General features: G+C 41.9%; 2 protein-coding genes across 2 annotated transcripts; one reads left to right on the plus strand and one right to left on the minus strand.

Moving 5' to 3' along the window:
• Window positions 1-17,256: 17,256 nt before the first annotated feature.
• Window positions 17,257-20,147, plus strand: LOC139641540 (gap junction alpha-10 protein-like). The gene is made up of 2 exons (XM_071515972.1): window positions 17,257-18,708; window positions 20,109-20,147. The coding sequence occupies exons 1-2, from the start codon at window positions 17,257-17,259 to the stop codon at window positions 20,145-20,147; spliced, it is 1,491 nt and encodes a 496-aa protein (XP_071372073.1).
• A 3,094-nt stretch (window positions 20,148-23,241) lies between these two features.
• On the minus strand, window positions 23,242-37,921 carry LOC139641538 (transcription regulator protein BACH2-like). The gene is made up of 5 exons (XM_071515971.1): window positions 37,643-37,921; window positions 32,941-33,975; window positions 32,434-32,865; window positions 27,041-27,247; window positions 23,242-25,345 (listed from the first exon to the last, which is right to left on the minus strand). Exons 1-5 carry the CDS (start codon window positions 37,919-37,921, stop codon window positions 24,905-24,907), a joined length of 2,394 nt encoding a protein of 797 aa, XP_071372072.1. The 3' UTR covers window positions 23,242-24,904.
• Window positions 37,922-72,089: the final 34,168 nt, after the last annotated feature.

Raw genomic sequence — 72,089 nt, forward strand, 5'->3', positions numbered from 1 at the left:
GGCTAGACAGATGTTTCCTGGTAACACCAAATATTTTTTAGAGGCCTTTATTGATACCACCAGCTCTGCCTATACGGGTATCTCCTTATAGATTATAAAGCCAAGACACCAGATTATTTACAACTCAGAACAGCTTTGTTATCAGATCGACTGGTTGTGTATATCCCTAAAAAGCAAAGGGTGTGACAATGTGAAATTTGGCTCTTCTGGAGTTGTTATATAAAGCCCCGCCGAGTGTGCGGAGGGTTACTGTGAGCAACGCCAGCACAGACTTTATTAAAGCATTGTGTGAAATCGCACTGAATGTGTTAAGGGGTTTGAGTGACAATACAATCAGCTGAAAAAAAAAAAAAAAACACCATCAGGCTAGTGGCTGATAAATAAGTTAAACTTTTAAAAAAGAAAAACTATAAATCAGACTGGAGGATTTCTATTACCGCTACTGGGAGCAGCCATTCCTTTTATATCTAGTCTTATAACTCGGGGTTGAAATGGAGCATGCACAAAAAATGGTTTTGGTCCCTCAGCATCAGGTGGATGCACTAAAGCAACAGCAGCAAAACACAGGTTCTACTACACAAATGGCAGAAAACGATTTGGACAGAGCAATGGTTGATATTTTGAGACTACCTGACACAGATATGTACGAAAAGGCCAAAAAAATATGCCAGTATTCTACAGCGCTACCTGTCTGTGGTGAGACAGGGGGAGCGTGAAAAAGGTGTATTGACGTTAACACTACCAGGCGGTGAAAGCAGTGATGGCGGTAGCTCTATTGTTGTTGTTGACGGTCGTCTTGTAAAGGGGTCCCATAACTATGATTTGATAAAATCATAGTTATGGGATCATAATCTCATCCCTGTGGGATGGAATGAATTTTACAAGTAATGGCTAATAAATGTACCATTATCTGCTATCCCTAACATTCGTGTTAAACAGCTCATTACAAAATTTAAAATGGGTGATAGTTCTACACCACATGAACCCCATGTTAGTGATTATGACACACCACTAGGGCAAACCCAGACCCCTGGCTCATGGTTAGATTTCTGATTTCAATATATGTCGTTTTTTTTTAAATATTATTTACTATTTTTCGTTGCTATTGATTTTGATTGTTGCCATCTTTAACAGAATCTTTCAGAATTAATCAAGTTTATGTGCAATGCAATAGGCGAACTAAATCAGGAAGGAGTAGACGCTGATCTTTTAGACCCATTTAGACCCCTCAACAACACTATTGCACGCCTCGATGCACTTAACCACTCACACACTGTCGCTCTAGAAACAGATTTTTTTGAGCAAAATAAACAACGCTCTCTCAGAATACCAGATACAGTGAGGGGGTGAAAATGTAAACAACTCGCAACAAGAGACACCTGAGCACACAGAGCCGCGGGTGGTAACGTGCACTACATTTAAAGAGTAGCCAAACCCCACGAAAATCTGTGGTGAAGCCTGACACCTAATGGTGAAAAGTAGGGTACTGCACTGGCCATCTGCTATTGGCCAGGTGATGTCACCTTCCATAGAGTACAACAGGTGGTGACATCACCTGGCACAAAGACCAGCCAATAGCAGATGACCAGTTCAGTACCCTACTTTTCACCATTAGGTGTCAGGCTTCACCACAGATTTGGGTTTGAGGTTCAGTTACTCTTTAATAATTTAATTAGTAATAAGTTACTAATTAATAATGAAATAAGAGAGCTTCTGAATTTTCCTCGCTCTGAGGGGGATGCCAAGGTAGATTTCGTTGCATTCTATAATTATGTCACGGGCCAAATAAACTGTCACTGGCTGTGACTTTTAACGACGTCTGTAAATTTGAACAGATTCTGAACCGTAAAATTGTGTTTTACAGAACCGATGATTCAAAAACACACTAAATTCCAGACGTCTTTCCAAAAGCCGTCTAATAGGTCTAGACTTTTTTTTATTTCTCTTCCTAAATCACTACTACGGCATTAAAAAATCTCAAAGCCTTTCTAGGAGTTAATCACATGTGTGAGCATTGTTACACAGGATACAACAATGTTCTGAATCACAGCTGCGACAAATACTGTAAAGTATGCTTTGACTGACTGTACACAGAATGATCTGAAACTTAACAGCATGTAACGACTGCAACAGGATGTGTCGTTCCCTTTTCTAAATGGCGACCAAATACCCAAGTATATGCCAGCGAATGCAAATGCATAAAAAATGATACCATAAAAGGTGTCTATTTGACACAATCCACAGCTCCAAAAGAGTGGAGTCTGCTAGCAGGAGATGTCTCCCCAAAAGCTCCTGGGGATTAACGACAGGATACTACCCCGGCGAAGAGGTTTGAATCTCTCACACATTCCACAGTTAATGAACTTTATCTTTCAGCCATCAGGAGGAGGACGACTCAGGAACACTAATGAACTATACAATCACACGCCCATACTTTTCACACATCTGAACATAGGGAATCATCCTCCTTTTCTTCATTTGGAGTACCAGACTGCTCTGATTGATCAAAAGGGACAGTCACCATTGGGTGAGAACGGGAATACACACCGTGTCAGTACGAAGGAACAAAAAGACTGCTGTTGACACTTGCCAAGTCTCATCACTACCCCCCCCTCTCTGAAACAGGATGAGACATAATGATGAGGCCAGAGCATTGACGGGGGTCTGGGTCACTCCTGAATTTAACAAGGCCTTGGAGACGGATTAGGGTCGCTGAGATCACAGAGGTGTGGCACTTTGAGAGAAAAAGCAAATCTATATTTATCGATTACATTCACACTTTTCTCAAGGGAAAGCAGGAAGCTTCAGGCTACCCCCTTGAAGTGTTAGATCAAGAAAGCAGAGAAAAATACATAAGGGACTATCATACAAATCAGGGCATTTTGTTAGACGCTTCAAAAAGCACATCAAACCCTGACAAAAGACAAGTGTCTAAACTCTGTCTCAACAGCTTTTGGGGAAAGTTTGCGCAGAGAAGTTAATCTGACCCAAACTGAACTAATCACCGAGCCTGAAGAATTTTTCAAGTTGGGCTGGTTTTGATTGGCCATTGTGCTGGTTTTGTCATACAGACTTGGCAACCCTGTCTGGGGGAGCTGACGGATGAGTTAGGTGACAGCATACAGGAATTTGTGGTGGCGGGACCCAAAAGTTATGCTTATCAAACCAGAAACAAAAGAGTAGTGCTGCGAGCGAAGGGCATCACTCAGATGTGCGAATGTAGCGAACGGATCAACTTTAACAGCATCAAAGAGTTGATAAAAGGTTATACTGAAAACTCTAAAGAAGACGTGATAGCGGCCCTGCAGCACAACATTGTGCGCAATAAAAAGGGGTTTTATCTAAAGAATTTGACAGTTCACAAAAAGTTCAGAGTGGTGTGTGACAAGGCGACTCTTATCCCATGGTCGAATTGTACCCTTTGGTTATTAACCTTTGGTAAATTCTGTAAATTAAAATGTCACACCTTGGTGTAATACAGGAAACTGATTTTGATCATAGGCTGCGGTTGCCTTTTTCCTGTCTGACTGTGGGACCCAGCGGTAGTGGAAAAACCTATTTTGTAAAAAATGTAGTGGAAAACAGATGATGTGATGGATTCAGTACCTGAAAACATTGTATGGATTTATACATCGTTTCATGTTCACCCATGTATGCTGAATTACAAAAGCTGAATAAAAAGATAACGTTTGTTCACGGACTACCTGATTCTTTTGAAGATGAACAACTTTTTCCTTCTTTTTTTTTTTTTTTTTTGTTGTGTGAGTGTATTTGTGTTGTTTTATGTATTGTATTTTCTGTATATTTGTGTCAAGGACCCCCTTGAAAACGAGATGGTTCATCTCAAGGGGTTTATCCTAATAAATTGTCTACAGCTTCTGCAAAAACACCCCTGGTTATTTTGGACGATGTTATTTTTCAAGCGACTGACCATCCTGAAATCGTAAAAATCTTTACACAGTATAGGCATCACAGAATGTTAGACTTGACTCCCACCTGTCCAGAACAGTTTAGACTAAGAACGGGTCTACTACCCGGAGAACTGTCCTGTGTGTATTTGCCTAAGAAAAAATAAGATGTCTGTACGTTTGAAAAGAAACCTCCCGCTGCTGAGAAAGCTGGCAAACAGTTCTTTGAGCCGACGCAAATCCGCGATAGAAGGCTGCCCGGCCGATGTATTACAGGCTGGTGGACACCCGGTTGGTCACTGGTCACTTGGTCATTGGTCACTTTGAGGACAGACCTCACCTTTGACCTCTGAAGAGTACCACTCCATTAATGAGTGTCTGGGAGTGCTGTCTCATTTCAACGAAGCAACCACTGAACCGTCTGAGGAGAAGAGAGTATCGGGGTCAAATTCCTTCCATTCCACTCCTCTCATCCACATGCTGACACAAGCTGTGAGCAGCAAGCAATCTCTAATTGAGGATGACAAAGCACTGCAGTTGTGCAGCAACCTCTTGAGGTTGCTCACTGAGTGGTTGTCATCCATTGAGATGAGCGTTAATGACACTGGCCACACTGCTTGACCCAAGATACAAAACGGTGGGCTTCTGTAGCCAGTCTAATGCACAGGCTGCGGTGAAACGGCTCACAGCAGAATGTGCCTCCATCATAAGGTCAGAGACAGCTCAAAACACCCCATCCACCTCCTCTCACATTCACCCACTACAGCCAGAGCCAGCAGGAACTTCAGCCGGTCCTGCAACTCACTCAGGTATTGTTTGTTTTGTTGTATGATCGTTTTGTTTGTATTGACTTAAATTTGACATGGAAAATGCTTGGCACATTAATTCAATGGCAGTTATTTAGTTTGGTCATTCTTTCAGGTGAGGGTCTGTGGGATCTGTTGGACGGCCATGTGGTGGAAACCAGACGGGTCCAAAATGCTACCGCCGATGCCACTGTCGAAGTTCAACGGTACCTGAGTGATCCTATAATTCCATGGTCCGAGGACCAACTGCGATTCTGGTCAACGCAGAAGGCCGTCTATCCCCATCTGTATCGCCTTGCATTGTAGTTTTTATGCACTCCTGCCTCCTCAGTCTGTCTGAGCAGATATTCTCAAAGGCAGGAGAAATTCAATCAGGAGAGACTAGGATGAATGCTCGAATGAAAATGTTTATTCATGACATGAAACAAGATGTAAACTTTGGCATAAGCTCCATGGAGGAACTCCTCCCATTCGTGAAGTTAGGAGTAAATCCGGGATAGACGTAGGAATTAGGAAACTCTCTCCCCCTGGGGAGTTCCTCTGCAGCCTGGACATTGGTGGTGATGGTGGAGGGACGAAGGTAAGCACAGCGACTGGAATGACAGCAGCATATGGCATAGATCTGAGAGAAGGGCAATAGCATAGAAGGTGACATGTATATACTCCCGTCACTTAGACGATTGGCTCTGGAAAAAGAGAGGGAAGGGACAGCTAACTGATTGGTTCTCTGGAAAAAGAGGGAAAGTGTTCACCAGCTTATTGGGTAAAGAGAAAGCATGAATGATAAGTAGTCTTTCTGATTGAAATTGCGTAATACTTCACTTGTCAGCAAAAAAAGAAGTCAACTCAACCCTCGCACTGTGGAACAAATCCTCTTCCTACATAAAAACCTTTAATTCCAGTGATGACCCCTGTTCAGTTGCACAAGCATCTCCACATCCTTTAATAAAATGTTCACTGCCCAGTCTACAAGCACTTTCACTGCCCAAATCATAATGCACTACCACTTCAACAAGCACTACCAAGCACTTATTTATTGATTTAGAGTTCATATATGAAGCCTACATGAGGCTTGCCTATGAAATGGGTAAAGGACAATTCAGGCTAAATATGAATAAGCCTGTGTTTCAGTCAGCAGGTTCACTACAAATACCAGAGGTAGGCTATTCTAGAATTATAAGATGATGCTATTTATTTATTAATCTATTATGATTATTATTATTATTATTATTATTATTATTATGATTATTATTATTATTATGATTATTATGATTATTATTATTATTATGATGATGATGATGATGATGATGATGATGTTAAGTAATGCACCCAAACAGCATGATTAGCGTAACAAATGATATGTTTTCAAAGCACCAGAACGAAGCAGTTCATTAGACACAGTAGATTCATAGCGGCTCTTCGTCCTTTTGACCACCAGGTGCCACTAATGAGCACTGTGTTGAAAAGCTGTGAGTAGTGTGAACCCTTTTTCGATACAATTGAAAGGAAAGCCTCATTGCTTCCGAAAGCTTCGTTTTGCCATCACTACTAGAATGATAGCTTTAGCCTTGTTTAGCTTCTGCATCTTGAAATAAGCTTAGTCACACTTCTTCAGCAGTAAAAAGCTTTCTTCTCATGGTTGACCTAGCTGGCTTACATGTGGTGTCAGCTATTTTGACTCACGTGCTATCCAAAGGCTTTACCCATAATACATTTCTCAGGGCCAGAAGGGCATAAGTGCACTTACGCCCTTTTGGCCCCAAATAGTTCAGCGTGTTCAGTGTTAGGTCTTTTGGTTTTTGATTAATAACTCTGGATTGGTTTAGAATTCACATGCGCCCTTTTGGCAGTAGAAAGAGCTCATCAAGAGCTTTCATTTGATATAGACCTTTTTTGTGTTTGTAAACAGCGATGATGTATTTTGTGGGCGGAGCCGAACTGGTGGCAGAAAGTGACAGCGGTATCAGGTGTCAATTTACAACCTAGGAATATGGATCATCCGGACGCCTTCTCTAATTATTTTAGTGGTTTGCCAGCAGAACACAGGTGGTCTTACACTAATAAGCTAACACTTAGCAATGGGGTGAGGTTTCCTGACCCGTACTCACTGTCAGGTCAATGGGTCAAGGATCCAAAGTTACAGTGGCCGGATATCTTCGTATACCTTGTGGAAAAACCCAGCATCTGTACGAAAGAAAAACTCAAGCCATACAAATCTCTTGACGCATACAATTTTGTACTTTGCAGTCATGTCCAGGACCTTGAATACCGAGATCTGTCTGGAAATATGGCAGGACCCGGTAAAGATCACACATAAAACTATCTCAAGTACTCCTGTCATGATCTGCCCCTGTCTGCGTGTTCTGCCCCTGGTCCTGGTCTATCTCTCCCTTCACTCCCCAGTCCTGCCATCGTCCTGCCATCCTCCTGCCAGCCTCCAGATGTCCTCAGACTTCCCCTCATCACCTGTTCCCCCCTCCTGCTTCCACCACACCCATTAGCCTTGTGTCCTTGTCCTGCTTTCTCCTGCCTCTCATCTTGTGTAATCAGTCTGTGTGTATATCTTGGTTTGGGCTGGTGAAAAGTTCGATGATGTGTTCTTCACAGATTAATCCACAGTGGCATTGGAGCAGCTGAGAAACAGCGGTCCGAGACTGAGTTGTCAGCATTGAAGGCTGAGATGGCAGCCTTGAGAGAAGAGAGCCAGAAACAGAGAGAGGAGAGCCAATTACAGAAGGACGAACTGGTAAAGATCAGCGAACTGCGGGCGGCTCTGGACGCACAGACAACGTGGCAAGATGTCTCCATTAACTTGCCAGAGAGACCACAACTGACCCTCAGACTCACCTCAACACCAACAGCGATGGCATCTGCATCATCATCATCAGCATCATCATCCATCATCTCGGCTGACAACATTCATCTGTATCCACTTCCCCGGCAGCATCCGGACCTGGAAATTCGTGAGGTGGGCCCGGAGGACCATGCATCTCTCTGCCGAATGAGCCAGGGCCGCGTGGATCGATACGGGTGCTTGTTCAGATTTGTCACACTGGAAGACAAATACCGGGCTTGGTGTGTGACAACGAACTGGGATGGATCGAGGGGAAAGTGGCAACTCCCCAGAAATCTGAAGGAATTCATCATAAACACGCTGCATCAGAGATTTCCCACAATGGGAGTGCGAGATAAGAAGATGCTGATCGACCGCATCAATGAGGTGCTGCGAACACCGCGTCAGTTCACAATTTTATAGGTTTTAAAACATCTTGCCACAAGGACTACAGTTGAAAATTAGCCAGCTGGCTAACACTGGCACATTTACAGCAATGTTGATTAATGTGTGTTGTCCTTTTAAATAAATAAACATAAACATGGGACTCATCCGTTAGGCTATAGGCCTACTGTACTTGTGAATGTGTGCAGTACTGTTAATAAAACATGAAAGAGTGGAATGGATGTTAAATTCTGTTCCTTGGTTTACTGTCATTTTAGGCTATAGATGGAATCCATTTTATTTTACATTGTTAAGTGTGACCATTTTTGCACACTACAATAATCCTGCTGTCTATTATAATGGACATTCTGTAAAAATAGAACTGAAAGTGATTCTGAAACAGTCTACATTGTAAGATGTTTTGAATTGGGAATCGCGAGAAAGTTTCCGACCACAAAATGTAAATTAAAATAATAATAATGTAGAATAAAGTAAGCAAAATATTGGGAGCTGCCACCGTGTTGCCAGTCTTTTTGAATTTGCATGCTGTAACTGCCGCCGCCACATCTGCTTCCATCTGGGGAACTGAAGACCTACCTGTCCACACCAAATGCAGACAGTGAGATGGATCCTCTGGAATGGTGGAAAGTCCACGGGGGAAACTTTCCAAGGGTTAGCCAACTAGCTAGAAAGTAGAAACTGGGCGGCTGTGGCTCAGGAGGTAGAGTGGGTCGTCCACTAATCAGAAGGTCGGTGGTTCGATCTCTGGCTCCTCCGCATGTCAAAGTGTCCTTGGTCAAGATGCTGAACCCTAAATTGCTCCTGATGGTTGCGCCAGCACCCTGCGTGGTAGCTTGCCACCATCGGTGTATGAATGTGTGTTTGAATGGCTAATGTAGGCATGTTGTAAAGCGCTTTGGATAAAAGCGCTATATAAATGCAGTCCATTTATAAATGCAGTGCATTCCAGCAACAAGTGCTCCCTCAGAAAGAGTCTTCAGCTCTTTAGCTCAGTTCAATATTGTCACATGCCAAAGGGCAACTCTCAAGCCAGATAAAGTCGATAAACTGGTTTTCCTGGCTAAAAATCTCTGACTGATCTGTCATACTTTGTCTTCTTTTAGAAGGAGATATAAGTTGTAAGAAGATGTGAAAGATATGTTCTAATATAGAGAGAGATATGTTCTGGTCCAACAGGATATAGGTGCTACAAGGCAATGCATTTTTTTATTTTATTATTGTTTGGTTACAAGGCCCATTAGGTGAGAAGGTGTTCGCTAAAGAGCTGGGTCTTTAGCCTTTTGTCAACTGGCCCAAAAGAGCACATGTCTCTTTTGGGTTGAAGACCAGACGCGCCGCCGCGTTCTGGATCATCTGCAGAGGTTTGAGCGTACATGCCGGGAGCCCTGCCAGTAAGGAGTTGCAGTAGTCAAGGTGTGATATTACAAGCGCCTGCACCAGGAGTTGTACTGCATGCTCAGACAGGTAGGGTATTTCTGATATTGTACAGGGCAAATCGGCATGACTGAGCAACAGAAGCCACATGCTCCTTAAAGGTTAGTTGGTCATCAATCATGACACCCAAGTTTCTGGCAGACTTTGTGGGAATGAGCTGAGCTGATTCGAGCTGGATACTGATCTGTTGTTGTACAGAGGGACTGGCTGGGATGACAAGGAGCAGCTTAGCCTATCAGTCTTTGATAGGTTAAGCTGAAGGTGGTGTTCCTTCATCCAAGCCGAGATATCGGCGAGTCACGCCGATATCCGTGCCGAGACTGTGGGGTCGTCTGGCAGGAACGATAGGAGGAGCTGGGTATCGTCAGCATATGAATGGTATGAGAAGCCAAGTGAGCGGATCACTGCACACAGTGAGGTGGTGTATATTGAAAAGAGAAGGGGTCCAAGCACTGACCCTTGAGGTTCCCTGTGGACATGCAGTGGGATTTAGACACTTCCCCTCTCCAGTACACTCTAAAGGATCTCCCTGAGAGGTATGACTCAAACCAGCAGAGAGCATTTTCCCTAACCAATCACTAGAGACCAACGTATCCGCCTGAATCTAACATCATTTTAAGTCGACACTGATGCGTAGCCATGACAACACCAGAGACGGTTCAGAAAGTATAGAGCATCTTTGACAACACAGAGCGAAGTAAAAACAAAGTACGACAACTTTTAATCGATTTAGAACAGCCTCGATAGCAGCGTCTATCTTGTCTATAGCGGTCACCATTGTTGTTATTACTCCTCCTTGGTTCTGGCACACAGCTTGACAACGGCGATAGTCCCGCCCGTGGTGCTGATTGGCTAATCGTTAGTCCCCCCCCGGCGCTCATTGGACCGATCATTTTTCAACCCAGAAACCGCTGTTTCATGTCACGATGCCAGACCAGAATCCGTCAACTCTGTGGAGTGGGCGGATTCAAAAGGTCTGGACCCAGGCAAGTAGCAGAATGCCTTAAGCACCATGAAGATGCCCAAAAGACTGACAAAAGCAAGCCAGACTTCTTTGTCTGGACAGATGACGAAGTTGAGCTGCTTTTGAAAGTAACGACTACAGGACCACCAAAGCCAAGGAGAATACATAGAGCTGTGTCCCAAACGGAAGGTAACTGCCTGAGTGAGATCACATGACAATCCCACGTCAACGTTTTGGAAAAGCTCAGTTTACCCCGTCCACACTACAACACGAAACCGCCATTTTCAAATTTATCCACTTTGGAGAGCATTTTCAGAAAGCTCAGTTTATCGGTGGTTGAAAACACTGTCTTAGTGTGGATGGAAATGGAGAAATAAACATGCATTTTCAAATTTACCCGGATTAGTGTGGACAAGGCCTAAATGTAACACATCTTTGCAAAGATGAAGGTAAAACAATAACACCAAGATACTAAGCCTTAGAACTTAATTGAATGCAAATAGTGGTAAGATTATGGAATCGCCTAGTTCAGTTGCCAGAGAGGCTCACAAATAAAGATTCTTGGATAGAGCACATGGTTATCCATCGTCTAAAGAAGTTAGTGTAATTTTTCTAATTTAGAACTACAACCCATTGCTAGAAATAACGCGCAGTACAATATAAGCTCTTTCAGGGAAAAAACTCCTCCATGTGGAACAATGGAGCAGGATATTTAAGAAGCAAAAGCTTAGAATTTATAAATTCAAATTAAGTCTGAATTTTATACAGAGTAATATATATAATTTGTAATTTAGAAAGAAGGTGGGTAGATTCAAAAGGTGTTCATGTACTTTGGGTGTTATTGAGGATAAATTTCTTTTCTTTTTTTTCATTGTACAAGGTATAGTGACCTGAGGAATTCTTTGTTTGAAAAAAACGCAGAAGAAAAATTCAGATTTATTCTCGTCTTATGAAGGTATGTTACAATGTTTTTTTAAAGAAGAGGTCTTTAGATACATTTCTAGAGAGCATGGAAAAGAAGACAAAGTAGTTTGTACAACAAGTATCTGTAAATTTTATACAAAACTTTGTAGATTTGTTTGTTGAACATACTGTATGTATGTGATGTACTGTAGTGTCTTCTAAGCCCATGTGGGCTGGTCACCTAGATGGTGCATGAATAAATCTGAAATGAACAAAACAGACACTCACCGAGCACTTTATTAGGAACACCTACACCTGCTTATTCATGCAATTACCCAATCAGCCAATCATGTGGCAGCAATGCAATGCAATGCATAAGATCATGCAGATACAGGTCAGCAGCTTCAGTTCATGTTCACATCAAACATCAGAATGGGGAAAAAATGTGATTTCAGTGACTTTGACGGTTGTTGGTGCCAGACGGGCTGGTTTGAGTATTTCTGAAACTACCGATCTCCTGGGATTTTCACACACACATCAGTGTCTAGAGTTTACACAGAATGGTGCGAAAAACAAAAAACATCCAGTGAGCGGCAGTTCTGCGGACGGAAACGCTTTGTTGATGCGAGAGGTCAGAGGAGAATGACCAGACTGGTTGGAGCTGACAGAGTAATTCAGATAACCACTCTTTACAATTGTGGTGAGCAGAAAAGAGTCTGAGAATGCAACACGTCAAACCTTGAGGTGGATTAGTAGTTGGTTGACATTGAGCTGAAAGCTGATACCTACCCAGTATTAATATGGTGTTCCTAATAAGGGCTTGGTGCCATTGAAAAACAGTATAACCATTATGTATGACCACTGAGCAAAGTAAAAATGTGTTTTCAGTTTCGCATAGGCAGAGAAACTGAGCACACAAATTCTCTATTCTAAAAAAAAATAGAGCATCAGACGTTAGACTAGTCTTTACTCCTTTCCAGAAGAATGGATCACCACATTCACATCTGTCTAGTGCAAAAGTACTGCAGCAGTCTTGCTTTAGGGCAGCCATTCCCAAACTTAAGAATGCTGCGGCCCAATTTGAAATCTGAAAATCTTCCGCGGCCCACCCAACCCTTTAATCGCAACTCTGATCAACACACAAGACTAAGATGAAGTATTTCCCTATATATTTTTTATTTCGTAAACAGAACATGTGCATACGGCAATGCAGTGCAAATCCCAGTGATAGGTACTCACTTGAGTACTTTCTACGAGTCCTTTTTGTTTTCATGGATTCATTTTGATCCTCTGATGATTGAACAGTTTCTGGAGGCTGATTCTCCATTAACAGCTTTCCTTTTGCAACCTGATAGCCACCGCTCCATTTTTACTCTTCCCCTGCCAATGATGAGGTATTCCCTCAATTACAATTCCCTGCCAATGACGAGATATAAGATACGTTCCGGCTGGATCAAAAATAGCGCAGATAAATGAAGAATAACACGTAATTTAAATCCCATGGCTTTGTTTTATTAGTTCTGATTACTTTTTAAAAAAAATATTTAATCATAAATATTTTATAGTAATTTCAAACTTAAGTACAAATTGAAAATTAAAAACTTTATTGTAAATGACCTCTCGCGGCCCACCTGCCGTACCTTCATGGCCCACACTTTGGGAATCACTGCTTTAGGGCTTATGATAGTGGCAGTTTGAAGGATTAGTCAAAAAATGTAAAAAACGTAATCCACCCACTGGCAGCCATATTGGAGGTTCTCAGCTCGTGTTTATAAAACGTACAACTCAGCCAGTATGGAGATAACACTGTTAATTTCTGTGCCGTTTGATTGAGAACTGAATTTCTTCACCAACAGGCTTAATTATGTATTTAGATATCAGCGTGTTAGTTAGCTACCCATATCTGGTCAGCTTACTAGTGAGTCTTGTTAATAGCACTACATCTGATTTGTAGTTCATGTCAGGTGGCCAGCTCCTACCTAATGTGTGTAGTAGCTGCATGTTTAGATTAGAACATGCTTAGCCAAACTAGCTTGCGCTAGATAGTTGGCTTGCCAACTGTTCCAGCCTCACCACTCATTGGCTCATATGTGTGAGAACATCAACATATTCAAAATGCCCACCCAAGTTAAGATAACAAAAAAGCAGCATTTATTTAAAAAAAATATCCAAGCTACAAAAAGGGAGAAGGCCCAACCAAACAGAATTAAAAAAAAACAAAAAAAACATGGAGAAGCCTCTAGGCCAACCACATAATGAGCCGTACCCTGGGCTGCTCCCTAAGCCAGTGGTTCTCAACGTGGGGTCCGGGGACCACCAGGGGTCCTTGAGGGAGTTCCAGGGGGTCCCCAGCAAATTGATGAATTGTTAAACTTCAGCATTTCATTTACAAGAAGTTAGAGAATGTAGAAGAATGACTGTTTTGATCATAGTTTCTCTGTTATCTCTCTACCGACAATACAGATAGTCATGGAATTCTGGACAAAATCATATCTAACAGTAAAAATGTTCTCAGATTTGGGTCAGAGACAAAATCTCATCAAAAAGGTGTCCGTGGCCCTAATGTGGACTAAACTAGGGGTCCTTGATATGAAAAAGGGTGAGAATCACTGTCCTAAGCGACCAAAAAGATCAAGGGAAAAACTATGCTGACCACAAAGAAGCAGTGAAAACAGGACTAGTGCTACCTTCCCCCAAAGAAAACGGGTACAACCAAAAGACACAGACACTCAGCAATAACAGCACAGCAAAAGAACGACTGCCAGGTTGGAGAGTCTGCTGCACTCTGCTTCAGGAGTCCTTTTAAAGGGTGGACACAGTTGCAATCAGTCACCAATGCAGGACACCTGAAGCAACAGAGCCAGGGAAGAAAACAGGAGAGAAAGGAGAAAAGGGGGGAGGGGGACGTAACACTAATGAAGCCAAAAACTGTTCAGGTTAACTCGGCTCTTAGTTAACTCTTCTCAAGCTACAATTCATAGTGCTTTGTAGCAGAGCTAGGGCTAAAGGAGCTAGCACTAAAAAGAAGACATTTTTCAGTGTTACAACCTAAATTTGGAAACAACTCCACAAATTACTGAATTGACCTACACATGCACCACAGCAATCTTTTTTAATCTCTTTTTCCAATCAGGATTTTATACATATTTCGAGAGCATATCTATGTTCCCAGGGTCCTATGTTCCCAGGGTCCTGTGTTCCCAGGGTCCTATGTTCCCCAGTTCAATATTCTGTTAATACACATTAACCCTCCTGTTGTGTTCGGGTCAAATTTGACCAATTTCAAGTTAAAATATTTCATAAATATTATCCAGTTTTTTTATTGGAACAAGGCTTCAAAACAGCTATATAAACACAACAAAACCAATGGTTATCATTTTATTTGATTTTGAAGGTCTCTAACCCTAACCCTAACCCTAGAACTGGGGAACATAGGACCCTGGGAACATAGGAATGACCTATATTTCAACATTATTCTTCAATGGACCTTCATGATGGTGCCAGATGTGGTTGATGGGGAATTTGTGATGCAAATACCTCTTTTGATTGACACAAACAGGTGTGGGCAGGATATTTTTTCTCTGTGCATTATCCATAACACTGTAATGAATATGATGCAATACTGCAAATGGCACATGCACACATACAAATTCAAACAGCCATGACATTGTAGAGAATACAGGGGGAACCATCTAAGTCTCAGCACTGGTACTGTGTTACCACTAGGGGCCAGAACACCAGTAGTAAGTGATGGCTCAAATTACTTCAATATGCCTCTCCATCAACACTGGTCTGGGCAAAGGCTCTGTACTTCTTTCCCTTTGAGAGCCATTTTGAGTTTTAGACCTTCAAAGTTTAGGTTAATAGAAGGGTTTAGGTTAATAGAAGGGTTAGGCATGTAGTGGTGAGAGTTAAGGCTAGGGTTAGGGTTAGGGTTAGGGTTAGAGGTGGGGAAATGAATGGAAGGTCCTCACAAGTATAGAAAGACAAACGTGGGTGAGTTGAGGCACGCTGTCAACAGACAGACTGATTGGACGAAGCCCCGCCCACTGTGCACAGTTGTCAGTCAGGCCGGCGGCTGAGCACTTGATGAAGCAGCCGTTGCATAACCCGATGGTCCTGCTGTGACATCTGGCATTCGGCCTCGGCGACCGCAGCAGCAGCAGCTTCTGAAGGGAAAATCAAATCAATGGGCCATTGACTCTGTCAGCGCGCGATGGAAACCTAATTAAAGGCCCTCCAGGCACGGCTGGTCATTTTATGTAGCCAAGCACCCAGGCTCTCGAATCAAGCCAGTATTATGTACTATTGCTTTACTCCCCGCTGTTATGGCAGGGTGCTTTGTGGGGCTAAGTTGAGCAGATAGTGTCAGAACTCAATATGGTAGATTCTCAACTCATGGGTATGCAAGTTCAAATGAGAGGCACAGCACTGGAATATAAGTTTGTTAGGCCTTGCATGTTTGTTCTAAAATAGATTTTTGACTTATGGCAATGCAGTCTAAATTGTGCAATGATGATCTAAATATATAGTAAATCTAGCTTCACCTGCCTTGCCTATTCAGTACTTCACACTTTAGAGAACAGAACCAATGCATATAGGCAAAAATTGCATGCAATGCAAAAATCTACATCACAAAGAGATGATCTCCATTACTGCAAACATGCTCTTGCATAGTACTATTGCATAATGTTACAATGTGCAATACATAGTGTGTTGGATTGAATTTAAACATCATGTTGCCCCCTTGTGTGGTAGGAACAAATTAACAAAACAGCAACAGCAAGGGTGCTAGACAGTCACACATATACACATACACCCCTGCTCCCAATCAGCACCCCAACAACAACAAAAAACAGTGTGCAGTAAATTATATAGTGATTCCACATAGATGGGGCAATAGGTGCGCTTACATAAGTTCGACTTCAATTTTCAATATTGAAGGACTACCAATTAGCTAGGTTACATCTATACGTTAAGGGCACCTAAGGCAGGCACTATGAAAAAGATGAACCGTAAACAAATATCTCTTCTCTCTGGCTGATATTGATGGGGTTAGAGGTCACTGGTTTGTGTTGGCACTGCTGGTGTGGGGAGAAGGGGTGGGAGGGACTGACCAATTGCCTGGCAAGAGGTGCCATGGGGCATTGTCCCGTCGGGAGACGATCAATGATCACATCCTGTGAACCCTGCATGCAACAACACGGGAGAGCACTCCCACCACATAGACAACCACATCACACACATAGATAGACAGAGAGATACAGAGAAAAACAGAAAGAGAGGGAGGGAGAGGGATGGGGATTGGCTTTTGGGACTGGCGCAAGGGGACTGCAACCTCCAAATTTCTCCATGGGGTAATCATACAAAGCCGGTGATTTTCTGGGATGCTTTTGTCAATGTAAACATGGTTACCTGCATCAAGAGGCAAAGAGAGAACCCATACCATTGATATGTAAGTGTTTTTGTTCTGTGAGCTGTTGAAATGGCTAATTCATTGGATGGAGTTATTTGTTGTTACATCATACTCTCTAAAGTGCGAGGCTGCAACAAATTACACCTGGAATAACTCAATAGTAGCTAATGTAAAATAGCTCTCTCAGATGATGTGAACAGTAATGGTAAATATTGGACTTCCATTATTGTATGCCACTAGTTTTTATACTTTGGTCTGAAAAGACAGTAGGGCCTTATTCTGTAGTCTGGTTGAAGTTGGTACTCACCCACTAGGGGAAACCTAGAGTATGTTTTGTAATTTTTATTTGCATGTTTAACAGGCACTTACATATGTAAATGCAACCCTTTGTGATATTTCAAAGTACTCTGCTGTATAATTTTTATGTTATTGTCAGGTGAATACCATTTTACAACTCTAAGCAGATTATATGTGTTGTTTGTATGAATGAAATAAAAGCAGAAGAGCTAGGAGCTAAGAGCTTATCCATATGTGCTGCGTATGTCTATATCATAGCCTGAGGACATGTGGCAGTGAAGCAGCTGACCATGGGTGACTGGAACCTGCTGGGCAGCATCCTAGAAGAGGTCCACATTCACTCCACCATCGTGGGCAAGATATGGCTGACCATACTCTTCATCTTCCGCATGCTGGTCCTGGGAGCGGCCGCCGAGGACGTATGGGAGGACGAACAGGCTGAGTTCGTCTGCAACACTGACCAGCCGGGCTGCAAGGCAGTGTGTTACGACCGTGCCTTCCCGATCTCCCTCATCCGCTTCTGGGTCCTGCAGGTCATCTTTGTATCTGCGCCCTCGCTGGTCTACATGGGCCATGCCCTCTACCGCATCCAAGCCCTGGAGAAGGACCGCCACAGGAGACGGGCCCAGCTGAGGGAGGAGCTGGGTGAGGCCGAGGTGGCGATGAACGAACACAAGCGCATGGAGAGGGAGCTGAGGAGGCTGGACGAGCAGAAGAGGGTGAAGAAGGCTCCCCTGAGAGGCTCTCTACTGAGAACCTACATCATCCATATCCTTACGCGCTCAGTGGTGGAGGTGTGCTTCATCCTGGGCCAGTATATCCTCTATGGTGTCCGACTGGAGCCGCTCTATAAATGTGAGAGGCTGCCTTGCCCCAACAGTGTAGACTGTTACATCTCCAGGCCCACAGAGAAGACCATCTTCATGGTCTTCATGATTGTCATTGCTGGTGTGTCACTTTTCCTCAACATTCTGGAAATATCCCACCTGGGCGTCAGGAAAATCAAACAGACGCTATACGGGGAAAAGTATACAGATGATGACAGTTTGATTTATAAGCCAAAGAGGAAGCCATCCTTACAGCACCTTTGTGTAATGAGCAATGTGTCACCTCACAATGGGCCTTTAACTCAAACCATCTTCAAGGTGATTCCAGAGGCAGACATGAAGCCTCCTCTTTACAACGCTGGGCTCAAAGCAAACCAGGAGGTACCAAGGCACAACAGCCTGGCTCATCTCAATCAGACCAACTGCACCTACCCGCAGCCTCGGATGCCCCCACAGCCATCCAGGACCGATCAGAACTGTGCCATCCAAGTCCCCCAAACCCATGACGATCCAGTGATCCACACAGCCATGGCGGACCACCACCATCCAGCCTGGGCTGCTGCCCTGCCCAATGTAGAGGGAGGTCCAACGAGCCAGGCTCATCATGAGGACGTCCATCAGGGAGAACACCCTCAACCCAGCCATATGGAAACTCTGGTGTCCAGTAGGACCTTGAGGTCCAGTATTGTCAGGGACCTGGAAGAGGATGAGCGAAGGGACTCGTTGGGGAGTGACGTCCTGCTCTCCAACCCCAGGAAGACCAGCTTCATGGTCAGGCCGCCGTCCGAGAGCATGTCCACCATCAGCGGCTCCACAAGCCCATCCATACATACCTCAGAGGAGTCCGATGAGCTGGGTTCACTGCAGGGAGACATGCCGATGATGCCACCTCCTGGAGGCCGAAGAATGTCAATGGCAAGTAAAGAGCAAAGATGGCTGCTTTCATTTATCAGATTTCCGTTTCAAACTTTTTGTGAACCTCAATCATAAACATTTAATGTTTGAGGTCATGGGAAAGTTATAAGGAAAGGCATATTCTTGACAATTTGAAGCAGCCTCCTATCTGGGCTTCATCTGCCCATTGTTATGTGAGCAACATAGTCTTACATTTAGTTTTATATATATATTCAACCTCAAGCAACAAGTATGCTATTGTATTGTCAAAGAGGACATTACTATAAAGAACAAAGAGCTAATTAAGTTTTGAAGCCCAGCCACTGGTAGAGTTATGTAGTTGTGGCAAGTCTACTGAGCCAAATAACAAATGACATAGATGTGGCAATAACATAGCACGATGTTTTGGTAGAGGCCAAACCATGCCGCAATGTAGAGAATTGAAGAGAAAAAAAATCTGTATAGCATCAATTCAAACAGGACTTCATAAACATGCTGCAGAGAGAAAGTGTGAAAATAAAAACCAGAAAGAGAGAAAGAAAGCAGAAGAGATGAAGGGTGAGAAGGAACAAGAGAGAGGGAGGGAGAAAGCCAATCTGGACAAAGCCCAACAGGGATGAGTTGGCAGCTTTAACAGTGGCCTGTCCATTCAATGTTCTCAGTGAAAATAATTAGAAGAAATCAAATTGCTGATGAAGTTGTTTCAGATTAACACCCCGTAATTCTGACATGAGGCCAAGCAAATAAATAGCAATTTGAAAACCACATGAGGGAAACAATGAATAAGAAGCTATTCCTAAGAAGCAATTTGCTATAATTCCTTCAGAAAACAGACAGCGCTTGCAAAAACAGCTGGAAACATCATAAAATTGAATTTACAAATTGATATTGCCAGTAAAAAGCAACGGCATCAGATAGATATTAGAATCTCTAAATTATCTTCAATCATAAGGCATTAAATTAGTAAATGCATGTCAATGGAAACTATGTGAAATGGTATTATCAAAGTTAAAACACTTTGATTTTGTGTATTTATTTTATATATATATATATATATATATATATAAATAATATAAATGATGTGTAAACATTGACAATTTTTTAACAATGAACAGAAAACGAAAACAGAAAATTACACAATAATTAACAATAAAATAGATCATTTTAAAGGTTCTATATTTAATATGTAATTATAGATTTTACTAGATATTGACTAATGGTTCATAAAAACTATTATTATAATGTTACCTCATCAAAGCACATGGATAAACCCATGATAACATGCATAAAATCATAATGCTGCTGTTACAGAAAAGCTGTGTGACTGCAATTTTGTTTTTTATTTTTATTCCTTGAGTTACATGTATTATTGTCCAAGAGCAGCAATAATCTAAGATGAAATTTTTTTCTGTCTTTCTCAGAGTATGTTCCTGGATATATCTTCTATCATGAAAAAGTGAAGAGAAGAGGCTAACTTCGTGGCCAGGAGCTCTGATTCCGGGTCTGAAACAGAGGAGAACCTGTATCAGTGATCCAACCACCAACATTGATCTGCTGGCCAAGTCACATGGGGCAGCCAAACATTCAGCCATCATGAGACAGACTCAGTGCCAAACACCAATACGTTTTGGATTCCAAGCACCTTAAAACGCCCATGACGTTTAAAAAAAAAAACAAAGGGACTATTGTGATTTTATGTGGGTACTGGTGGAGAAAAAGGATTGTATCATTTTGTGGACAGTTTTCCATGTGTAGGCTGAATGTGGAAGATTGTGCAGAACCAAGACCATGGATTATGGAGTGAAATCCTCAGAGGATTTGTATGCTTCTGTAACATGGACTTTTGTAACTTTAAAAATATAAAACTTTTTCTAAGCCAAAGACTTGTATAGTAACTGTGTATTTGTAGTAATTTATATACAAAGTAATTTAATGAAATTATATTCATTTATATTATATTCAAATTAAATGCTTCTTAACAAAACAGCAAATATTTTGTCAACAGACATTTAATCAAAACCCCCACTCACCAGAGAATTGTCTCATGCTTTTTGTTTTATTTCTGAACAGAAATTGCCTAGACAAAATGCTGTTGTTTTCTTTCAAAACTTTTGCATATCAAATAAACAAAACACGACATGTTGCACAATATTTACAAAAAAAAAAAAAAAAATACAGGTAATTTGAACTTTCAAAGATAAAAAGGAAATTAAAAATGCTGAATCTGCATATAACAGTCATGTTGCAGGTACTCAAAAAAGGACACGTAAAAAATGGCTCACCAAAATCTACAAATACAATGATATAACCACTGTAAAAAGTTAGAAACAACACCACGTGAACTGTCTACATGTCTATCATACAGTCCTTACCCAAAAGAAGAGGTATGCTGAATTGTCCAGGTAGATAAGTGTTAAGAGTCCGCTCTGTTCAACTGAGGTCTGACAAAACCTCTGCAATCACCACTTGGGATTCAGCCAAAGCTGCACTGGATTTTGCCTACTGTATACCAGGAGTGGCCCGCAACCACTCATACTGTAAACGGAGGTTGTAATTCAATAACTGAAAGTACTTCCTTCAGTTCTCCACCATTTCGTTACTAAATGAAGGCATTTGATTCCAAAATGCTATACATCCATTCTGGAAAACAACTGTCTTCCCTGATATTAATTTCTCATTATTTTAACAATAGAGGAACCTGTTTCACATAGATTAATGCTGTATTCCAGAGATGTCGGAAAGTTGGGAATTTTGACTTCCTAATGCAAGTCAGATATCCTAGTAAAAAACTTGATTTTCTCAATTACAATGTTGTTGAGATACAGTTATGTAACGTCACATCAACATGACGGTATACATTGTAAACCAGTGGTTATCAACCATGTACCATTGACGGCCAAGAGTCTGCAGGTTTTCATTCCAACCAAACACTACAACAGCTGATTTCACTGATTAACACACCTTCAACCAGAGAGGAGGAACTATTCAGTGAAATCAGCTGCTGTAGTGTTTGGTTGGAACAAAACCGACAACCACGCTGCACAGTTTTTCTTTAACGTGTTTATAATCCTCAAAATACAATCAAGTTAAATTTTCAGCAGTGCATGAGTAGAAATCTATCAAAACACCTGTGAGGTAAATGGTCAAACATAAATTTGAAATGTAAAGTTGCACTTACAGTTGCTTTCTATGCTAACTAGCTAGTTAATGTTAAATATCACTGACTTCACATGGGGAACAGTATTTATATTGGGTAAAGAAAATGTGGCGGGTGTTTGTTTTTACCTTGGTTTTTTTTAGGTTGTAATTACAACCAACTAGTGAATTTCCAACTTTCCAACATCTCTGGATGGCAGCCTTAATTTCAACTGGCAGCAGGTATGTCAGTTCCAATTAGTATGAAGAGAAAAACGAGGGAACCTGAACATTACCAAACATCAAAAGCCAAATAGAGGCAGAAAATCCTTTTATGGTATATAATAATCCATGTTCTGCTCCACAAAAAAGTGCAAAAGTGCAAAAAGTGCTAACACCAACAGACCAATGTTCCGATATTTCGACATCCTCATCATTGTCTTGAAACTTTTTGCACTTTTTTGTGGAGCAGAGCATGGAATAACAAATGCCACGAAAGGATTTTCTGCCTCTTTTTCATGTTTACTAGTGTGCAGGTTCACTCTTTTTTTTCTCTAGCTCAATATTTAAGAACTACAACTGATTACATCATCTCAAATATTACCTTTTTGCAAGAAACTGTCTTTATTATATTATATTCCATGGTGACCAGATGGCATTTTTCAAAAAGTGATATCTCAGAAACAGAAACATGTTTCTATCAGTTTCACTATTTCTCAGGAAAGGACGCTTTGTGAATAGTGAAAAATTGAGACTGAACTGAAGCTATGCTGTTGTCTCTCCCTCTACAAAATGATGTTTGACTTCAGACGGACACAGCACACTGTCAGAAGGGGCCGCCTCCATGTTTTGTGGCATTGCTGACAAGCCTTGCGATGCTTTTGATGCTGCAGTGTAGTTTTGATTGAATAAAATCCTCCGTTCCCTTACTGGATAGTTTTGGCCTCTGAAACCTCTAAGGCAAGAATTGTAGCTGCACTTGTCAGATGCTTATATTTGTCACAAATTAACCTACACTTTAAATTTATGTAAAAAAAAAAAAAAATGAACTTTTATCAGCTTGTCTATTCGACTTAATTCTCAGATCTTCGCAACTTTACAAAACAAAAAAGAACACACAAATTTGTAAACATACTCACACCCTTTAAGTTTAAATCTTCACATAACTTATCCTTAGTAAGTACATTTGTGACTCAAAAAATATCAAAGACCTAATCTTTCATCAAATTGTCAATAATAATAATAATATATAAAAAAGAAATTAAAATACAACCATTAACAAACACAGAATCGATGCTAGGAAAGGGTAGTGGCCTACATTTTACATCTATGCACCTTCCCCTAAACCCCACCCCAACCCCCAACAACAGAGCCAAAATAAATAAATTAACATGTTCACATTAATGAATTAAAGTCTATGAAAATCAGCTGATCAGTGTTCTTCAGTGTACTCTGAGCACTCAGTACATTCGTCGGAGATTTGTCATTGGCATACACTATACTGTGGTGAGAATCGGGGGTTAGGATCAGTTCACTTTCAGTTCCATCAAATGAATGGATTTTCCTCAAAATTCTAACTACTTCTAACAAACTGCCACAAAAGCAAGCGGAAAGAAATTATGTCCATTGTGGTTTAATTTTACATTTTGAACTTACTGTGCTGAAAGTGACTTCCCCGTAACACTGGGTGAGATGAGAGACAAAGAAGCCAAAAACACTGCCAGGATTAAAATGCCATAAAAAATGCCCCACTAGTGCATCAAAGTGGCGGGTAGCAACACAGCAGACGGCAACACTCACCCCTGCCACGTGCTTCACCATCGACGTTTCAACAGCAGATGAATTTGGCATCTCCCTCAATCAATAATGCACCAATGTGTTTGTTTGGAGCTTTGAACTTCTGATCATACCCCATTAGCTATACTGTATTGCAAGTGGAAATGGAAAATTTCATTGTTTGTTTTCACAAATTTACATATGTAAGACGTTGTCATGTTTAGGTGTCTTACACCTACATACCGAATACTTTTAATAGGGTTTTTTGGCTTATGTACAATACAACAACAGTGGAGCAAAATACGTAGTTAAGTACGAACACTAAATTCTTACTACATAAAAGACAATAAATAATTGGATCCCCAAAAAAAAGAGCACTTATGATTTAAGTTATTGTTTAAGTAGTTTTTTGACACCATGTCTTGGGACCTCAGTGATTGGCGTGGGACTTGATTTTAAGTGCCAATGTCAATGCGTTTGCTTATATTCAATGCCATAGCTCACCTCTTGGAGGTGTTGGGCAGTGCTGCGACTTTTAAAATCCTAATCCTTCTCTAATTACGCAATATTCATCCCTGTATCCCTCCTTCTCTTAGCACAGATGTGAAAAAGGCAGAAGAAGAATGTGTAGAAACGACCGTCTGAGCACAGGAAAAAGTGAAAGTGAAGTTTGACAAAGGAAACTTTGCATAATGAGAGTTCATTTGACCATTTCTTCTAATGTACAATTTTACAAATACACACCTTTGGTAACATTTTACTTTAAAGTCCTGTGCCACTCAACAATTACTAGGTCACTTGAAATGTCAATTACCTCATATGACAAAAGGGAAGCTATTTGATAATGTATAGTGTTGTATGTTCAATGTTTTAACCAAACCAAAAGTGGCAGTTGGTGGAAATGTGATTCCAAAGGTCAAATAAACGTTATCTTCCATGGATCAAAGGGATTTCCGAAGTAATTGAAAAGGTACGACAGGACTGTAAAGTAAAGTGCATGTACATGTTAACAGGGACATTACTGAACATTCTGAGGAATTCCTGAGTTGAACCTCCCATGATGCACCAAAGAGGGAGGGAAGCAGAGAAGAAGAGAAAGACAGAGAAAGAGAGAGAGAGAAAGGGAAAGAGAGAGAAAGCTGCCACCAGTCCAAAAATACCTGTTGAACAGTATTGCTGATAAGACAACTCTAGTGTCATCCATTACAAAAAAACACAACTACAAATTTACTTTAAATATCAAGGTAGAGACAAGTATGAGTGTGTCTTAGACAAAACAACTTTTTTTTTTTTTAACCACCAGCCTCTAACTACAGTCATTTCTTTTCTGTTCATCTGTTGTGCATTTCTCAGTCATTTCCTGACAGAAATCCACCGTTACAGTGGGGCTACATACATCCACACTGGATCCGCGCACTGGGGGACACTCGGGGTTCTCCTGCCCCAGACCGGACACCTGTACCCCGGGTTGCCTGTCTTCCTGCCCCCTCTGACCGGATCCCACGTCAGAGGGACACGGGGCCTCGCCTCGCAGTGAGATGGGCGACCCCCGCCGGGCCGAGCCCTCTTCAGAAGAAGGTGACGGCGGGTTGGAGGTGAGGTCGATGCTGGCGGAGACGGGACCCGGCTGGCCGCCCTGCACCTCCCTGCACACCTCCTGGGAGAGGAAGGACAGGTTCTGCCACAGCTCGCCCATACAGACCTTCAGCTGGTTGCGCTCGCTCAGCAGCTTCTCCTTCTCGCACACCTAAGTCCATATGACAGAGAATATCATCGGGTTAACTTCTGGTCAGTGCTGAAACCCTTGTACAGGCATTTGTCTTGTCAAGACTTGATTGCTGGAGCATCCTGTTTTCTGGTCTACCACACTCGTACAAAGCACTTCAACTAAAACTAGAAAACTGAATCACATTACACCCATCCTGACCTCCCTTCATTGGCTCCCATTTCAAGCCAGATCTGACTTCAAAGTGCCTCTGCTAACATATAAATTGTTACATTCTGTTATCCGACATCCTCCCTAATTTTCCCCCTTCGTGCCCTCCGATCGCAGGACGCTGGTTACCTTACTGTCCCAAGAATAAAGCAGAAATCGGCAGGCAGCAGAGCGTTTTCTTACCGAGCTCCCTATCACTGGAACCAACTTCCTCTTGCGATTAATGAAGTTAATTCTTGGGTGTGCTGGTGGCTCAGTGGTCTACATCGCAAGTGAAATCTGGCCCACAAACTTTTATCATAAATCCCCATCTCCTCCCCCTCTTTCCTGTCTATCTCCACTTTCAGCTATCCAATAAAAATTCCAAAAGAGAAAGCCAATTCTTTGAAAACCTTTTCTTGGGAGTTTTCCTCGTTTTCAACATGCTATTTTGTGTCTTTGCTTTGTGTTGTCTTTCGTTGCATGTATTTTGTTGCACCATTTTGTTTTGTGATTGATTGTTGATTAGTTAAATCTAGGTAGGCTCGTTCTCAGTAAAGTCCTCTGAGACAGGCTTATCATGAAGGGCTATAGAAATAAACTTGACTTGACTTATGAACAATAAAATAACTAGCCAATGTTCATCGACTCTTCTACTAAAATTCTTCTGCTGCACTTTGGCTACAGTAATGACACCAGGCAACAGGCAAATATATAAATTTGGAGTTACTATACTGATAATGATAGGTCCAAATCTTTCCAACATTATCCTTTAAAATGAGGGCCAAGCCTCTAAAGTAGGGATGAGGGAAGTCCCAAATGGTCTCCACTTTCCCTTGCTACCTCCTCTCCGCCAAGTGAAAAAGCTTTGGGATGCACCCAGGATGGAAAGTTTCAGCTACTGTTCCACTAAACTATTTAAGCCATTTAGAATGTGGTTTGGTCGTTTGTGCCTCCTGGGAGATTTGCACTACAGTGTCAAGAGTTTACAGAGAATAGTGGCATAACCAAAAACCATCCAGTCAGCCAAAATGCCTAAAATTCAGGCTGTACTGGAGGCATCAAAGGATCCTACCTGCTGCTTGCTAGGTGTACCTTGTTTGATTGATTGTTGGCTCAATTCAGCAATGTTAGAAGTAAAAGTGAATGGTCTGATAAGGTACTGTGACACAGTAATCTGTCTCGTCTTTAGCCCTAGTCAACACAGTGATCTAATAACAGGTGTGATGGTGTCCAGTTTTACTTGTCCCAGTCAGAGCTCAAGCTGAAGCATTTCGAATGAGCTGCAGGACCTCCAATATGGCCACCAGAGGGTGTGTTATGTCACCTGAAATGCCTCTTAGCCTGCCACACGCTCCAAATTTTCAGACCTGTTCCATTACTTTCATATCTTCTCATATATCTTATATCTTGTCTCTTTAGAAAACCTGCAGACTCTTAGGTCAATGGCATACTGTTGAGAACCACTGGTTTAAAGCTATGAGTGTGTGTGTGTGTGTGTGTGTGTGGTTGCCGATGTGACTGTACCAGTTTGCGGATCTCACACTCCAGGTTCTGGATGCAGTCCAGCTTCCTTTTGCGGCAGCGCTGGGCGGCGATGCGGTTCTTGCTGCGGCGGCGGATGTCGTGGATGAACTCCAGCTGCTCCGAGGTCAGCTTGTGCATCTTGATGAGGATCTGGAAGTCGTTGCGCGGCAGGTTGGTGATCTGGTCCACGGGAAAGGGCAGCTTGACCTGGGGGACCACAGGATTTGACTTCATTTTATGGAATTTGGCATTCATTTTATTGTACTATTGGTCAACAAAACAAATCCCTGTACATTTAGTGTATTTAGAGAATAGTTATTGTAATTTTGACTCTATTCAGTGTTAAGTGGGGTTAATCAATGAACAAACAATATTCAATAATGTTAATATCGTTCAACAATAATCACTGTCTGTTGGAGGGCAATGTTGTAGAACATCCACTAGGTGTCACTACAAAGCTGCCTATCAAATCCAGCAGCTTTGACACAAAGAGAAAACAGGAAGATCTCTCTTTGTTTCACATACAGCAGTAAGGCTGAGAGTCAAGTCGTTTAATATGCTGATTTTGTGTTAAAAGTGTTCAATTAATGTCTCAACTATTTAAGTAAATAGACTTATTTATCTACATATTCAATATTTATTTATTCATCTACTTTTTTTTGTATGTTTATCTTTATCCATTTGGATTTATTTGTTTGATTATTTGTTTATGCATTTATTTATGGATATATTTGTTGTTTGATTATTTGTTTATGCATTTATTTATGGATATATTTGTTGTTTGATTATTTGTTTATGCATTTATTTATGGATATATTTATTTGTTTCTTTGCTTATTTATGTATGTATTTATTCATTCATTCTTGCATTCATTCAATCATTTGTTTGTTTGAAACCCACCTAAAACAGCCAACAGCCATAGTTTTTTTTATTTATTATTTTTATTTCTCCCAAAGCAAGTATTACTCGTTCAGTCCATCAAAGCTTATTCATTATATGTGAATCATATGTGTCTACTCATTTCTATAAGCTCTATTTTCTGTTCCACCGGTAGAAGAGATCATTGCTGTGCTATATATCAGGCACGGCATGCTGTTATCTTCATACCAGCAGTGTTCAGTGCGGTGCAGCCAGTGTGCAAGGATGAGATCATTCACTTCTCTGACCGACAACAGAGGAAAGGGAAAGGAGAGGTGGTGACGGGGGTGGGGGTGGGCGTCTGTTTAGGTCCTGTCTCTCTCTTTCTCTCCTCTGTACACATCTATATATAGCTCCATGACTCCCACCAGTCACATAATAAGGTTGGAATGACAGAGTGAGCCTTGGACAGTAATAAATCCGCCTCCCAATCTCTCTCTCTCTCTCTCTAGTGTTCTGGTTTCCATTTTTAACGCTGTAGGTCCTCTGAGAAGCTCATTCCTGTAGTCTGTGGTAGAGCAGCAGGCCGTGACAGTGTCGGGGAAGCTACTTTGAAAGTCTAGTTTTACAAGCTACCAGCTACATCACATAGGAAGAAGTTGAACTACAGCAAAGCTACCCTCGAGGGAATTAGTTTTGTTAACTTCAGTGACTTAGAAAAAGTAGTTCAAACTGATCATATCTACATCTGCAAAGTCATATTCTACAAAATCACAAGACTGTATAATGTTAACAAAAATTGTATATAATTTGAAATAAAGTGCAAGGAATATTGACTGTGTTTCTAATGGCCACACTCTGACAGCTGCCTGCCAGAAACAAAGTCCAAACAAAATAACCCTATCTGGCTTCATCACAATGTTAACTTTCTGTTGGTATACTGTATAACATTGGTATTTATATAATTTATTTTTCACTGAAAAAAGTATAAGGAATGGTGATTTTTCAGTGGGATGTACACTTAAAGAAACAAAGAAATAAAGGTCTCTACATTGGACTTGTATAGTTTTGATAAAGTGACTAAAAAAAACGAATTTAAAAAATAAATGATAGCATGAAAAAATGCGGGTGGCAGTGTCTCAGTGGCTGCAGGTTTGATTCCTAATCCTTTCTGTGTGGAGTTTGCGTGTTCAGAATCAGAATCAGTTTTCACAAGGAATTCGACTTGGTGTCACATTAAACATAAAATGCCACAAAATTCTAAAAGTAGTAGTATATTAAAAAAAAAATGTAAAATACAGATTAGGGAATAGATCTCACTGCATTCTCCTGGATTTCCTCTAACAGTCAGGTGGATTGGAATTGTCAATAGGTATGAATGTGAGTGTCTGTCTATCTGTGTTATGTGCTATGTGCTATGATGGACTGGAGACCTTTTCCAGTGTGTTTCTCTGCCTTCCACCCAATGCATGCTGGGATATAAAGGGGTATAAAGGTTTTCTAGCCAAAAATACTTGGTAGTTGTAATAGTTAACTATTCTTCAAAATGACAAACAAGTAAACTGCTAAAAACACTAAAGGAGACCAAGCTACTGCAAAATGTAGTTTAACTACTAGTGGGGGGGTTGGCCTGGTGGACTGGCCTGATTGGAAGGGCCAGAACTGGGGTGGGGGGGGGGGGCAGCAGATGGTAGAGGGGATGTGGACAGGACACCTTCCACCTGGCTACAGGGCACCCTAGGGTGCGTGTGTCCGCTCTACGGGTGAGACAACTGGGTCAAGGCAAAGAACTGGGACAGACCACACGCACACACACACACACACACACACACACACACACACACACACACACACACACATGTAATATACAATGTGGGTAGGTACACATACACACACTTACTGTATGCGCACGTTTATTGTACAATGTAGGCTACAAAGCTCTTTTTATCTCCATGCGCTGATGTGTCTAAGAGCCTGTAGTAGGACTTTTATTAGGTCCTTGCTGAACTGCCATTTCTCTTATAGGTCGGCTGATGCTCCTGCCGCTAGCATTAGAAGATTTTTCCATGTCACATTTCTCTACAATTCAAATTGCTTTTGAAAGCGTTTAGCTAGCTAGCATAAGATTCATTTCAAGTTCTCTGGTTTCCTGATAAGATAAGTCGTGTCATTTTACAACATCAGAGGTTTTGTATTATTGTTGGATGTCTTTGTTTAAAGTGTGCTTAATCCTTAGTTGAGGGTGTAACTTAACGTTAGCCTAGTAGGCCTCGCTAGCAGTGATGTTAGTTATTGAGTTGTTGTAGTGAACTATTAGTGCCAATTCTATTTGATTTTTCATTATTACATTTTCAGGTAGCTTTTCAAAACTTGGGATGTTGTGACTTGTTTTGTGCGCTTTCTTGTGTTCAGCTTGGTTACCATCAAACTGTAGCTGGTTGCCATTCCTGTCTGTCTTGGCTTTGTACTAATCTAGACCGTTTGTTAGCCAAGACAAACACTGCCTAACAAGCACTAAGCTAGTTTTCACTGGCATTTTCTCAAGTCTCACCTGGGCCCCAAAGTTGGTCATGGAAACAAACAACACAATGGAGAAACTGGTATCATCAACACCTTAAGATATTGAACTAATTATTTATGAAGCTTTGTCATGTTCTCAAAGCCATAGCAAGTCCCTGCAATGTGGAAAAAACCTGTAGTCTGTTTGTTTGGCTAAATGTTATCAGCTGAGTGTATACAAAAACATGCAAAAACATTTTGGGTCATGAGAAGAATTCTTAAGAAAGTTTTTTTTAAAACCTTCAGACTGTAGCATACACCAACACCGATAAAAACAGCAGATGGAACATTTGGAAAAGTGGTGTACCGGCACAACAAAAACGCCTTTTAGTGGGACAAGAGTGCCTGTCAAAAAATAGTGAAATATGCATTAAGATTCCCACTTCGTAGGAAGACTACTTACAAGAATGGATAGCAACCACAGTCTTCTTTTATAACATGATCAGATTGAATATAATTGTGTACTCATGCAGTGTAAGTGGATGTATGTATACAAAATGTACATCTAAAAATAAGAAAACACCCCTTTACTATGGAAATCATAAAAGAAATTGACTGGTTTTGTTATTCTGACACTCTTAAATTGGGTTTCCGTTACATGACTGTATGTGTGTTAATAATAGCAGAACACCTTACAATGCGTTCACCTCCGCAACACATTCCATCACTTACTCATCCACACTGACTCACATACAGGCCAGAAACAACACTGACTCAAATCCAATACAGCTAATATCCCATGTGTATTTGTGTGTCTGTGTGTGTATATGAGCTCCAGTATAGAACTCATCTCACATCTCGTCAGATATGGAATGTGCTTAGGCATCACCATGGCAACCATGTAGCTCTCTTATCTCCACTATGTGTGTGTGTGTGTGTGTGTGCGTCATTTCTCCAAGGAGATAAAACTGTCTAAGAATAGTCCCAGCTTTAAATCATACATAGAATGTTACTGATTCATTCTGTTCACAATCTGTAAATTAGCAACCTAATAAAACGTACATGCAGTTTACAAGTTTGGTATATATGATTTATATGTGGCCACTTATAGCTTAGAGATGGTTGGTATTCTCAGTGAAACTTGGTTAGAACAACAACACTACAAAAAACAAAACTCCTATTGACAGTGCCATGTACCCAAACTATATCCTACAAACTGAACAACATTTGCTTTGGATGGACTGTACCATGTCCTAAATTAATAAAGGGAACATCATCATGAATCCCTGCCTAACAGTCTATCATGTATAAATTGATTCACAATAAAGTGGGTAGGAGGCTACCAATTAAAGCCAAGCCTATTTGAGTATTTCAGTTGGTGAGGGTATCAAAACTTTTCCATTCATAAGCGGCAAGGAGAAAGAAAAGGGTAAGATGGAATGACAAAATTATTCTTAAAAAGGTATAAAAAGCATTCATACATAGTATGTGTGGCCAGGTATGAACTACACTTATAGGATATTATACAATGGAAGCATGAGTATTTGAATTTTAAGCCCTTTTAACACCAGACCAGGGCGAACTCCATTTTCTAGGTGTTTTTTAACCCTAGGCTAACTGAGCTTTTAGCCATGGGCTATTTAAGGTTTTACATTAAAATATTATACAGAGCGCTAATCCTGATTTTGGCCCAGGGTTAGCTAGCCCAGGAATCAGTGTTAGCTAGCCCAGGTTTTGCTAGCCCAGCTGTAGAGCAGACTTTGTCTGATTAAGCTTCGTAGTGGCTCAGTTGGCTAAGGTGCATACCATGTAACTGTGACTTCCTGAGTTTGAATCTGGCCTTGGGACCTCTCTCCTAATCTTTCATGTCTCTCACCACTCTAATAATGGCAAAACGCCCCAAAAAGTACAAGCTTAGCCCTTAGTAACTATGTCTATCTGGAAAGTAGCTGAACTTGCCTTGGGCCAAATCTGATACTGGGACAAAAGATTGTCCTGGGCTAAGAAAGTATAGTATAATAAAGCACCATACTGACCTCAGGTCCAGCCATTCTGCTGACGCCACTCTCACTGTCTCCCTCTGAGAAGGAGCCTGATTCATCACTGGAGTTGGCACCGTTGGGACCGAACCCCCGCTCACACTTGATCTTGGTGCAATCCTGAGAGAAGACAGCCTCTCCACCGCTGGGGTTCCTCTGCTCCCCCATCCCGGCCAAGCAGCGGGCCAGTCCAGAGACGGAGCCCGAGCACGGGGATGAGGAGAAGTCAAACTGGGGCAGGCTGGAAGGAGAGCTGCCGCTGCCTCCATCCTCCAGGTATGAGAATGAGGAGCAGGAGCTGGAAGTCCTGGTTCGGGGCTCCGCAGAGGGAGGAGGGGACCGGGCTAATATCTTGATGGGGACAGGGCAGCTGGTGGTGGGTTGTGAACGGCCGGAGGAAGGAGGTTCCCCCTGCATCACAGTTGAGACAGAAGAGGAAAGGGGGGAGGGAGAAACATTCTGACCAGAGGGGAGAGAAAGCCCTTGAGGGGCCTCTGGCAAATCCTTTTCTAGGAATTTCCGATCCACATAGGAGTGGGCCAATGTTCCTTGTCGCTCGCCAGCTGCTGAAGAGAAGATGACACTGCGTCGGTCTAGCTCCACCTCCTGTTTTGAGATGCCATCGCAGGAAGTGGCTTTGGACACTGGCCCTTCCATGGGCCTGCCAACGCCGGTCAGCGTTGCTGGTAATGCATCTGCCATGCCGGTCTTGAGGTCCCCTTGGCAGTGGCCCTGAGATCCCCCCCTGTCCCTCTCTCTTTCTCGAACCAGTTCCCTGTAGTGGTTGAGGGACAGTCTGTTGGTGAGTAGCTGCTGGATGGTGGTGCTGGGCACACCGCTGAGATCCAGGCCACCTCTCTGGAGGTAGGAGCGCAGGCAGGAGGAAGGCGAGCCTCGGCTAGGGGAGTGCTCAGCTGCTACCGGGCCACCTTCCACCTCCAGCTCCATCTCCAAGACCTCCTCAGCACACAACTCTGGGTTGCAACCGTCCCTGTCATCCCCTTCCTCCTCAAACACAAAGGGCTCCTCTTTGATCCTGGAGGGGGTGAGAAGAGTTTGTTGAGCAGCACTGCTATCTGGGAGTCGTGAGCTCAGGGGGCTGACTGAGGTATGGTTGGCCAAAATTACATCATCATTGCCATGATGGTTTTCGCCATTGTGCTTGTTGTTGCAGGCCTGATACTGGTACTTCCTGTATTTGGGACATCGAGGAAGGTCAGCAGGAAGTGGTGGAGTGCTGGCTACATGATTGGTCTGCCGCCTGGTCTCCGCAGAAACATCCAGTGATATTGCCCTAGGCGTCTCAGACAACACCTCGTCGTCAGCCATGATGTCATCATCATATGCCACCTTGCCATTGCTGGCATGTTGGCTATCATTCTGTAGCTGGGCTTGGAGGAAACGGAAGCAGGAGTCCTCCAGGTTGTGAACACCCAGGAAGTCAGCACACAGGATGACTTCATGGATATTCTCCCGACTCAACACCAGCTTGGCTGTGTAGGCAAACTGGAGCAGAGGAGCGAAACCCTTAGCTGTCACCTGTGGAGGAGAAAACAATAAGTGTGAGTCAGATGGAAGGACGCATTTCTGATGCAAACGCTGTTTAAGTTGTGTTGGCCTAACTCTATCCATCCAGTTTCTTGCTGCATATCCAGGTCAGGGCCGTGGTGTCAAAACGGCAAGCAGAGTCGCCCAGACATCCTTTTACCTAGCAACTTCCTTCAATTTTTCCTAGGGGATCCCAACGCAATCTTGGGCATGCTGGGAGATATAGTCCCTCCAGGGTGTCATTGGTCTTCCCCGGGGTCTCCTCCCAGTTGGCCATGCCTGGTACATGTCCAAAGGGAGGTACCTTCTTACCAGGTGTATGAACCTACTCAACTGTCTCCTCTCAATTAGGAGGAGCAGCAGCCTGACTCCGAGGTCCCGGATACCCTAATTTTAACCGTTTGTATCCGCGATCTCTTTCATTTTGTCACTAACCAGTGTTTGTGGCCATAGGTGAGGGTAGGAATGAGGATGGACCAGTACACTGAAAGTTTTTCTTTGTGGCTCTCTCTTCACCACCATGATCCAATACAATGCTCCCGTTACTGTAATCACTGCACCTAACCAGCAGTCAATCTCACAATCTCTTTTACCCTCACTAGCGAATTAGAGACTGACATACAGTACCTGAACTCCACTTTTGGCAGTTGCCTACCCCAGGGACCCCAAAAAACTCTCTAATGAAACAAAATGCCCAAAAAATTATCTTTGAGAAAGCTCTAGAATCAAGGGAACAAAATAGTGTCAAACAGTTTATAAAGAGAGTAATCTATTTTTAAAGAGCAGAACTGTAAGAACCCTCCCGCCCCTCCATCACAGGAAGTTGCGTTTTGTCTCACATGTTGTATAAATTTAACTTACTGATGATGCGTTACATGACTTCTGGGTCCACAAAATTCCAACTGTTACCTCTCACCTGCCATTTCGCACTTCTAAACGTGCAAAATTCTGTAGTGCAGCTATAAATAATTGAAATGAAGACATTTTTTTTAACTCTTAAGTTCACCGAGCTCTTGATCCAGGGACTGATAGTGTGTGACAGCTAAACACGAGTCTTATGGTGAAGCAGAATTGTACAGAAAAGTGAGTTACCATGGGTCATGAAACCTTACTTTCTATGTTCAAGTCAAACTATCAATGGAAATCTCTGCGAATATACCTAAGTGTTTTCTAGCAATTCGATTCCAGATTGGGGCTTTAAACAAAAGAGGTGGTGAGATGGAAATGGATGACTGAAGCTGAATTTTATCCCTCTAGCAACAAATCTGCCATTTTCATAGTCAGTCATTTTGCCACCTTCATTCTCTCTCCTCTTTTTTTCATCTTATATCTCCATCTTCTCTGCTTGCCTGGATCCCTTTGCTCATTCCTATCTTCTATCCCACCCATCACCCCTCCTCTCCCCTGCTTTCTTCTTGTAGCTTACAGTCAGCATGGCTGGTATGTGTGTTCATATGTGTGTGTGTGTGTGTGTGTGGGATGGAAGGATGTTAGAGTGCTGAGTGGTGTGTGTGTGTCTGTGTGTGTGTGTGTGTTGCTGTGTGTATATGTTTGTATCGTGTGTGTGCATGTGTGTGTACATGTGTGTGTGAGTCTATTTTCAGCTAGCATCAGCAGCTGCCTCCTGTGCAGAAGCACATCTTTCTGGAGACGGAGAGAAGCCAGGCGAAGCTCCTCTATCACTTCCCACTCCTACCAACCTTACTAATGAGAACCAGCAGAGAGAGAGAGAGAGAGAGAGAGAGAGAGAGAGAGAGAGAGATGGCATAGAAGAGTGAGGAAGGATAAAGAATAAATGAGTACGGTTGGTCATTAAAAAACACCTCTAAACCCAGTCCAAAACATTCGGAATTGATGAGAAAATGGTAGAAGACCAATTTTTTTCAACAACAAAATACTTGAGCATGGGATAATTACGGAACGGAATCAATAATAATGTAGGCGAAATTTGAATAAAAGCACCAAAATTGCTATACATGTACAGTTAGATGCCCTAAACATTTTCAGAATTGTGACTATTGCAAAAATGATACAGATTTGCTTTCTGCTATTGACAGCAGATGTATTTTCTATCATATTTGCTGCACTGACCATGATAGGGTTGAAAACATTCATCTACACCTATGTTTTGATTGCCAAGGAGTACAATAGTACTAAGGAAAACATCATCATGTAATAATGTATTCAATGATATTGTGTAAAGAAATACAATGAAATTACAATTTTAAAAGAGCCAAGAACATTGGCATTTTCCCATATGGCAGATTATCATAATGAAATGGCAATGTTCTTTGTCCTAAAAATCCTGGAAATACCAAACTCTGCCAGTAGGAAGCACCACCAAACAATGGTAACTGGTTAGCAAGGGAGCCAGAACATGGGAGTAACAGAGAAGAGAAGAAACTGTGCCAACTACACCATAAAGCCCAGATGGAGCTACAGTAAATTAAGAGAGGGAGAGTGAAAGGGTGGGAGGGCGAGCGAAGGGGTGCGGGAAATAAAGCCATGCTTTAGAGTCATTAGGGGATGGAGCTTGATTTGTAAAGTGGTGGAGGCGTTGCAAGTGATTACTGCATAAGGTAGAGTCAAAGAGACATATTAATCAATATGACAGATCTGGGGCATTATATGGTAATGCCAGCCACTGGGATCAGGAGCCGTTGGCTGATCTGTTCCACTGGTGGATGGAAGTGGCAGAAACGAAAAGAAGGCAACAGCGTTAATATTCATGCCCAACGTGTTTTCAGGAATCCTGCAAACAGTTGATAAACAAGTCAATTTGTGACAACCCTGTTCTCTCCCTCCGTGCGCCCTTCTCCTCCCTTCTTTTTTTTTTTTTAACCTTGATTTATCCAGGCCAAGTCAAGTGAGTTCCATGCTCTTCTCCAGCATTGCCCTGCTTCACATTCATGCTGAGACACACGTTCACACTGGGACACTGCCCAGTAGAAGCGCTCTTCTACTATCTTCTACTGAGCAGCTCCACTGGAGCAGCTGGGCGTTAAGTGCCTTGTTCAAGGATACCTCGACAATAGCTGAGAAAGGAGAGAATGTTACTCATTCACTTTCTCCACCAACGATTTCCCAACTGGTCCAGGGATTTGAGTCAGTGTCCTTTCGGTCACAAGCCCTTGATGCTCTCTCTTTGTCACTAACTCACTCATTCAACATACAAACACACACACAGGCAAACCAGAGAAGAGGCTGTCCTTCAAACCGGGGTTTGGCTGAATCCCTACCAGCTCCAGGGCTGGTGATCTGTAGCTGACCCTGACTTCTGACCTCCCTGTGGAGGTGGGGAAGAGAAAGCTCCACTGGATGCTTTTTAAAGTATCTGACAAGCCAGCTCATGGATGTTGGCATCTTTGTAAATGCCCTGTTGCTGGAGCTCATTTTAATGCCACCAGACCATTTCAAACACTGAGATAACAATTCTCAGTTATCAATTATATATAGAGGCGCAATCGCACCTCATGTGTAAGATGAAATGTGTGAACCATCCAATTCATTTTGATGCCGAGTTTTGAACACAAACATCAGGGGGCAACATGACGACTTTCTCTCCCCATTGTTAATTTGTCCTATAAGTTCACCTCTCTGTGTTTGTGCGGTCTGTCTTTGTATGTATGTGTGTGTGTGTGTGTTGTGACCCCTTCACCTTGTCTGGCAGGCTGATGACTTGCTCCGGCTCGCCCGCCGACCCGCCGTGACCCAGCAGGGCCTGCAGGAAGTAGCGGCTGCTGGCGGCGAGCACGGCCCGGTGGGCGCGCACCTCCCGGCCCTCCACCAGCAGCGTCACGTCGCACAGGATGCCCCGCCGCCGCTGCTCCTCCAGGCTCAGCAGCACGTTGGCGCAGTGCACCTTGGACTCGTACACGTACACGGGCGCCGCCGCCGCCGCCGCCTCCTCGCCGGCCCGCTCCTCGCCTGCCGACATCCCTCTCCCTCTAGCACCCTGCAAGGAGGAAGGAAAGGAGAGACGGGACGCCGCGTCAGTGCGTCAGCTAGGGTTGGGAGACTAGCTTGCATGAGAAAAAACACAGGTATTCTTTTCATTGTTCAAGCATCTCCATGTGCTTGTGAGGCTAAGACACTGTAGGGTTTTCATTAGGTCCTTGTCATTACCTAAAAAAGAAAAGACCCATTCCCTGAATTTTCTTGTCATTACCTAAAAAAAAAAGACCTATTCCCTGAATTTTCTATGTACTACTTTTAACATTTTATGTTGTGCTATGTTTAATGTGACCCACCGAGTTGAATTCCTTCTATATGCAAACTTACTTGGCCAATAAAACCTAATTCTGATTCTGAACAAAGGTGCATGAACTAGAAAAAGGTAGAAAGGAAGACCAATTTCAGCTAATCTTAGAGGCCTGTTCTAAAAAAAAAAAAAAAAAAAATGTGTGTTTCTGGTCAGAAACATGAAAAGTGTCTTTGTTATACATTGCACAACTTTCACTCCAAAAACAAGTACCTATATGGTCTGTGGTTTGTAAGCATTGGGATAATTAACAAAGTAAAAAAATGGTAATGGTTAATTTCAAATGTGCAAGTGGGTCAATATACAAAGAATATGAAGTGGTCTTTCATTTTAAAAGTCCGTACCCTAATGGTATGAATGAGGATTTTAATGTGAATGATTGTCACAGGTTCTAATGCTTATGTTTTTTATTATTCCTGAAATGTATGGATTTTTTGTGTGTGACCTATATGTAGTAGTATTAAAGCCTCATTGTTGACCTTGGGCATGTGGCCTATTTTCTGACTGGTTACAAGGTTGTGGTAATATTTTAATGTTGTATTGTACATTAGTGCATGTGACTAGCCGCTGTCCCTAAGGTAAAAATGAATCCTTTGGAGACTGAAATCTGTTTTAAGTTTTCACCTGACCTGAATTTGGAAAAATACCTTGCCTCCTTACACAAGTTTATTTATTGTTTGCATTATGACAATTTCACTTCACCTCTTCTGTATGCATATTTATCTTCAACAGGTAGATAACAGATGATGCCTTTCTTAAATGCCTGTCCCCACACATGACATCATATCCTTTTTTTGTTGTGAATCGTTGGGCAAAATCAGATGTAACCGGGCCAAGCAGTGGCTGACCAATCAAACACTGAGGGGCGGGGCTACACATATAGCCCCGTCTCTAACCCAAGGGCTATCAGGTTAAAGTGGGGAATACAAAAAAGCAGCCAATTACAAGATTCTGAGATCAATTTCACATCACTTAAAATAGCTTCAAGGTTTCAATGGGACGTTCACAACTCAAAAACAGCCCATCTGGCTGCTCAGACCATTTCCATTTTCTCAGGACTGTGGTGGACTCATGGTCAGATCATGCTTGATCATGACATCTACCTGTCCAGTATTCACTAATTTCTATGTCAAGGACTGGCATAATGCATATCAGGCTCCTTAGAGCGCATTTGGTTCCTGTTTCCCAATTCCAGTTCTGAGGACCTATTGTACTGCTGGTTTTCTATCCTACCAGGTAGTTAACTGGACTCAACTGGCTTCCCAGGTCTAAATCAGTCCCTATTAGCTAGATGGCAATAATGAAAACAAGCAGTACTTTGGCTCCTGAGGACTGGAGTTGCACAAGACATAGGAGTCTCACAGATATATTGTGTTATTTACAGGATGTTCATGTGGAGAGTGCCAGACCATGCCCACAGAGACAGAAGCCCTCTGCTGCAGAGAGGTTACACCGGTCTGTATTATTCATATGAAGTCCATGCAAATAAATGGTTTTGTTCCACCAGTTGTCAACAACCTAGTGACAGATTTACCATGTTGTGTGGGTCCTGCTTTTTTGCATCAGGGCTTTAATTAATACATCCAGAAAAGGATTAGTCGTACAATCTGCATCCTATCTGCTTTACTAAACACGGTTGGTCTTCATGTCCCTTAATTCATTTCCCAGTATCCTTTTTCTTATTCTGCTCATTTATAGTTTCACAACATTCATTAGCTAGGTTCAGTCAGACATAAGCTGCTTTTAACAGCTTTGTTTCTTTAGTTTGGTTATTAAATTGTTCTCAAATTCAACTGCAGACAACAGTGAAAATATCTTAAATTTGGCTTTATGAAACCTGCACATACCCTGAGACTGTTTGTACATAGCTAATGGACATTTGAATGTAAAGCGATAGTGCTTATATATATATATATTTATGCAGGGAATCTAAAAAAGGCCCAGCGGCCCTCCACATTGATTTCAGGCAGCTCCATCCAGAGGCTTTTCATTGTGTTTCATTTCAGTGCTGTAGCACATAAAGCCCCGACACAGACAGCTGAGCATGCAGTCTGTCTGTCTCATCAGCCCTGGGCTCTGCTTGTGTGTGTTTGCGTGTGTGTGTGTGTGTGTGTGTGTGTGTGTGCGTGTGTGCGTGCGCGCTCACCAGGCGTACAGGGGGCTGATTTCTGCTGATTCATGGCTTTTTGAATAGGCAGAGCCCAGCGTTGGGGGGCTTGCTGCAGTAGTAAGCTGGCTTTTATCCCTCTAGCCCACGGGCCAATCATCTCCGCATTGTAAATCATCTCCTGCTTCCCCCCCCCCCCCCAGGAGCACTTAAGACCGAGACCCGACTCCAAACACTTCTTCACGGTGCTCGCAAATTATTCACCACCAGAATTTACCCACTATGTGAGTCTGTTCATGTTTTTTTGTGCTACTCCGGCTGTTACGAGTGAAAACAAAAGGAAGGGGCTGATAAAAGCACTAGCATTGCTCTTCAGAATTCAGTTGTGTCTAGTCATCTGCTGCAGTATACAGACTATTGACTGAGGTGAATTTACTATTTGCCCATTCACTTTCTACACTAAAAACGTAAAAGCTACAGCCTAAATGTCTGATTTTATGAAGTCACCTGTCTGTCTGTCTGTCTGCCTGTCTGCCTGTCTGTCTGTCTGTCTGTCTGTCAGCAAGATATCTCAAAAAGTACCAAACAGATTTGGATGAAATTAGATGGACAGATAGCTTTTGGCCCAAGCATCAGTTGATTTGATTTTGGTTATGATCTCAATCTGGAATTTTGGCCATTAGACGTTTTTTTTCTTCCCCATAACAATGATGCTGCATTTATGTGCTGGTGGGAAAATCCGATATCCAGGACTTCAAGACAGCACTGCATTCACATGCTATTTTCTAAAAAAAATCAAACCCGGGAGGCGTTTGCGCTCTACCGCGTGCCTTCTAGTTTATTTATTCATTCAAAGAGACACTGGATAAAAATCTGATCTGCCTCAACAATAGAAGTCTATACCAAAATATTTCACCAACCCCCAGTTCCAGTCTCCATGTATCAGGAAGAAAAACAATGACTAGTACTACTAGAGTAATTACATATACATGAGTAATTTCCATGTTAAAATGAAATGTTGGACAAGCTCAGGTTTGGTTACAACTAGGGCTGGGCAACATATCAATATTATATCGATATTGTGATATGAGACTAGATATCGTCTTAGATTTTGGATATCGTAATATCGTGATATGGCATAAGTGTCTTCTCCTGGTTTTAAAGTCTACCTTACAGTAAAGTGATGTACTTTTCTGAGCTTACCAGACTGTTCTAGCTGTTCTATTATTTGCCTTTACCCACTTAGTCATTATATCCACATTACTGATGATTATTTATCAAAAATCTCATTGTGTAAATATTTTGTGAAAGCACCAATAGTCATCCCTACAATATTGTCGCAATATCGATATCGAGGTATTTGCAAAAATATCGTAATATTTGATTTTGTCCATATCGCCCAGCCCTAGTTACAACCCAAAACCATAACTTGCATAAAGGAGAAATCCCTTCTCTTTGTGCTGAAATCTCCCATTCAGCTACTAACACATTATTTTTTCACTTCATCTATCCTTTATTTAATCAGGTAGTCTGACTGAGATCCAGATCTCTTTTTCAAGAGAGATCAGAGAACACAAAAAAAAAAAAAAACAACCAAAGAAAATACACTATCCAGTTCGGTCACATGTTTACGTTTCAAATCATTGAAGGGGGCAAGAAATTCTAACTTCAAAGTGCTTTGCAGTCTGTTTCATTTATAAGGTCTATAGTAGCAGAAACTGAACTAAACTAACCAGTCAGTTACTGGATTTAAAAGATAGAGATGTGAGGTACAGGGGTATGTTCATCTTCAGTATAGCAATGCCTAGACTATACCATTATATTCAAAAAAGCACAAAAACAAAAAAAACAAAAAATAAAATATTGAATTGGAAAGCAGCAGAAACACAATGCCACATCCCATCTTTGAATTAGCCAGGCTTTTGACAGCTGAAGCAATACCGCTCCGTGTTCTGCTCTTTTACCCCCCGACCGACGCTGGGTGAGTTTTTCAGACATAGTTGGGGGGCTTTGGTAAACAAGCCTGTTGCCAGTGGTTTCATCATCTTGTCTAGCTGTGTGCTTTAATGTGTGTGTAGGGGGGGTGGGGGGTGGCGGCATGTTTCACCAGCAGACTAGCCTGACAGGCAGCTTACTGACACATCCGTAATCTCCAAACTGTAAAAATTACCACTGGGGAAAGCAGAAGAGGGGGAAAAGAAGAAGTCCAACTAGCCTGGTTTTAGTTGATGCATGTAAACATCATAACTGGGTTAAAATAACTTATACTGATTAGGAGAAACCTGGTTAAGATGCCTGGTTTACTCCCATATTAAACTGGTTACTATGGTAGGAAACATCTGTGGTTTTCACTGTTAAACTCATACTCTCACAGCATTATGGGTACATTCTGCTGTTGATAAAAAAAAAACATGTCAGCTGTTGGGAACATCATGCCTTTCCCTTGTATCAGAAGTAAGCTACTACAGCTCAGTCAAAGAGGTTGTGGGGAATATTCTGTTAACTGGTTTATTCATGGCAACAATGAGACTCAGTCACAGGGTATCATGGGTTCAAGTACACCAATCAACCTTGTAATGCCTCATCTACTTCTACTTCAGCTAGTGATTTCCTACTTTTCCCAGAATAAGAAAAAATGCAAAGAAACGGGCCAAGAAATGCAAGATACATCACCAGTAGCTGATTTTTTTAACAGTGTTAAAGTGTTTTACGGTGGATTTCTCAGAAGAATAGAAACAAACACGCTCCATAAAGGGCGCGGTGGGAGTGCGCTCTCCGTCTTTCAATATGGAAGAAGCTGTAAACAGCCATAACTGTGAAATATTGAAGTGCTCCGCTGGGCCACTTGAAGCTCAGCCAGGTGTGCTGAGCAGCAAGCAACCTGAACCCTATTAGTGGAACTTGGGAGGATCGACGACTCCCACATGAAAAAACTACAACACCGCCTCTGTCTGTATCGCTGAACAGTTCTCTGGAAACTGTTTAATGATACAGACAGTGGTTCTCAACGTGGGGTCCGGGGGACCACCACGGGTCCTTGAGGGGGTTCCAGGGGGTCCCCGGCAAATTGATGAATTGTTAAACTTCAGCATTATTTCATTTACAAGAAGTTAACACAATTAGAGAATGTAAAAGAATGACTGTTTTGATCATAGTTTCTCTGTTATCTCTCTACCTACAATACAGACAGTCTTAGAATTCTGGACAAAATCATATCTGTTAGGGATCCATGGGTCTAATGTGGACTAAATTAGGGGTCCTTGATATGAAAAAGGTTGAGAATCACTGCACTAGATAACTGGGGTACTATGGCACTACCACCATAAGAGAACACCAACTTTAAAACTAATACCAATTTATGGTACTAATGTTTTTCATTAAAAAAAAAAAAACAGTATCTGTGTGTGTTAAAGGTGGTACTTTATGTGGTGATTTTTTGCGTCTCCTGCATTGCTTCCTGTCAAAGAGGACGTTGCTACAATTGTAATTGCTTAAGCCTTGACTTGATGCATGAAGAGAAGACTTGAGACTGGACTTGACTTGGGTTCTGGTGACTTGGGACTTGACTCTGATGACTTGAAAAGGTTTCTAAAGTCTTGACTTGAGATCTTGTGTTTGTGTAAATGACTTAGATTGAAAGTGTTCCAGCAGACGACTGAATTTAAATTCTGTTTTCTGAATTTGTATGGAATGATTGAATTTATTGAAGTTGAAACTGATTATAGAAATCAAACTCATGATGCTCTTACCAACTTTTTATCCTATTAAAACCATATTGCATTGAAAAGTCCTAGATATTTAGTTTTCTTTAAGATATTAAATTGATATTGGACTCCTGATTTGTTCTGAATTGACTTGCTGTTCTACATTTAGACTTGAGACTTGACATTAATGACATGGACTTGACTTGGTGATCTACATTTAGACTTGGGACTTGACATTAATGACATGGACTTGACTTGGTGATCTACATTTAGACTTGAGACTTGACTTGGACTTGACTTGGTAATCAAGATTTAGACTTGAGACTTGACATTAATGACATGGACTTGACTTGGTGATCTACATTTAGACTTGAGACTTGACATTAATGACATGGACTTGACTTGGTGATCTACATTTAGACTTGGGACTTGACTTGGACTTGACTTGGTAATCAAGATTTAGACTTGGGACTCGACTTGAGACTTGACTTGGTAATCAAGATTTAGACTTGGGACTCGACTTGAGACTTGACTTGGTAATCAAGATTTAGACTTGGGACTCGACTTGAGACTTGACTTGGTAATCAAGATTTAGACTTGGGACTCGACTTGAGACTTGACTTGGTAATCAAGATTTAGACTTGGGACTTGACTTGGTAATCAAGATTTAGACTTGGGACTTGACTTGAGACTTGACTTGGTCATCAAGATTTAGACTTGGGACTCGACTTGAGACTTGGTAATCAAGATTTAGACTTGGGACTTGACTTGAGACTTGACTTGGTCATCAAGATTTAGACTTGGGACTCGACTTGAGACTTGGTAATCAAGATTTAGACTTGGGACTTGACTTGAGACTTGTGCCTCAAGACCTGACACTCACTTGGGACTCGAGCAAAGTTGACTGCTCTGTAGAGATAGAAAAATAGAGTCCAGGTTAAAAATGGGTTTATGCTTGAAAACACTATATGCCAGGGAAATGCTGTCTTTCACCGCAAACTCCCCACATCTCAATACTGCCCTCAAAATCGGCATCAACAGGCAAAAAAACAAAGTTGAGCAGAGCAGCAGGAGTTTCCTCGTGTCCAAACGCCGCTGCCAGGATTCCCCATAATGCAGCTCTCTCCGTGGCCGATCAGCACTTTCCCCCCTCGTCAGCCAGTTGCTCTGTTAGCCTACATTCCACCCAGCGGCAGCATCAATCAAACACACACACATCTAAGGCCATTCAAACCCCTGAGACGACCAGAGACAGCGAGCCCAGGTGGCCAGAGGCACACCCGCTGTGCGCTCACTCACACACACACACACACACACACACACACACACACACACACACATACACAGTGCCCAGCAGGCCATGTAGCAGCATCCAGGAGTAAATTATTCATCACAGGAGCAGCAGAGCCCGAGACCAGGCAGGGATCTTCCCTCCGAGCTGCCGCTACACACAAATATTAATTAACAAACACTAATAATTCACTACTCCCCACTCTGTGTGTGTGTGTGTGTGTGTGGGTGTGTTTGTGGGTGTGTGTGTACAGTCCTGACTACTGCTATGCCCTACTTCTCTCCACCCCTCCTGCCTTCTCCCTTGCCCTGATTATGTCTTATTTTCAACGCATGGTGTCTGTGGGGTATATATAGGGTAGTGTGTGTGTGTGTGTGTATGGGTGTGGGTGTGTGTCCGCATACAGTGTATATGTACAGTGTATGTATGTTTGTGAGAGAAAGGAGCGGTGAGTTTGCCCAAAACATCTGACAACATTTATTTGCTAATCATCCTCCATAAACCAAACATTGCCCAGCTTTATTTCTTTATGAAGAAACCAGACACTTAAAAAATGTTCTTCTATAAACATCGCTAATCCTACAGTCAGACAGAACGTCAAAAACTATTTAGAGTGCAATGCAAAACGAGGTGGATGCAAAGCGACAGCCAATCAGCTTCAAGCAGGACTCTATCATGGTGCCTGTACCCCCCCCCACCCCACCTGTTATTTACAGCAGGACAAATGCCCATTGGGTATTTGTGACCAATAACACTGACCGATGACCAAAATGTTTATATAGGTGATATTCTGCTTGCTGCTGCTAAGCCTGGCACTAAAAGCCTAAAATGGATTAGAACAAAAAATAAAAAATATGTTAAAAAATATAATGCTGAAGCAGACTTTGAACCAGGGCCGATTATTCTCATTATCAAGTAATCTATTGATTATTTTTTCAATCAATCGATTGATCATTTAGTCTATAAAATGTAAAGAATAATGACAAATATTGATTTTATAATGATATGAAAAAGAGAAAAGCAGCAAATCTTAGCATTTGTGAAGCTGTAACTAGCAAATGTTTGGTATTTTTACTCGATTAAACAATTAATCGATTATCAAAATGCGAATTGATTAATTTTCTGTTGATCGACTAAATGATTAATCGTTTCAATACATCAAATATCTCATCAAGGAAGATATCAACCACACCGCTAATCATAATGGCTGGACTAGGGCTGCAACTAACGATTATTTTCATTGTCGATTAATCTGTCGATTATTTTCTCGATTAATCGATTAGTTGTTTGGTCTATAAAATGTCAGAAAATGGTGAAAAATGTGGATCAGTGTTTCCCAAAGCCCAAGATGACGTCCTCAAATGTCTTGTTTTGTCCACAACCCAAAGATATTCAGTTTACTGTCATAGAGGAGGAAAGAAACCAGAAAATATTCACATTTAAGAAGCTGGAATCAGAGAATTTGGACTTATTTTTCTTAAAAAATTACTCAAACCGATTATCAAAATAGTTGCCAATTAATTTAATGGTTGACAACTAATCGATTAATCGATTAATCGTTGCAGCTCTAGGCTGGACCGTAGAAAGATGTCAGACCAGCCATTATCCGTTGTCATCCAGCTTTCTCCTTCTTCCTTGTTGTAACGACACTTCTGCTACTTATTCCTCAAGTCGACCGATCAAACTCTTTCGACGTTTCCCCTCGCTTCCCGAAGACGGGACGAGGCGGGGAAAAATTTCCTAGAAAAAAAATAGCTCACGGCTATAGCGACTTGGGTGCGTTATACCGGCCCCCCCCCCCCCCCTCCGGTCCCCTCGGGGAGCTCCCGGGCGCTCCGGAAATACGAACCATGACATCAGCATCTCCCCAGCTCGAACAATAAGCCTTTTGTTTGCGAAAGGCGGCTCTGGGGGAAGCTCTCACTTCTCACTGCGGTCATTGAGATCCTGATAAATGTCCTCTGAGGTCATCGCGAACGGTGTTTGTTCAACCCCACCCCCCCCCACCCATATAAGTCATCTTGGCATTGTCGAGTGAAATTGGATTTAGTGCAAATGAGACCCCCTCCGTCCCTCAGGCGTGTAGCCAGCTCTCCAGACAGAGTAATCGTATGTCGGAGGGTCACTGGAGATGTGTGTGAAGGGCAAGTGGCCCCGGTGCAGGAGTGGATACCGCTGGGTGAGGAATTATGACCAGCAAATGGACTGCTAGAGGTTGGAGGATGGACCGTGGCTCTTTAGGAATTAATGGACATTACAAAGGGGGGGGGGGGACATTTATGAGGTGGTGCGAGCAGAGAGAGACAAGGGAGAGTTCTCTATATGTGTGAGTGAGAGAGAGAGAGAGAGAGAGAGAGAAAATGTGTGTGTGTTTAACAGCGGATTAAGTTACAATCTATAGATGCTGAATAGCTGACACAAGTACTTTGGCTTGCATGCCTTCTCACTCTCCATCGATACCTGTGTTCACCTTTCATCCTCAATGCACATGGCACACACATATATACACCAGAAACACACACACACACACACACACACACACACACACACACACACACACACACACACACACACACACACACTGCATTTGGGTCAAGCGGCACTAACGCAAGAGCATTCGCCACTTGAATCTGCTTCCATCAAGAGATCATTTGTAACCCTGAGAAGGACATTTTCAGTACTGGGATGTGGTAGGAAAAGCAGGCTGGAATATTTCTTCTGGAGGAAGATAAGAGAGTAGATAGAGAGAGATGGCATCCTAAAGATCAGAAGCAGAGCAGTGATGGTAAAGAGTCGTCATGCTCCGGAACTTGTTTTTCTTACTATTTTAAACTTTCAAGATCGATTCAAAAATGTACTATTTATGCTTGATGTGCACTTTTACATGATGTGGCCCTTTGGTGCGTCCCTAAGTATTACTACTGGGATTAGAGCTGCAACGATGAATTAATCGATTAGTTGTCAAGTATTAAATTAATCGGCAACTCTTTTGATAATCGATGAATCGGTTTCAGTAATTTTGTTAAGAAAAATAAGTCAAAATTCTCTGATTCCAGCTTCTTAAATGTGAATATTTTCTGGTTTCTTTCCTCCTCTATGACAGTAAACTGAATATCTTTGGGTTGTGGACAAAACAAGACATTTGAGGACGTCATCTTGGGCTTTGGGAAACACTGATCCACATTTTTCACCATTTTCTGACATTTTATAGACCAAACTACTAATCGATTAGTCGAGAAAATAATAGACAAAGAAAATTTGTTGCAGCCCTGACTGGGATCATCATTTCTTTACCCTGTATTACAAGTAAGCTATTGCTTTGTCAAAGAGGGAGGGGGAATATACTGTTAACTGGTTTATTCATGAGAACAGGGGGACTCAACTTCACGGAAACGGCTTAACCTGAAAAAAAGACTTTAACCAGGGTGTGTTGCCGACAGCCGGGTCGGTCCATGCGGGTAAATGTATCCGGTGCCTCAGTGACATGGCATTCGGTTGGACTACAGGGTTTCCCCCAGCTAACCTACCGCGGGGCAGTTTAGCTAATCTGAAAGCGAGCTCGGTCTTGGCTGGCAATCCCTCGGCGGGAAAGGTAGCGTATTTCGGGACGCTCCGGGGGCATTAAAGCAAACAAGTTAGATGGAGCTCCTGTGAATCACGTCTTCCCATAGAGCTTCCCCACAGAGCCCGGGGTGACTCACTCTCGCACACACACACACACGCACACACACACGGAAGCGTCTAAAATGAGTAGACAGGCTGCTGGATTACAGAAAGCAACACAGCGGGCTAGAAATAACCCCCATCGGATGTGTGTGCACTGCCAACGCTCCTTGCATTCATTCATGGTCAAGCACGTACGGGCTGAATGGATGCAACTGGATGGGACTGTGTTAGACTAACAATGCAAGAGCAGAGGCACTGGGTATGTTAACATGCCAAAGTAACCCAGCTATTGTCCGCACTCCGGTTAAGGTCTTACTCAGGTTAGGCACTCAAAAAGAGATTCTGTTAATTGGTTTATTCATTCTAACAAGGAGACTCAAATCAAAGGTTTGTATAAACAGCTTAACCCGAATAAGACCTTAACTAGAGTATGGATAATAGCCAGGCTTCTCTAGTATTTAAACATAGCCAGTGTAAGCAGGGAAACCCTCATTCAAGTCTACCAATCTGACATGAAAAGGCATACCGTTACTCAACTGTTACACCGTTTACGACAGTGGAAAACAGGTCCAGACTAGGGCTGAACGATTTTGAAAAAATATCTAGTTGCGATTATTTTGACTGATATTGCAATTGCGATATGATTCGCGGTATTAGAGGGAATGGTCATTTTTACATCATTATTCTCATTTTCATTGAAAAACGTATTTAAATGATTATGGCGTGATTTTTTGCGGGGGATCTGTACCAAACAAAGATGTTTTCTTAAGTCTGTAGAATATGATGTGCAGGCCAGGACATCTCTGCAGCACCACAATATTTACTTTAAAATGGTATTTTGACACACATTTCACCTTTAACAAATAATGGCCACATTTCGAGAAAATTTTGATTAATTGTTCAGCCCTAACCTACATCTAGTGGTCGACTCTTCCAAATGATTTCTGCACCTTTATTAGAGCTGGAAAATGTGTTGAAAAAAATCTAAATCGCAGAGGCTGTAATTAATTGCTTAAGACAAAGGGCCGTCCAAAATGGATTTCTAAACAAGGTGTTTGAGTGCTGCGGGTAATCTTTGGTCCATGAATCAAGTACAAAATTGGTGAAAACCTTTCATCAGACTCAAACTCAGCAAATCCTGAGGTTGAAATCAATATCATGATAATCATAAGGATTTTTCTCGATATCAATATATATCACGATATGGTTCATGTATGCAAAATCACGTTAAATAATCAAATGAATGCTCATCTCATTGAACCGAATGGTAATGTTAGGTGTGATGTCAAACAAAACTGAAATATTCAAATAATATTCCTACCTTCCGGTTTCCTTTAACCTTCATGCAACCTCACTGGCGTGGAGCGTAAATAGACGAACAATACGAAGGCGTAAGGACTACACACACATTTGTACAAGGCGCTGTGTTTGCCTGTGTTTCTATAGAAGAACTACTCAGTCAGAGGATTTTTCCCAGGAAAGACACCAGGGGCCGGATTCAGCAATGTGTTCTTAAGATAGTTCTTAAGAAATGACATAAGAGGAAATTTGAGGAAGTTCTTAAGAAGGCTCCTACGTGCAATTCCTCAATATTTTCTTAGTAACAGTCTCATTTCTTACAAATTTCTTTAATTTTCCAACTTAAGAACTTCTCAGAATAGGGCCTGGAGGCTAGGAGACGAGGCTAGGAGGCAACCCAAAGTGCTTCCATCAACAAAACAATTGGGGAAAAACCTATTTAGGGCAACTAGAGCAAAGATTTAAACATTGGTTGCTGAAGGGTTTCAGGGGAACCTATGAAGACTTTGAACTATAACCTACTTGTCTAAAATGTGTTGAAATATATGATATTAGAGGCTTACCTTTTCACTGTAGGAGTTTTAAGACAGGTGAAGGGCCGTCTTAAAGTTAAGAAAAAAATCAAGAACAAATTTGAGAACTTTCATTTCAAGAATACCATTTATTCCTAAGTTTTTTCTTAGGAAGAAACATAAGAAGAAAGTTAAGAAAATATATAAGAACTGTTTTTGAGAATAGCATTTTTTCCTATTTTTTTTCTTAAGACTAAAGTTGAGAAAAAAAGTGGCACTTTTTTTTTTTTTTTTTCTTAAGTGGTTTTGTGAATCCGGCCCCAGGTGTTCAGAACAGTAAATGGAAAAGTTTTCATGAACTGGCTATAGGTTGAATCACTATTGTGATATAGCAATCGGTCATAGACAGTAGCAAAACGGACATTTTCTTATATGAAGATTTTGCAGATTACTTACAACTAAAATCATATGCTACTCATTTGCTACTGAACCTTCCTAAAAACTGGGTAACCAGTCACTGTATTCAGCACTGGACTCATATTCACTCCCACTGTTCAACTCATAGCTTTCACCCACACTTCTTTTTACCTGAGGAACTTGTCATGAACCCAGCTCTAATTACGATTTCATCTGCTTGTTAAAGCACAGCGCTGCTCCTTCTTTTGTTTCCTTTTCCCTTGTACCTTATAAAAGATGTCTGTGTTCTGTCAGTACTGTAGTTATCCTGTAAAAACGGCATACTGCATGTGACTATTGATGGTGAAATAGTATTTTCCCAATTCTTCTTTCAGGTTCCGTGGAAAGTGTTTTGTATATTTGGACTTTGAACCTTTAATCAGACTTTAATTTGAGCTGTTTTCTGTAATATCCCATCGGTTGAGGCATCAGAGGTGCGGCCCATTTTCGCTTTCCAATTCCACGCGTCACATTTTTTTACTCTACTTCTCCACAGACTGCTGATGTCGGAGCTATATTTGAGAATATTCACAGAATAGAAAGAATATTTAAAGAGGACATTTCAAATTCTTGTGGCTTTGATGCAATTTTTTCTTTTTTTTTCCCTGGTCCATATTTAGATTTTTTTTTACGAGGGCGGCTGTACTGTAGAGGAACAGCGCTGACCGCTGTTGGAGAAAAGGGAACTCCACTGTGTGCAATTCAAAGCCAGTCAACTGTACATGCTGTGAAAAGCCACTCTTTCCACTTCCCTTTCCACGTGATAATAATAAGTCTCATCAGCACGTCCAGTCAAATGACCCCATGCTTTGTAGTCTGTGTCATGGTTCAGCACTTGAATTCGGGATCGCGTAAAATATCAATTCTGTGCTGATATACAGTGCGAGGCCAAACGTGTCGGATCAAAACAGTGCAGTAAATGAATAATTATCGAGCGGGTGCAAAAAGCTTTCGGTTGCCAAATGACTCATAAAAGGCGAGAGATGTTCAGCCGAGGATTATTTCATCTCCTGCGCGAGGCAACACATGTGTGGGCGTGAAAATGAAAGTACACATGTGGGCTGCTCTACGCCTCCGAAGTTTCCATGGAGGAAAAAAAACTGACGTGATTAGCGCCGGGCCTTATGAAATACGGAGAGTTCTTCCAGCCTTTCGGATGGTTTCGCGTTGTGGGAAAGCCAAAGCGACTGCCTTGATGTTAATGCCATGAAGCATCGGTGACCTGGTGGAATACGGCAGCTTCCGTGACTCAGATGTTGACCTCATCCGCGGACTGACTCAATGGCTGTCCTGGATACTCTTTTTTTTTCCCAGGGTTCCTCTCTGTTCCCAAAAAAGGGCTGCAGTGGCATCCTATCCCTCTCCTCACATCTCCTCCACTCTTCTCACGGAATGACGCCACTGACCTTATTAACCCAGCGGCCATTGAGGAGCCGGCTCCCCCCCCCCCCCCCCCGACTCCGCTCTGGTGTTCGGTGAGATGGGTTCGATTTCACCTGCGCCGGCGGTGAACGCGAGGGGGGCGGAGGAGGAGGGTTTTCCGCTCCCCAGGGGAGTTCCTCCTGGTCATCGGGCGTTTCCTGACACCTCCGAACCCCTTCCTTTCAGCTGGCGAGGCCGGGGCTGACATCACGGAGAACCCCCCCCCCCCCCCCCCCCCCCCCCCCCCGGAGGCAAAAAAAAAAAAGACACAACTGGATCCGGCTTGTTGGGTTTCAGGGAAAGTGGAGGTTTTTTGCTGCGTGAGTCACACGCTCGAGACGGGGGGGAAATGCGGCAGGAATTTAAACTCGCTGCACCGGGAAGCCGGCCAATTCAAACAGAAACAGGAAAATGGGATCAAAATATGAAAGAAACACGCTTCTGGCCACAGATAGAACCCCTCGGTGTTTACCGCTGGGCTTAAACTTGATATACACACTTATGCTTTGTCTAATAGCAATTATAGGGAGCAGGCTTTTTCATCCAAATGCCAAATTCACTAACAACACGCAGTGGGGAAATTATTCTTAAATGTCATTACACCATGAAAAAGAACAAAACTCAAGAGAAATGAATCATGCCAGATTGAATCTGGCCTCTCGTCCCGCCTTTCTCTCACACACATGGATCAAATGAGCATCAATTATACAATGCGCTCAGAAATATGCTGCTAATTATTGTCGCTATTCACAACCGTGTGACTAGACGCCCAGAGAGAGGCACATAGAGGCACATGTACAGTTTGGTAAGTGCTAATTGGACATGATGAGGCTAATTAGCAGGAAACCCAGAGACCCCTCGACAGCGACCAGTTGGTGTCAAATAAGAATGACTAGATAACGCGGCGCTTAGTGCAATTAACACTTCTGCTGCTGGTAATAGATGAAGTTGGCTCTTTAAAAGTCAAGAGGGCCAACGTGTGTGAGGAGGCGAAACACAAAAAAGACACAAAACGGAACAAACAGCCACATGCATAAATCATTTGGACAAAACGGATTTAACCTTCAAACCCTTGCTGAGAATATTTTGAAAAGCAAATCTGGTACTTCTTTCATCAGTTTCTTTTTTTCAACTTCGATTCACACGTATCGTAAAAGAAATTGGAAAAAAAACGGCTCTACAGTCATCGGCAAAGTTTCGTCGTGAAAAGAGAAAAAAAAAACACCCCCCCCCATCATCGCGGAGCATGGCAAAGTGCTTGTTTACCACCTCTAGTGTTGTAATCCTTCATAGGGGCCTTCATAGGCGCACAAAAACCCCCCTAATCCCATCACATCAAAGCCGGAGCCATGTCTTCTCTCAGCGGCAGACGTGGAGATGAATGTGAGGGCGGGGTAATCCGTTACGACAGGTGGAACCTCCGCAGCGTCGAGGAGAGACTCGGCGGCTTCGTTACGTCAGCCAAGAAAACCGGCTCCCGAGGCTCGGCTCCGGGGGGGCAGGAAACACCTGACAAATAAGCTAACGAGCAGGGGCCCGACCTTTGCCTGCGGAACCGCTTCGGTCCAAAAAGTAGAACCAAACGCTCTCGTGTGCGTTGTTTTGGGGTCTTCCCCTCGTTGCCTTCCCTCCCTACATCCCAAAAAAAAGACGTCTTGGCTTTTGTCACCCGACTGGCTAGAAGATTAATCTTGACCGATTGGAAATCAACTATATCTCTTTCTCATACCCACTGGATAAGAGACATCCTTTTATTTTCTTAGATTGGAAAAAAATCAGACTTTCATGGACTTGAGTATCCCGGTTATGAGACTTATACCGGTTTTGATCATATTCGGGATATGGCGTTTACATGGAACACAGAGAAATCTGGATATTCATATCCCCGTATACATGATAAATACTAGTATCCCGGTTACTGATTACTGCATGCTGTTTGCGCAGGCGCTTGTGATGTTTACAACACAAACCAGATCTTTTACTTCAGTAAAAGTAGAAATACCACAGTATAAAAATACTCTGTTACAAGTACAAGTAAAGCATTCAAAATGTTACTTAAGTAAAAGTACAAAAGTATTAGCATCAAAATGTACTTAAAGCAACAAAAGTAAAAGTACTCATTATGCAGAATGGCCCATTTCAGAATAATACAGTATATATTATATTATTGAATTATAATTATTGATGCATTCATGTGTAAGCATCACTTTAATGTTGCAGCTGGAAAAGGTGGGGCTGATTTCCACTACTTTATATACTGCTGGGTAGCTTACAGTAATCTATAATAATACATCAGAATGTATTAGTTGATTATGTTTTGTATTAATAATCTGAATCTGCAAAGTAACTAGTAACTTAAGTTATCAAATAAAGGTAGTGGAGTAAAAAGTACAATATTTCCAAAATTGAAATGTAGTGGAGTAGAAGTATAAAGTAGCATAAAATGGTAATACTCAAGTAAAGTACAAGTACCTCAAAATTGTACTTAAGTACAGTATTCGAGGAAATGTACTTAGTTACTTTCCACGTCTGCAAACTGAGCTACACTGCACGTGATACTATAAGCAGGCTGTGTTGCCATAGTGTGTCTGTTGGTTCTGTGCGTAGACCGCAGAAAAATCACTATGACTTGCTAAAACTGTCAATTGTTAATTGTCACTGAATAATTTCTGGGTTAGATCACACACTGGCTTGCACACAACATCTACCTACGGGTAGTTGCATTTGTATTTGAAGTGACGCAGCTCAAAGAGTGATGAGCCTAGTGAAACTTTTGGGATGGATAGACCAACTGACAGAGTGATTTACACTATTACACTTTGTTTTCTCCAAACACGAACCCATCTGTATCGAGGAAAAATGCTGAAAGATTACTTTTTCCCTTTTATCAAAACTCTAGGTTTTGTGCTCCTTACACCTTGTTATGCATCTTTGTGTGTTGGGTCTGCTTCTGAATGACCATAAATACCAGCTTTGTGAATCTCAGTACAGTTTTTTTGCTGAGACTGTATCACAGATGTGCTGGTTCAATTCTGGGAGAATCTTTTGAGCGACTTAGTGTCCGTCTCTCCCTGTCAGTGAGCTTCCACTTTCCACCACTGTTCCTCTTTGCAGTTTTGCCATATGTTGTGATGATTTTCCGTACTTTCCCCTAACCGCATTCAATCATGTTGCAGTTTTCCTGTCCGGTGCTCATTTGACGCAATTCGGGAATTAACTATTTGGCCTTTTTGGCTCTTTGTTAGTTGCTTCATGTTGTTTTGAAAACCCACGTATCAAAGTGGTGTTTGTCAGAGCTCCTTTAAAGCTGACAGTACTACTAATTGGCACTGAACCTAATGACTCATCTGTCTAACTACCTTTGTAATTGTGATTTAGTTCAAAGTTAAAGTCCTTTCTCATCTAGTGTTAGTGTTTTTTTTCCACCCCCTGTAATATGTGTTTGTCTTTCACCTCCGCTCCATCATGTTTGTTGACACTACATAACAACAATCACCTTCTATGGAAATGCATCAGTTATTGACTTCTTTTTGTGGAATGACATTGCATTGTGTGTAATAAACTCTTCGGAACGGTGCTATTGAAATTTCTGTTATCACTGTATATAGTTAATCGCTCTGTGCATGATTCTGATGCATGCATAATAACCTCAGGAGAGCCGGGCTATCGCTTGTTCCACAACAAAGTGAGAGGCGGCTCATGGGCTGTGTGTTCAAACAGAGAGTGTGTTTGTTTTTGTTCACTTGATTGGACTCTCTTTCCCACTCGATAACCCCCCTCGGAGCACATGACACCCCCCACCCCCCACCCCCCTTAAGCCGCACGCAGTAGAGACGGAGGTGAAGCGGTAACGGGAGGGAGGCGTCTTTGGGTATTAGGATGCAGATGGGATCAACCTCAGTCACCCCCCACCCCCCACCTCCACCCCTCTCGTCTCTAGGTTCACCGGGTTCACTTAGTGAATGGGTGACAGTGTTAAGCGCGGAGCTGAATGCATTCCAAGAATAGACCTCATTCCCCCCCCCCGGAGCTGACCTTCTGACCGGCTTCCTTCCTGCCGCTCTGCTCGGAGGATTCCCTAATGACTATCGATACATTTGGCATTCGAGATATTCAGACAATTAATTGAGTACAACAACAAAAAAAACTGTACTTTTTTTTTTTTTTGCACAGTTCTTCCAGGTGCTAAAGCTTTCAGAGTTTCTGGCAATGGCAGATGGTGGAATGGAGTGGAAGGCCGATGGCAAAATCACTTCTGACAGGTTTATCCTCCTCGGTAAAGACAAAGAGAAAACCTTTGACCAAAGAAGCGACATTCTCTTGGAAGCGGAAGCAACAGGGATTATGGGAAATGTGGTCTTAGATTTGAGGCTACCAATCATTTGTTTGCAATAATTATACCAAGGTTGCGCTATTAATTTCACTGGTGTTTAAAAATGATTCGTGTAGCACCTTTAAATGCTTCCAATATATTGCAATGTGAACACAGTGCGAGTCTTGTTTGTTTTTCAAATCCAGGGTTCCTACACATTTTCAGTTAAAAAATTCCATACTTTTTCCAGACCTTGATTTGTTTTGAAGATTTTGTCTGGTGTTCAATATGATTTACGCAGATAGACATCTTGCCCCTGCTAACTAGGTCATATCACTGTATAGATGAAGATTGTTCTTCACAGAGACAAATATCAGAATATGTGAGATGATTGGCAGGGTTCCTACACGGTTTCCTTTTTAAAATTCCATATTTTTCCCAGACCCTGTGTTCTTGACCGGATTTGATTTTGGTGTGTATTTGATATAATGCATGCTGACAGCGGCTGGGTAATAAGAGCGTCCCTCTATCTGAACATTATTCTTCACATCAACAAAAACTGTGGACTCAAAGTGGCTCTACAACAACATAAAAGCTAGAATTATGTGTGTATCGGACCTGAACCGCAACATTTTCCATACTTTTCCAGACATTTTTTTTCAAATTCCCAAACTATTCAAGACCTGGAAATGATCAAATTCATTTTTAATACTTTTCCAGACTTTCCAGACCTGCGTAGGAACCCTGCAAATATGACAATTGATATAACACTGAATTTGCCTTTGTTTTTGTACAAATGCAGGCTGTCAGTCCTTCGATCAAACGTGCCCCAGCGCCTTCTTTTATTATTCCACAGTCTGATACTGCAGGGACAACAAGCCAGTCATGAGTCAGACCATGTATCTGTCATGCTTCTCGGAGCGGGGGGCGGGGGGGGGGCCCAGCTTTTCCTCGGCGCCCCTCTTCGTTTATCTCGTTCTTTTACACTCGATCGATACTCCTGCGGAATTGTTATTTACTCTCTTCCAGAGGGATCCCGGATAAATACCAATCAGAGATGCTGTGGACTCTGAGGTAGGCACAGCAGTGCAGAGCGGCAATAAACAACAGATTTAGCTTTAGCTTAGCCAGCCCTCCCATGGAATGTGTGGATTAAAGCACCCCCACCCCCCCCACCCCCCAAAACAACAAAGACCACAGTCGACCATCATCTCACCATCTGCCAAATGGGTTGCCAGATCTGTGGCAAGGTTATCCACCAGAAAAAAAAAAAAAAACGGAACAGAAACGCCAACAGACTCTGCCCTGGGGCGATAATAAGTTGTAGTTGTGGTTGGTTTTTTTTGCGATGTATGAATTTTTTGGTCAAATTGCATTCGGGTTAAATACTAATATACTGTATCAACGTTTCTAATTCAAACTGCCATCCCACACACGAGGGACGCAGACATTTTTTTTTTTTTTTTTTTTTTTTTTTATTCTGGCCCGGCCTCGTCACTTTCGGCGTGAATTCTCAATCTGTCTCTCGAGTCGAGTCCAAAAAAAAAAAAAAACAAACGCTCGTGAAAAATCCGCTGTAAGCCGCGAATAAAGCGGGCGGCAGCTTTTTTTTTGGCGCCTTGATGAAGCGCTTTCATGACAGGAACGCCATCATCTCGCGCGCTGGGGGGATTAGGAGACACTTTTCTGCCACGACACATTTTCGCTGCCGGTGACACGTTTCATTGTTGCAAGGTGCGAACAGATGGATGCATGAAATATTGAATGAGGGGTAAGACAAAAAAAAAAAAAAAAAAAAAAAAAAAAAGGCCACTGTGAATTCTGTTCCGATCACCGAAGGCCCTTGGAAGTTTTCTGGCGGCGTGTTCTTGCGGGTTTGTTTGACTGTCGGTTTAAGAAAAAAATGTAAGGCTTAGAGGTGTGCGTGGACTGTTCGGATTTGTGTAAAAGCGGTGTACAGGTACAGTTCGATGGCCTGAAGTTATCATAATAATAGTGTCTATCATTTTTCTTTTTTCCATTAGGCCCACCGGCAAAAGTTCTTCCTGTGTATCTGCTGACCTGACCATAAGATTGGAAAAAAAATACATTTCCACCAATGTTTGGAAGGCCAAAGATCACGGCTGTGTTAAGGAAAACATCAGAAACGGTTCAGATCATCATGTAATGGCCAATTCAATATTATTGTGTATGGAAGTACAATGATATTGCATTTGCGATATGATTTGCGATATTAGAGGGAATGATCATTTTTTACATCATTATTCTCATTTTCATTGAAAAACGTATTGAAATGATTATGGTGTGATTTTTAGCGGGGGATCTGTACTAAACAAAGATGTTTTCTTAAGTCTGTAGAATATGATGTGTAGGCCAGGACATCTCTGCAGCACCACAATATTTCCTTTAAAATGCTATTTTGACACACATTTCGCTATGACAACCACACATATGGGGAAAACAGCAATTTTCTTAGTTATCTTAAAATTGCAATTCCATTGTATGTCTATATACAATCTAATTCAATGTGACATTACATGAAAATATAGAAGTAGACCTATTTTTTCAATCCAATGCCAGAAAATAAAATGGCTCCCACGGCCAATCAATATCAACCACAATGGCCTGTTTCTCACCTATTTTGCCTGGACTCGATTAGTATTATGTGGGGACCTTGTGTAATTAATGAATCCCCCCCACCCCCACCCCCACCCCCCTACAACTGCTGCTGTTTCATAAAACACATTCGCACAGGAATTCACTAGTGCCCCGGATACAATTGTACAAGGTCAAGATTTTACAATTTCTTCCTCTATAGAGAGGAGGGAGAGAGAAATCGTGCATTTAGGAGGAAGAAGACAAAGATTTGCATCATCAGGAATGCTATGGGATGGAATGTGTGAATAGGGTGGAAGAGAAGTGATGAAGGTCCCCTGCTTTACACCGAACCCAATGACAGACAGACTGTCAGAAAGGAAAAAAAAAAAAAAGGTGAGGCGGAGGGGTGATAAAAATAGGGAGGGAGGAGGGAGCGCAAAATGTACAGAGAGAAGCATGAATAAAAGCGAGGGTGTGGAAGGGACACAGAGGAAAAGAGAGAGAGAGAGAGAGAGAGAGAGAGGTGTGGAGATAAAGAAAGAAAGAAAGAAAGGAAGAGAGAGAGAGAGAGAGATCCATCAGACATTCTCTGTTCGGTTTCCTCTGTCTGCCCTGGAGCACCGCTCTGCCTCCTGGGACAGTCTGTCCTCATCACCTTCACACACACACACACACGCACACACACACACACACACACACACACACACACACACTCACTCAGGCAGCTTCACACACGCACAGATTGCCCTTGTTCCGTCGCTCACACCTGCACATATGTACACACAAACATCCATGCTTGCACACACACACACACACACACACACACACACACACACACACACTCAACACTCTCTCCTGTAGGGTGTGAATTATGTATGGGCTTTACATACTAGAAAGGGTGTGTTTCAAACAGCCTCCCAGACGTGGAGCAGAGAATAACATGAGGTGAAAGCTAGCAGGAAGAAAATAAGTGGCTTCTGTGGTAAAACCAAACCGTGCCTTACTTCCTGTGAAAAAAAAAAACACACACACACACACACACGCACCGGTATTACCTGAGCATCTTACACAGCAATACACACCTGTGATCATTTTGACTTATGGAAAACACCAGCAAGAAGACTGATCCTGTATCAGCGTGATGTGTTCCTTATAGATTTATTTGCCGGCTCTGATTTTGGTGTTGGAGCCACAGTTTGCTCCCACACTGCTCTGTGGTATGGAAATTTTTGGTTTGTGTTAGGGCTGGGGCGATCATTCAATATTATCGTTTATCGTCTTTCAGTGGAATCATATCGTGATGATATGAAGATATTTTAATACCGTGACACACATTTCTGCTGTCTAAATTGATGATGTCAAGCAAATTTTACTTAAAAACTCTCATAAAATGAGGTATGGTAGGAATATTATTTGAATATTTCAGTTTTGTTTGACATCACACCTAACATCACCATTCGGTTCAATGAGATGAACATAAATTTGATTATTTAACGTGATTGTGCATACATGAACCATATCGCGATATATATTGATATTGGGAAAAATCCTTATTAATCCTAACAAATCATTACTTGAAAGCCAAAGCAGTGCCGTAAAAATGCTGTGTCATCGTTTTTTGTAATGCAGCGTGTGGCTATTTCAATAGCGAGGCATAATTAGGTGCATAACTAGTTAATATGCTACGGTGTGTGTCATCGAAGAAGTCAAATCCAGTGGAAATCCAACTTTGATTTGTTTCCCCCTCTGCTATGACTACTACCCCTCTACCCCCCCCCCCCCCCCCCCCCCCCCCCCCCGTCCCATCAGGTCTCTGGTGCGATCCGATCCCGTCGATTACGGCTGAACTTGGGACGAGTAGTAGTGTCTTCGGGGCGGGGCGCCGACTTGAACACACTCCCGCTGAGGCTGTGTGTGTTTCTGACCAGAAGGGAGGGAGGCTTCGGCTTCGGCTTCGGCTTCTATCGGTAAAACTTCAAATGAAGAAAGAGGGATATTTCCACTGGCGCTAAAATAAGCCTCGCTTCTTTGAAATGAACTCCGAAGAGGAAATCACCGAGACAAATCCGCTGTGTCTGATTGTGCTGCTTTGGCTGTTGTTGTTGTTGTTTTTTTGTTTTTTTCAAGGCAACAACAGAAAGTGCAGCTACAGTAAGGCTTGCTGACAGAGACATTTCATAAATCATGAACTCTGTCCTGTGCTTGCACATGACATGCCTTGACGGTGTTCCCATGTCTGCCCGTTGGCGTGTGTGTGTGTGCGTGTGTGTGTGTGTGTACATTTACCCAGGTTGCCATCTGGCTCTGACAGACATAGTGGTAAGCAGTGGTGGCAGGCCCACTGACAAGGTGATGAACATCCTGAAATGCCACTATGAATGGAATATGACTCATTTACACACACACACACACACACACACACACACACACACACTGTATATTGTGTGGCTAGGTATATGTGCAGGGGGAACATTTGTACACATTCCAATACACGTCTGCACACAGGTATATGAATACAAACACAAACAAATGTGTGTATATAGGGAGTTTATGTGCATATAGACAGAGGAAACACTGACACACACACACACACACACACACACATCCCCCCCAGGGAGTATGTCCTCACATGACAGAAGATGAAAACAGACTGAGGGGACTGACCACTAGTTACTCTGTTTACCCTCCTTAAACAAACTAGCTAAAAAACAGCAATAATCACTTGAACAAATAGCAGCTAAACAGCCATGAACAATGCTATATCATTCTCCCACTGGATGACTCCCTGTATTCATCCCATCTGGTTTCTACACCAGTGTCTGGGTTTTTTGTATTGGACAAGCACTAACGGCAACTTTGAGACATAAACAATATGAGAAAAATGTCACTTTTATGAAGATTTAAAGGAGTTTTTAGGAGATTGGCCTGTTGGTCGACTTGGCCGTTAAGTGATGAGAACACAGACACCAAAATCATCCCGGTGTCCCTGGTAGATGATTGGCTACACTGTGATGAGTGACAGCAGGCTCCACGCTAAAACCACGGATCATCACAAACACTGTGTTGAGTGATAGCGAAGTCCCTTAAAGCAATATTCCACTTAGTTTTAACATGGGGGTTATTCTGCACTTGACCGCCATGAAAACCAGAATATAGACTACTCACCAAGATCAGATGCAGCTGGATTTTGAAAAATAACCTGAAAATAAGCCATGAAAATAACCTGAAAACTGACATTTAACACGTTTGTGAACAGATTCAACAACAGATCCTGCTGCTGTGATTTTCAATGGATAGTGGGTCCAATGTTTTAGAACATAATTTTGACGAATAGCATTTTTAATGATAGAAGAGAACATAGCAGATACCGTTTAGGAGAGATAGTTCCTGTTTGGGAGACCGGATCTACTTTTATTTTTAAATAGTAATTTTAGTGTAAACTAAGAATAGAAATGCAAAATGATGACCCAGGACTGCTTTGTTGTCTTAAAAGCGGAATCTGTTGATGAATCTGTTCACATCTGTGTTAAATGTAAGTTTTCAGGCTGTTTTCGTGGCCTCATTCAAATTAATGGGAAGTAAAAATCCGAACTATTGACTTGTTTCTATTCTGTTTTTCATGGCGGTCAAGTGCCAAATAACCCCCATGTTAAATCTAAGTGGACTATTGCTTTAAGAGAAGTGGGTTAACTCGGACGCCATCTTCGTAACGCCCCCTGGGCAGTAGGTTTGTGACTAACAAGACAAGACTCCTATCTCTTTGAATGGGGAGTCGTCTATATCTAAAATTCTGACATGCTTATTATCACTTGCATTTCATATTTAGGAACACTGACGTATTATATACAACACAGAGTGTTCAAATTTGTTCCAAAGGAAGCTGTGTTTTTTTCCACTTACCGATGCTTGTATGCAACGAAACTGTAAGAATACCACATTCAAGAAAAATGTGGTTTTACTGCAGTCCTATACACTTGTCACTGCCATGGTATCAACTGTAAACAGTCATGTCATGCATGCAGTCCACAGTAGGGAGCTGAAGGTAACGTCTGGGAATATCATGTTATTAATATGTTATTTCAGATTATTGTCAAATTTGTACCGGCCGCTGTTGCCCCCAATTACATCAGTTGTTGTAAATAACATAGTTCTGTGGCTGCATGAACCTGAAAGTGTGATTGGAGGATCTTCTTTAGGATTTGCACACAAAGGTGCGGCGATTGGCCAGGTTTGCTAACGACATGTCTTACATTGTCTGAACCGCCCTGCCATCTTTAGTATTACCCATTCAAAACTGACAGTGTGAATATAGTGAGAAGTGCCCTGTCTCCTCTTTATAATACTGTCTCTGGTATAGGGCTGAACAATTAATCGAAATTTTATCGAAATCGCGATATGGCCTGCTGCAATTTTCAAATCGCAGGAGGCGCAATATTTGTTTAAAGGTGAAATGTGTCAAAATAGCATTTTAAATGAAATATTGTGGTGCTGCAGAGATGTCCTGGCGTACACATCATATTCTACAGACTTAAGAAAACATCTTTGTTTGGTACAGATCCCCGCAAAAATCACACCATAATCATTTTAACATGTTTTTCAATGAAAATGAGAATGATGTAAAAATTGTCATTCCCTCTAATATCGCAAATCATATCGCAATTGCAAAAGCAGTCAAAATAATCGCAATTAGATATTTTTAGGCGTACACTATGTTGAGTGATAGTAGAGGATTAGCTTTATCTCAAAAGTGAGACAATGAGAACTTGCAGCAGCTCCACAGCTAAATGCACTGAGGTGGGTTCCTACTTCTTCATGTGTTGCGTAGGCTCTTACAAAGCGGTGAGAATCTTGGAGCGCAAAAAACCGGTTGCTTTAAGTGGCTGAACGCCCCCGTCCAGACCACAGAAAACACATCTCACCCTCCTCACAGGATGCAAACCGCCAACCTTCCCTTCCATTCAGGTCTACTAGTGCGTATACGCACTGTAAACACACACACACACACACACACACATACACACAAACACACACACGCAGAGCAACATAAATGGCCTACACAAGAATTCGCCCACGCAAAACACACCAACGCATGCATCTGCACACACTCTCTCACTCGTTTCTCTCTCTAACATACATCACCTAATTTAATCTAAAACAATCAAATATAATCAATATAATTACATCACACCACTCTCTCGCTGTGCCAACTTTATTATACACAAGATCAGAGTTGGTTAGTATTTACTTAAAACTACACTAGTTTCTGTACATTTTTAGAGCAACACTACTCTTCTGTGTACTTTTAAAAGTCTATACTCATATCTTCCTTATTAAACAGTTTTATTAAACTTAAGAGCATTGCACACAACGCAGCCTAACACAACAGCCACTCACAATAGTCTTTCTTGACTTTACCTCCCATGACTGAATCTAGAGCATCGCAGATATGAATTACATGATATGAATTACATCATGCTGTTTCTGCCTATAAAAGCATTGATGTACTGATAAATAAAAAGGAGGGTAAACTATTACCTCCAGTCATCATTAGGAAGACAATTATATTTTCAGAAAAGCTTTGACTTCAACTTTTGTTTCTTTAAATGAACCTATCTTTGCAGAACTGGCATCAGTTTGATGCTACTTACAATGATGCAAACTATGAATTTGCCTAAAGATTCATATTCAGATGCATTTCCGTTTGTCAACATCCCTGCTTAAAAGCAACTAAATATTTCAGCATTTTTAATGAACAGTACCTTCACTTTTATTTGAATAAAACTCCGGACAAGTACCCGGACTTAAGTGTATTTACACTAAAGCTGCAAAAAAAAAAACATTTCACTCTTACTCTTTGCTCAAGATAGGAGTGTGCAGCAGAAGCCACTTGGTAAATATTTCATTGGCCTCAGTCACCTCTCATCTGCTCCATTCAACTCAACTGTATTTAAACCCAGGGAGAGAGAGAAAGAGAGAGGGAGAGAGAGAGAGAGAGAGAGAGAGTACAAGCTAGTGCTGTAAATGCTGATGCGTTGCTGTTTTCCCATCAGGAGAGCGATGGGAAGACGGAAGAGGAGAAAGTGGCCTTGTGGATACCAAGGATAACAAAGAGAGAACCTATTCACCAAAAGACACCTTCACAATGGCTTCAACCAGTCATACAAATAGGCCTGCACACACAACTTGCCCCATTTTGTTAAGAGATAAAGCCAAAAAAAATCGATTCCCTAATTTATTTGATTAATAAGGATATCAATTAAATATTCGCCCGTTAATTTGAATATTTAAATACAGACGTTACTTGCTATATTACATGTAATGGGGGGGGAATAAATGCATAATTCACATTTTAGACATGTAGGCTCGCAAATTGTGATTCAGGTAGAGGCAGCAGCGGCTCAGCTAATATTGACAGATGTAAATTCTCGTAGTCATAGCGGAATGCAGCGGCGGAAAGTGACTTTTTTTTGCGGTTATTCCTTGTCGTGGAAAGCATGGGTTGTTTTTTTTTAGCGATTTTAACGCATTCTTGCATCATTCGGCGGTGCGGAGGCTTTAATTGGACCGACTGTGCGGTTGCCGAGGGCGGGAATACGGGGCCGGGGAGGCTGGATCCTTTGTCCCCCTCTCTGCAAGACCCTTCCTCCTCCAGCATGACAGAAGCTGGAGCCGTGGCTGTAGCAAACATTTGTATCCCTTCCAAAACGTGTTTGTTTGTTTTTTTTTTCCCCCCGGCGGTGTGTAGCTTACTCGTTTTGTCCTCGGCGACCGTTAAGGAATTTGTCGTTGGGGGAAATACTTCCACGTTTGATAAAATGACAAGTAGACTTAACGTATATCCTGACAACTTCCTTGTACAGTCGATGGACGCTTGCGGTTTGAGATAACACCACAAACAAGCGTGATTTCCGTTCATTACGAGGCAGCCGAGTAGCCTAGGTTACTTTCAGCAGGCTACTTTAATTATTTGTAACGGCAAGAAATATTTTAAGACGTCGTATTACCGTTAGAAAAGCCTGAGATAGCAAAACAATCCACAAAAAAAATTAAATGTCAAATCGAGGCCAGGAGAAACACGTTTTTAAGGGGGGGGAAACACATTTTGGCAAAACACCGAACACGCCGCTGAACCAAAACATTCCTCCTCACCAGTGAATACCACATTATCCATAACACATCAGGCGTGCACACATAATAGCAACAGCAAGATTTAACCCCAACGAACGCACACACAAGCACGAGTAAAGGCACAAACAAGCGAGGAAAGCCGATGCGAGGAGGCTAGGTTTGGCAGAGGCGAACCCGAGCCTGACAAGCGGCTCCTCTAGTCTAGTTTATTCAAGCGTAGTAAACCCCAATGGTTGCCTATTATCCTTATAACGCGGGGAGCGAGCGACCTACCCGTTTTTCCTGCTCGTCCGCGTTCAAGTTCCTCAGATATAAGAGTGAGTCCACATGGTGTTTTTCTTTTCCCCTCAGCAGCCCCTCCGTGAGCTGGAACAACGGCTTTTCACTGGACCGTGGGCATCAGTCAGCGTGCGGCAGACAGGACTTGTCTCTGTTAGGATGAAACGCCTTTTCTCCTCCAGGAGCTGCATTGTTGACATTGGCTTCCTGACGTCATGCTGGCCCTCATTCACAACAACGGCCAAGCCCCCCTGCTTTTACGACGCAGCGGAGGCGTAGCTGGCCTTGGTGAATTACGCTCGCGCTACGAGCACGCTGCAAAAACTGCCATCACTACATCTGGGGGGGGGTGCAGATGTTTTCATGTCTCAGACCCCCAATGGCCCCGAAAACACACATTTGATCAGATTTAGTCCCAGCGAGCGATTTTTAGTTGTTGATTTATTGAACTGTAGATTCGGTAGAACTGTAGATTAGGTGCGAGTAAAACCTAGGATTGCAATAATCATCCTAAATTGGAATATTTTCCCCATTTCATTATTTTTATTAAGAGAAGCAATATATGACAATAGATCAATTCACTTCCCATCATCTTCCATTCCCTCCCACAAAAATCACGAACAAAATAAAAAAACAGAGACTAAGAAGGGGGGATCAACATGCTTTCTATATGCAGTCCACATGAATTTGCCATGTGATAACATGTTTTACACATGTGTACACATGTTTTACACATGTGTACACATGTTTTATCACATGTAATCATGTTATCACATGTTATAACATGTGGAGCACATGAAAATGTTCCAAAACCACGAGGTTCCCATGTGCAAAGTACATGTGTTCTACATATTGTCCATGTGAAGTGATTCCCATGGGTTTTTTTCCACATGTGAAATTCATGTGGTTTTTCTGTTATGGGCTACAGGCCAGCATACATAGAGAACTCACTACATACATAAAAGTAGTTACTTAAAAACATATATAATTTGTATTATTGTTTCACCTCCAATCTGCTAAATTTAAATTTGATGGATTCTTAAACTGCTTCAGCCTATATTAATGAGTTAAATCCCAAGTAAGTTAGTACTGGAGTCCACTGTTCAGTGAATTCTTGGAGTGGGATACCAATCAAATAAGATAACATTTCCATGGGAAGAATATTAAATATTTTAAGATACTACTGAGGTAATGTTGGTGTCTCAACCTGCCAAAGAATATTAGAGAGGCGGGCTCTGTAAGCAAAAGCTGCTAAAAACGTATCTTTTCATCTTCTTCATTTTAACTGTTTAAATTGACTGTATTCTTTTATCTTTCCATTTTACTTGATTTGATTATTTTAATGCAATGCATTTTGCTTCTTCTTTTATATGAATGTTATGAAACATTTTCTTAGATTTCTTATGTATGTCTAAACCAAAATACAATATGAAGGATCATTTGGCATTTGACATTTTAACACACATTGCATTTCTTTCCACACTTCTTTCCAAAACTGGGCGATTTTTGGATAAGACCAAAAAAGATGAAAATACCTTGACTGATGTTGCATGTGTTACAAAATGAAGAACAGAGGGGTCATGTTTACGTTGTATAATAGGAGTAACATGCAATTTGTGAATGATATTAAATAGTGTTTCATGCGACAAATTTGAACAAGTTATTTTCTTTGCATTAGTAAGCTAGTCTCCAAATCTCTTGCCCAGCTGGATCTGCTACAATTAGTTAAAACATCATACACAAGACGCAATACTTTTTTCTTAGCAGTGGAAGCTTTCAAAAGTAACTTGATATATGAGATATCTGTACCCATTCTGTATTCTGGAACAGACTGAACATAATTGGATAATAATGGGAACATAATGGGGTATTCTTTAGTAATTAAGTTATAGTGACACTTAGCTATTCCTCATTTTGCTGGAGGATCCCTGAAACCCTATCAAGGAACCCTGGAACCCCCTAAAAGACCCCTAGAATCCCCCTAAAGGACCCTTGTAACCCCCTAAAAGACCCATAGAAACCCCCTAAAGGACCCCTGTAACCCCCTAATAGACCCATAGAAACCTCCTAAAGGACCCCTGTAACCCCCTAATAGACCCCTAGAAACCCCCTAAAGGACCCCTGTAACCTACTAAAAAAACCCTAGAAACCTCCTAAAGGACCCCTGTAACCCCCTAAAAGACCCCTAGAAACCCCCTAAAGGACCCCTGTAACCTACTAAAAAAAACCCTAGAAACCCCCTAAAGGACCCCTGTAACCCCATAAAAGCCCCATAGAAACCCCCTAAAGAACCCCTGTAACCCACTAAAACACCCCTAGAACCCCCCTAAAGGACCCCTGTAACCCCCTAAAAGCCCCATAGAAACCCCCTAAAGGACCCCTGTAACCCACTAAAAGACCCCTAGAACCCCCCTAAAGGACCCCTGTAACCCACTAAAAGACCCCTAGAACCCCCCTAAAGGACCCCTGTAACCCACTAAAAGACCCCTAGAACCCCCCTAAAGGACCCCTGTAACCCACTAAAAGACCCCTAGAACTCCTCTAAAGGACCCCTGTAATCCCCTAAAAGACCCATAGAAACCCCCTAAAGGACCCATGGAACCCCATCAAGGACCCCTAGAAATCCCCTCAACCACCCGTGGACCAAGGTCTGGTATGATAACCCTTGAGAAATAACACTGTAATGTTCCTATAATATTCCTATATGGACTCAATGTGCGTCTGTGGTGCTCAATAGTGAGTTATGGTATTTTTTTTTATCTCTTATAATATCACTATAATATTCCTACAGGAATTTATGATGTGCCTGTGGTACTCAATAGTGAGTTTATAGTGACCCTATTGTACTTTATGGTATTTTTATCTATTGTATCACAATAATATTATAATACTATACTTTAATATTCCTACAGGCATCTATAGTATTTAGACTTGAAACTGACCTTGTACTTGATGGTATTTTATTTTCTATGGTATCATTATAATATTCCTATAATAATCCTATTCATAGTATTCCCATGATGTCACATGCATTTCCTACCAATATGGCGCTACAATACACACTGCTCATTGGCATCAGTTTGTCATTTGATTGTAATGACCTGTTAATTTATTACCATCACCTGTTATTTTCCTACCAAGATGGCCGTGTGGTGATGTAACAGAATACTATGAATAGTGACTTTATAGAGACCTTATTGTACTTCATGGTATTTTTCATTTATTCCGATGATATTATCCCCTATCAGGAGTTTGTATCGTATCCTTAAAATAAATAAAATGTATTGTAGGATTACTATAGCCCTTTTTTCATAAAGGAAAGGATGTTTCACGCTCCAGCACAGGGATCATACTGTAGTTGCAGCCCACGTAAAAACGACTGCTCCAATCACACCTGTACAAAATTCTCCCAATGTCATCTTTTACGACAGAAGCCTCTCAAGCGCCGTGTTTTATTTTCACCGCGGAAGAACGACACAAACTGTCTGACATCGCATCCTTTGACAAATTTAGCGATTTAATTGTAGCGATTGTCTGACGGAGTGACACTGAACACACTGTATCTGTTCAATGACAGCTGTCTGTTATGATAAGAAGAAGAGTGTGGGCTCTGTAATCTGGTAGCTACCCACATGTGAAAAAAACAAAAACAAAGCACTCAATGAGGAGTTAATCACTCCAAACTGTAAGACAAAGAAAGAGAAATGTGACCATATAAAGCATAATTACTGCTTGAATCAAAAGAGATTAATGAAATAGACAAACATGGCAGCAAGGGCATCGGCCTGCTCAGTATTAGTAATCAGTAAACATGTTTGCTGTGTGCTGAGGCTACTCCAAACCCCCGGCTGAACAGGACAGCGTTATAGGCACAATATGGCTTCTAATATGGAGTGTAATCCTGAGGGAGCTGGCAGAGCTATTACATTTTATCAGGTTGCCACAGACAGGCACTTCTTGGGCCTCATTCTGAGCGGCTGGATTCAGATCAGCCCACATTCTCAATGTCAAGATGTTATAAATAGCCATAACCGATTTGCACAGCTCCTCTGGCAGCTAAGATCAGCTCAGCGGGGGGACGCGATGTTCTGAGGGATGTATCCGTGAGCGCCGTGATAGGGTTATCCAAAATGGGAGAAGAAAAGACGGGAGCTGTTAGCCGTCTCCTCGAGGCACACCTTGGAGAGGCCAGCAGAGACTCGTTTCATACGAATGGCAGTGGGGGAAAAAAAGTACATGGAAAAAAATTGTAAATGTAGTTGATTTTGCCCTGACAGAGGCGCTTGCTCTGAGCTGCGTGGGGCAATAAATGATGATCAAGTTGTCATCCTGAACCTTTTTCTCCCATTGCTGTCAGCTTGAGATGAAAGGGACTGAGCTGGCACTGATGCCCCACGTTTCACCCAAGCGTTCTTACCAGGGATGGGATGATATGCTTATCTCATGATGCGATGCGATACGATATGCGATATGTGGTTCACGATTCAATGCAACCACGATACAATGTAATAAATAAAAGTTCAATGACAACAAAGTCTGACTGTGCAGAATTCTGCTAATTTCTGAGCCACAAATCTTTCTAGCGATGGCATTGGCTGCTAGAATGTAAACAACGATACGTAAAACGATACGTAAAAATGTCATTACAAAGTGCAAATAATATAATTTGGATGGCGAGCTTGTGAAATTGTGATGGGGAAGCCGTCTCATTTGTACGGAAAAGGATTAGGGCCACATGTGGAAAATTTATTTGAGTTCTGAGATTAAACTCAAAATTCTGAGATTAAACTCAAAATTCTGAGATTAAACTCAGAATTCTGAGAATAAAGTCAGAATTCTGAGTTTAAAGTCAGAATTCTATAAGGTAAGAATTCTGAGAATAAAGTCAGAATTCTGAGAATAAAGTCAGAATTCTGAGAATAAAGTCAGAATTCTGAGAAAAAAGTCAGAATTCTGACATTAAACTCAAAATTCTGACTTTTTTCTCAGAAACTCAAATAGAAAATAAATAAACTTTTTAAACTCAGAACTCACATACAAATTTTTCACGTGGCCCTAATCCTTTTCTGT

Source organism: Centroberyx affinis, unplaced genomic scaffold (genome assembly GCF_046629955.1).
Source record: "Centroberyx affinis isolate AG114_WGS23_722 - 3 ecotype Tasmania unplaced genomic scaffold, CSIRO-AGI_Caff_v1 ptg000387l_1, whole genome shotgun sequence".
Lineage (NCBI taxonomy): Eukaryota > Metazoa > Chordata > Actinopteri > Beryciformes > Berycidae > Centroberyx > Centroberyx affinis.

Excerpts from the sequence above, each read along its gene's own strand:
- LOC139641540 (XM_071515972.1), top strand. The coding sequence starts at position 17,257 with ATGGGTGACTGGAACCTGCTGGGCAGCATCCTAGAAGAGGTCCACATT. Across the intron at positions 18,709-20,108 it reads GAGGCCGAAGAATGTCAATG|AGTATGTTCCTGGATATATC; the intron begins GCAAGTAAAGAG and ends TGTCTTTCTCAG.
- LOC139641538 (XM_071515971.1), bottom strand. The coding sequence starts at position 37,921 with ATGTCGGCAGGCGAGGAGCGGGCCGGCGAGGAGGCGGCGGCGGCGGCG. Across the intron at positions 33,976-37,642 it reads TCATCAGCCTGCCAGACAAG|GTGACAGCTAAGGGTTTCGC; the intron begins GTGAAGGGGTCA and ends TCTCCTCCACAG. Across the intron at positions 25,346-27,040 it reads AGTGTGAGATCCGCAAACTG|GTGTGCGAGAAGGAGAAGCT; the intron begins GTACAGTCACAT and ends ATATGGACTTAG.